Source organism: Uloborus diversus, unplaced genomic scaffold (genome assembly GCF_026930045.1).
Source record: "Uloborus diversus isolate 005 unplaced genomic scaffold, Udiv.v.3.1 scaffold_635, whole genome shotgun sequence".
NCBI classification, from domain to species: Eukaryota; Metazoa; Arthropoda; class Arachnida; order Araneae; family Uloboridae; genus Uloborus; species Uloborus diversus.
The window spans coordinates 35070-107158 of NW_026558830.1; the positions used below are offsets into that span (position 1 = coordinate 35070).

The window sequence follows — 72089 nt, forward strand, 5'->3', positions numbered from 1 at the left end:
TGATATATGGTTAACACGCAATGATATATTAGTCCGGACAAAGTATTGTGTAATTCAATTTAATTTTTTAAACAAAAAAAAATTTAGTCCCTTCAGTTTCATGTTAATTTTTTTTTACCGTATCTAAAAATAATTTTTTCAAGTTAAAATTTTTTATAGTGAGGCACAGCAATTCTCAACCAGTGGTCCGGCAGACCGGTACTGGTTAGCAGGAAAAAATCATGACCAGTCCTCAAACACTTTTTCTTCATTCACGTTTTTTTAAAAAAAATCCTGTTAAGTTTCCTTTCTTTATTCATTTATTTTTATTACTCTGCAACAATTTTTTAAAAAAACTTTGCTGTCAACACAATCTTTTACGAAGTTTTATCGTTCCCTGAGTCGGAAGTTTTTTTTTTTTCTAAAATAAATCCATAAATGAAGGAAAAACCACAGCCTCAAAAAAAAAAGTGTCGCATGTTTTTAATATAGTCTGCAAATATAAGTTTTTTTATATATTTTTTAAAGAAATTTAAATGGTCTGCAAACTTTTTTCAACAGCTTTTGCCAGTCTGCGGGTCACAAAAGGTTGAGAAGCGCTAGTCTAAAACACTCAAATGCTTTTTATGTCACGGAACCGTGTAATGCAGTAAACCTTCATTTATCCAGACAACTGATGCCTTCACTCATTTTTCTTTGAGTTTGTACATCAACTTAAAAAAAATAAGACAAATACAGTTTAACCCCGATTTAACAATTGTCAAGGGACTGGAAAAACATATTAAGTCAAGGATATCGTTAAATCGTGGAGCATAGACATTCAATGCAGTCAAACCCAGACCAGTGAAATGTATCCTTAAATTCAGAAAATCATTAAATCAGGTATCGTTAAATCTAAGTTATACTGTAGATTTTTACCCTCTGACAAAAGCTCCGGCTTGCTCCCCCTAGATCTGGCAGTTCAAGTATTTCAAGTGTGTAGTCAAGAGGGCATGATGTTCTCCAACTCTTTAATTTCCCAAACCAGTGTTCATTGAACATACCACTGATTCATCTGTAAGCATTATCCCCCACCTTTTTTTCAGGACTACACCAATTAAATGTTGTAACAAAAATCAGAATATGATTTTTTGGAAATTTCATCAAAAGTTTTGTTTTGCAAATATTAATTTCTTCTTTGATGCGTTAAATGTGAATAGTAAGGTATATTGCTCAAAAAAATCAACTTTTTCTAAAAATGCTAGTCTGGTCTATTTTAATAAAAGCTAGAACAGGTAATGATACCCCTTTCCCCAATATGGTTGAACACGCAGTGCCCGATCAACCGAAAGTGATGCTCAAGCTCTGGTAAAAAGTGGTGTCCCCATCCATGAGAAAATCCGCATATTTTCAAAGAAGCTGTGGTTGTGTACTAGAAAAGCATTGGAGCATTCACACTAAATGGTAATCAAATTCAAAAAATGCCACTTTCATCCTACTTGTGCAATCTGCAATATATGTTGTACACGTATCCTGGTACAAATTGAGAACTCATTGTTTTTTGCTATCTTGTATACATAAGTTAACAAAAGCTTAACATGTAAAATTAGTACTAAGTAATATTCAGCTGGCAGTCCACTTTTCTATCAGTACCTTTGTAGAGATGTTTAAAGATACATCCTTTTTTGTGTTTTTTGGCAAATTTAGAGAATATTCAGTAGAGATAACCATTTAAAATTAAAAAATGGAAATTAAAAGTACTATTCTGTAATACAGCTAGAACTATCATATTTTGTCAACATGGAATAAATGCAGCTGCTTTACTTTAAAGAAAGAACTTTTTCAGTTGAAGTTTTGAAACTGGAAGTATATTGTGATATTTGATGAAACTCTTGTTCAGAAAAAAAGAAACAGAATATCCTGTTAATATGCACAAGGAATAGAATTTAAAAAGAATTAGTGTTGACATATAAAATTTCCATTTAGCTTGAAGCAAATAAAACTGAATTTTGTTCATTAAAACCAACACACTGAAAATCAAAAGAATCTTAAATGCAGATCTAAAGTTGCAAATTTTAGGTTGACAAAAATATCAACTGTAACAGCATATTAGGGCCAACAATCATGCGTTAAATATGATAAGGAAGCTTTCAATCATTGTTTCAAGCTAAATACAAAAATTTACCATTATTTCAACTTTAAATTCTACCCTACATATGCATCATTCGAGCGTAAAAATTTAAATTTATTTTCTATCCCCACGTTTAAGGACCGCTGTACGAATGAATTTCTAACTTCAACATGCAATGTAAATGTGTTCCTCTAAAAGAACAGACAAAATAAAAGAGTTGATTCCGCCAAACATTCAGTGGATCAGGTTGTCAGTAGTTAAAAAAATTAAAATGATTTAGAATTTTCGACTAAAATGCACTTTAGTTTCGCGGCCTATTTGTGCAAAAACAGTATTCGACCGGTCACGTGACGAATTCGCCCGGCGAAAAAGCGCGGTCGCTCTGGTCGCGACCGAAATGACCACGATCGGGGTTTGTAAACACGAGTGGGTTTCGTCGGAGCCTCCGAAGAGAGTTTATAAACACTCCTGGTCTCGATCGGTCGCGACCGGTCTCGAGTTTAGAAACGCGCCAACGTCGCCTAGTCCCCTTTAATGACGACGGTGGATCTTCGACCATCGAGGTTCGAACTCAGGACCCTCTGGCCCCGAGTCCGACACTCCACCGATCGGGCTACCACGGCCCCTTTAGCCGAGTTAAATAAACTTGTATGTATGGTTTTAAAGCTTTGCAGTTTCATTTAATCAACACCATTTCATATAATAATTTACAAAGTTTTTTTATTAACAAGTCTACTACATAACAGATAGTACTATAACTAGTACCAAGAAAAGGTAACACAACGTACATAAAGTTAAGAACCAATGTAGCATATTAAAAATTGAAGCAAAAACATAAATCTATGAAATCTGTTCAGAGTAGTCACAACGAAAAAATGTAAACTTAGGTGGACAGTTTGGCGAGTTTAAAATTGTTCTACGCAGAGGGAAAAAAAATTGTTTGGGTCTGTATTATTGTTGTGCTAGATGATGCTTTTGAGCCATAATAGTGGGTCTTATGTCCATGAAGGAGGTCAAAGCACGTACTGCCGTTGTAATACTTAGGGGATCTGAAAGTTTCTCTCATATATATATATTTTTGGATCTTTCAGTGTTTCAAAGCTTTCAGGAGGATTAAGCAGAAACCCTGTTAATCAAACAATATCATAATAAAGAAGAGAAAGAACGAAATTGCATTCCAACTGTTCTGTGGTACATCCAAGACTTTCTCCAGATGTAGTTAACGCATCTTTTTTCAGCTCCCAAATTGATATCAAGGTGCAATCAAAAAATTAACATTTGCTACTTTGTCAAAAAAAAAAAAAAAAAAAAAAAAAAAAAATCACTTTTACATGTATAAGAACGCTTGCAAGAGCGTAAAAAAATACATTTATAATATAATTATAAAAATCTTCTTGTTTTGAGTATGCTTGTGATGCAATTTAAATATTGATAATTCTAAAGCTTTTCGGTACTGTTTACACTTCCAAAAAATGGTTCCTGCAGGGAAAGATAAGTATCAAAAGTTATAAATGTGAATTTACTTTTTAAAATTTGAATTTAAATAGAGAGTTTTAATACTACAAATCATGGAATAAATAAAATATTTAAATAAAGTCACTTAAATGAAATGATTTTTTGAACAAATAATAATGAAATCAATTTTCAATAGCAAGGGGTAAAAGCACATGTTTGATAAATTTTGAAACTTGTTAGCAGAGGAAGGAGAGTGGTGTGTATCCTTCTACTCTTCTTTCTCAGTGAGATATAATTTAATTAGTAGTTGTCAGTTTCCCAACTGATTTAATTATTCCTCACAAATTCAAAGGTCATTTACAGTACAACCTCGTTTGTTCACACTGACTGGGAACAAAGGCAATCCGGATAAATGAAAATCCGTGTAATATGGGTAACAAGAAAAGGCATTCTTAAATAAGTATACTTATCTATACTAATATTATTAAGAGAGAGGGCGGATTGTTGTGTGTTTATATGTTTGAGGTAATCTCCGGAATCATTGCACCTACAGTAAAACCTGTGAAAGTTGACCACTTTATTAGTCAACTTACAGAGGTTGATTTATATGAGAAGGGCTTATTCTGTGCCTGAAAAAAGCGGTCAACTTAAACAGGTGGTCAACTTCACAGGTTTTACTGCAGTTGAAAAATTCTTTCACTACATGAAAGGTGCGTTCTTACTGAGTGTCATAGGCTATAAATTATGCAAAAATGTATTTATACTAATTTTTTAAATGAATAGGTTGTCTTCGGTACCAGTTTATTTTTCGTACTGCTTTGTTCTTATACATGTAATAAATAAGTGCTTCAAGATTCTTTATAGAACTAAATGCAAAGGAATGGAAAATAAAATCACTTTGTCAGAATAGGGCCTTTACATGAGTTTGAGACCGAAGAGGATACGATGTATAGCATTCTACTAGCCTTGGACATCGAAAATCATTTAGAATCAAAGCATGTTTATACTTCTAAATTTATTTCAACAAATAATACCTGAGATTCGCTTTGGACAAACTAGCTCTTGAATTCAAGTAGTACATGCAAGTAGACGATAAAAAGCTGTGGTTTTAAAAGTTGTAATTTTGCATGCATTTCGAGATCTTTAAGGTTTTTATTCATACTAAAATCGTAATGAGAAACATCTGTTAATGGCTTCACTTAAGTACATTTAGTTTAGAAAATTATCAACTCAAAGAGTAATTGCACATAATTACCGCACATTCAAAATTACGAGTTCAAGTTCAAACAATAACGAACAAAGAACATTCGATAGGAAAAAAATTGAACAAGAGAAGGAAAAAAAATATCAACATTATTTGGAGAAATATTTTTCATGATGACCGCATTTAATCATTTAAAACGATATAGTTGATCAATATAGGTCACAAACTTCCTAATAGAAAGAAATTGCCAAGGAAAAAAAGGAGGGGCATGTGAAGTAGAGGCTGAAGAAAACGAGTACAAGAGGTTGCAAGGCATCCCAGGATTGAGAAAAACTGACCCTCTCAGTACAATATGATTTCCTACTAGCCAATTGGAATTTTGTCAGTCAAGAATTTATAACATTTTCCTTGTCTTTTATAAAAACAAAAAAACACTGCTTGGTAACAAAATTACCTAGGATTGTTTCGCGCAAGCACTTTATCCTTAATAGTTCAGCTGCAGTCTGCAGTGGTGTGGTTGGAGTGAGCCAGGGGTCGTACTCAATTTCAGAAATAAAATGAAGGAGTTTTGAAGGAATAAAATGAGATTTTGATGGAATGCTAATGAGCTATTATTTAATGATGACAGGCTCTTTCAAAACATTTGACCCCCTTCCTACTTTGTCACTAAGTGTCACACTTCCCCTAAATCCTCCTCTTGTCACATGACATATTTTTAATGAACTAATAACTGCGTAATGTCACTTTCTGTCACCGTCTCTCTTCCCCTTGTCTTTATTTCATGCACCCGTTTCCTCCTCAAGGCATGACATCACTTGTGGATGACTCTATTATACAAAAGGGTCATAACTGTGGTTTACTAAACAAATGTTTTTATAATACACTCACTTAATATAGTACATCTACTGATGTATTTTTAATATTTAAATAATAATTAGACAACCTGACTAACCTGACTGACTTTAATTGCTGACAGTGTGGTGGGAGGAAAAAAAATAATCATAAAACTGGAACACATAGCCAAGCACCATTTCAGCATGTTTACTTTACTTGCAAGCATAGAGCGCAATTTTAATTCGCTTCTTGATTATCATAACATGGAAACGTAGTAGAAAGATGCGCTAAAAAAGCATCATTTGTGACATCATAATGACCACGACTTATTTTCAAGATCGAACATTTTAAAAAATTAATTAAAAAAATAAATGTTGGGAAAATGAAAGTATTTTCTAGGTCTACGTTATTTTTTTTTGCTTTTTCTATCAATTTCAGTTACAAAAAGTATTAATTTTGACTGAAGGAAACAACCCCATTGCCACCCTTTCCCAAATCATGGCATCAATTTTGAAACAAATGTGTGATATTTTCAGACTTGTATAAAAAGAATAACACTTTTTGAACATATTTGTAGAATAAGGCTTTATTTGAAAAATATGAAATGAATATGATATTTCACAACCAATGCCATTGAAACAAATTTAAAATAGGGACTTTTACGAAAGCGCTCTTATCCATTGTAAAAAAAGGCTTAAAATTTTAAAATTGAAAAAGATAAACAACAAACATAATGAAAGCATGTCAAAACTAAATTCAACTATAATAAAATATAAAACCTAATTTATATTAATCAGCAAACAATTTTTTTGCAAGATTCAGACATCAGATTGTAGAAAGATGAAAAGCAGAAATATGCACTAACAAATGGTAAAACATAAAGAAAGTATAAATACATTAAATTTTTGAAATTCATCAAACACATCTACATTACATTGTAAGAAAAACTTTGGTTCACCTCCAAAAGTAAAACAATGCCAAACTAGTTGTTACTAAACATTTTTTCGTTTTTGAAATAAGCCATATAATCAATCTGATTCCCATAATAAGCAAACTTCTGAAAAAATTTACAGAACTGAAAAAGTTTTGAAATACATAATTGAATTTGAAAATATTTACTAAAAATAACTCCTATTCAATAGCATCATATTCCACATTTGTTTGAAGTTCGACAAATAATTCATGAAACATGTAATTACCTACATACTTAACATGAATGAAAAACATAAAATTAACGGAAAAAAAGCATAAATTTGAAAAAAATATTCCTCGGGTGTATTTTGGGGTTCCAAGTTCTTTTGACTGCCAAGTAGTTCAAAGAAAACTGTACAGTAATAACATATAATGAATTATGGAATTTAGGAATCACGAAAAAAACTGATGAGCACAACATGATTTCTTTTAATAACAAGAGCTGAGGAAAATGCACATTATGTGCATGCACATGGTTCCGGAAATAAAATCCTTGAATTTGCTTCAGCAAAGTGCAAGTTTCTTATAAATGATACAGAAACTTTTACTGCATTGTTAAAGAGCAAAAATATGATTTTCTTCATAACAAAAAAAGTAAATGGTAAAAAGAAAGAAAATTTGCCTTTACAGTTGATTCAATTACTTATACAAGTACAAAATATTATTAACATTAAAACAAATAATGCATTTTAATGAGATCAAACTTCTTGAACTTATAAAGGTTGCGTTCGACGAACCTCCTCGGTCGACCGGTAGGTAACCGGTAACTAACCGCAGCGTTCTATGATCAACCGGTTACCGCAGCGGTTACCATTCTAAGCTGTTGATTGGTTGATTGGAGCACGTGATCATTATCTGTCACGTGATTAACTAACCGGTCGCGCTCGGTCGTGCTCGTCGAACGCAACCAAAGAGCTCAGTGAACTTTTAAAAGTGCTAAATATATTGAGAAACACTTCCTAGCTCCTTTATTAACTTATTAAAAAAGAAAAAAAAAAAAAAAATCTGAATTGTATTTTATACACTCAATTGTATTTTATGTTTCATACAAAACAGAGATGACAGCATCAAAACAGCAGGAACTTCAAAATTGCTGTTTCACTTAAAAATCTCCCCATTCACAAAAAATAAAGATTTAAAAAAGTTTTAACCATCATTTACTTTAAGCAACAATTGAGACAAAAGAAAATTTGCAAGAACAGTTGGATTATCATATTGCAAGAGAAAAAAGCAAGCATTAGCTCCCTCTTTTCAAAAGAACAGCAACCTGTTCCATTACACAATCCCACAGAAATATATTACGCATTACAAGAAGTGTGCAATTTTGAAATAAAAATCAGAAAAATAAAAGAACAGTAGAAAGCTGCCTGATGATTCTTTTAGCTTGGAAATCAAAAATTTAAAATCTTATCTAAATTCTTGAACATAGTTTGAAGTGTAAATGTCCACTAAGTGATAAATATTTGCGTCAATCTCTGTAAATTGTAACATAGCATCAAGAAACTAATTGACATTCATATAGTTAGGTAATCTTGTCCTTTAACATTATAGGCACTTAGCAATATAATGTTTCATTTATCTCTGATTGGTCAGTTCAAGTCAAAGATATTTTAACCAAAACTATCCTAAAAACTTTAATAAATTGAAAAATAATTAACCATTCAATGAAAGGAAACCATTCCAAATGAAAATCCCCCCCCCCCCCCCCTAAATAAATAAATAAAAAACAAGCTATCAATAACATCAATTTTCACAGTACTAATTTGCTTAAGGCTTACTAAAAACATTTAACAGTTCCATTAAAATGCAAAACAATTTGCCAAATAAGTATACTGAGTAAATAATAAAGATAAAAAGTTTCATAACATGTAAAATTAAGAAAAACAGGTGAAAAATGCCGGCGGGGGGAAACTTTTTTTTTTTGCTAAGTGGAAAATCAACGAACTGACAAGCAATATGCTACGACTGAAAGCACCGGCAAAATTGTTTGGTTCTTGGATGTTGCAAAAAAAAAAAAAAAAAATCAGCAAGATACTTTGATTTATTTCAGTACTGCCACCAAGGAAATGACTGAAGAACTACAATATCACATACTACATGAATATCAACAGCTCTGTGAAGACAGACACACAATTTTTTACACAAGGATCAAACTGTTACTTTTCAAGTCCCCCGAACAGTCGAAGAGGGCTAATGCTACTTTCCAAATTTTAAAAACCGATTTGAGATTTTAAAAATTAGCATCCATTCAATGTAAGTCTAAAAACCTTTCCAGACTTTCATGCACCATTCCTTCGTACGGTACATTGTAAGATCGAACGGCCCGAGCACAGAGACACTGTAAGTTTATGTATTGCAATGGGTACAGATCAGAGATGGGTGCATTTTGGATCAAATGGAGAGGCGTCATCCTGTGTATATTGCTCAGATCGAGATGAGCGCCGCGACTCAAGAGAGTTTTGAAGAGATTCATGGGGCAGGGCTTTATGGAGGCAATCAAATGTAGTGCTGTGTTGCCATCAAAATCTACAGAGTTGGGAGACTCCCCAACTTCCAGGAGAAGTTCCGTCACGGCTTGAGAAGGGAAACGACACACCGTATGACGGACTGCCATGCATGGGCTCTTGGAGCATGCCAAGTGTAGAGGAGTGCAGTTATTTTTGCCCCTGGGATTCAAGTGGACAAATCGATACACAGCCTGCTTCAGTCGCAAAACTTCAACTTCGCTAAGTCCAGGAAGTAGTTGGCACAGGAGTTCCGCCATATGCATGACGATGGAAAGGGTACGATGGAAGTGGCCGCCCACATCGCTGCATTCCTGCTGCCTGCGAGAAATGTCCATCGCCTTTTCCAGTACTTGGAGACTCCTCTCGAAAATATCCAGCACGTAACAGAACGGAACAATAGGCATGTACCTTTCTCGACCTTGAGCGTTGGGCATCATGCAAGAAAATAGCTCCACGAACGAGAGGAGGATGCTTTGAGTCAGTGGACTGACAGGGTCTGACGACCTCTGTTGAACGTCTAATGCATACGTCCACAATTTAATACACTTTTCAAAACTTCCACTATTCGCATACACGGCTCCTCGGAGTCTCAGGAAATTGACTGTATGGGGATGAGTCGGACCTAGGATCCTTTCTCGGACCAGCAGAGCTTGTATTCTCAGTTCGTCCGGATCCGACCTCAGCTCTTCCAGCTGAGCGAGCGTCTTCACTTCTGTGGATTGGATGTATTCGCTGAACGGGGTCTCCGAGTCTGGCTTCAGCAGCAGAGATCTGGGATCTTCATACCTCATGTTCATCGCACGTCTCCAACATTTGAGCCCTGCAAACATGTTCCTCCTCATGTCATATCTGTAGCCCCCAGCAGTTCTAATGCGTTGATTTTATCCAGTTTTGAGCAGTTAAAATACTGGATAAAATACTCAACAACTACAGCATTGCCGCTTATTGCTGCTGACAACAGAGGTGTGGTACCACAAAGGTCAGCTTCGAACTTTGCGTTGCGGTTCATCAGCATCTTGAGTATCAACAGGCTGCCTGATTCTGCGCAATCATGCAGTGCCGTACTGCCTTTTACTGTTCTCTTATTCACATCGGCACCACAGTCCAGTAGATATTTGACAATAAGGTAATGGGACTGATAGCAAGCTATCATGAGACTCGTATGACCGTGCTTATTTGCAATTTCGATGTCTGCTCCGTGTTGAATGAGGTAAGTTACAATATCGAAATGTCCATCGAAGCAAGCTGCTCGCAAAGGAGTCGAATTTGATTCTGTTGTGCAATTCACTTTCGCGCCTTGAGACACTAAAAGTTTCACTAATTTTAGATTTCCAGCAGCTGCTGCGCACCAAAGGGCAGGAGCCCCTTGAATTGTTTCCCCGTCGAATGTCACTGCTCCGACTTGATCGACAACGGCATGACAATCCATTATCAAATAATGTGCGACATCAAAATGACCATTTCGGCATGCTATTACGAGTGGGGTCGCTCCATTTGTGAGTGAACAAATTATATCTTCAATTTCACTACTAGTCTTTCCATCAAGGTATTTTTTCAATTGATCTAAATCTCCATCTGCCGCAGCATTATAAACAGAAGTTTTTAAATCCATTCTGCTTCTCGAGTTAGATAAAATACTATAAACTTATCACTAGCATTCAATCATAAAAAGCCGTACACATAAATAGCTAACAATGAAATTTTGTGGAAACATCATGCACTTCCACTGTTTCTACTTCACCACAATGCATAACATGGTTGCCAGATAAAACATTGGGCTCAAGGAGTAATAAAAAAATGGAACTACGGCAACCAACGGTCCACTTTTTGTGGTGGCAGTTCCTCTTTCTTAGAGTCCCTAAAATTTGCTTGTGGTAACAGCCCATTTCATTATTTTTTTTATTAAAGGAAAGTCAATCCTGAGTGCGGGTAAAAGCAGCGGTTGAATGGGCGCAGGTAGAATAGGGACATGGGCGCCCATATGCAAAATTTAAAGTGGAAGGGGGGGGGGGGACTCAAATTTATTCCCCGTATTTTAGCAGAATATTTTCAGTACAGAATAGAGTTACGAAAATTTGACATTTTCAATGACTTATTCTTGCCTTACCCCAAATGGGCGCCTATGGCTAGGGACTCTGGGCTCTGAGGTAGGTCGTTAAATTATACGTGATGTCAAATCTTAATCAAAAATGTTAACATCTGCTTTAGCGCTGCGAGGGGAGGCGATTATGGATCTAGTTTTCTGTGACGTAGGAAGTTCTGTTCGGGGGGGGGGGGGGTAGGGGATCATATTGGAGATAGTGATCATAACAGCATTAGGTTTTTGGATTGAATTTGAAGTTGAAAGTTGAAAATTTTATGCTTGTGCCCATTTTCAGAAATAATGATTTTGTTGCACTTGAAGGAAACTGGTCCGAGTGGAGATAGGCTCCAGTATTGTAAGGATGATGTAAAAGTTATGGGGATTGTAGAAAATGAAGAACAGGTAAAACAGCTTCAAGAGGATTTAGATCATATTACTAAGTGGGCGGATAAATGGGGTATGGCTGTTAATGCAGGGAAATGTCAAGAGCTACACTTAGGTCATAGAAATAAGCGTACGAGTTATCGCTTACAGGGTTCAATCATTAGTCAGGCAGAAAATATTATTGATCTGAGTATCTTAATAAATCAGGACTTCAAGTTTAGTCAACAGTTCGTGCAGCATATTGCAAGTAACAAAGCCAACAGAATACTTGGGTTTATCAGACCTATTTCAAACAAATCTAAGAAGGTTCTTCTGCCTTATGTATAGGAGTTTAGTAAGACCCCATTTGGAGTATACTGTGCAGTTTTGGTCGCCTTTCTGAGGAAAGATATTTGTGTATTGGAAAGGGTTCAAAGAAGGGTAACTAGACTAGTAAGGGGACTTTCAGATTTAGATTATGATACCAGACTTAATAGGCTTAATATGTATAGCCTGGAGCAAAGGAGAGTCAGAGAGGACATGATTCAATTATTTAAATTTATCAAAATGAAAGATTTTAATGGATTAAATTTTTGCACGGAAAGCAGGACGAGGGGTCATTGTTTGAGGCTATTCAAATCTCAGGCTAACCTGGAAATAAGGAAAAACTACTGGGCAATTCCACGAAAATGTCAACCTGAGCACCAAAATTTTAATATTAACAAAACTATAAGTATTGTATATCATTTAAAAGCTTGAAATATATATTTTTAAAGTGTACCAAATTAAATTTTAATTTATAATTTTTCGTATTGAAACTAAGCTGTAACAGATGTCTATGTCCTTTCCGGATTTTTTTAGGGAAAATTTGGTCTGTAGTAATCAACCTTTTTCCTAAAAAAATTCTAACTAAAAGAAAAAAAAATTAGTGTATTTTGTTGTAGTCATAATATAGTTTTGTACTGGAAGTTTATACTAAAAAATATCTTTATAGTGTTTTGTTGAGAAACAATCTTAAAATCAGTTTATGAACGCCAGTCAGTTATGATAAAAAATCCACTTTTTCCCCTTGGGATGAAAATTATTGGTGGAAATCTGGAAATATTCTAAAATACATATTCTCTGCCTATATTCGCAACTCCAACGAACTGTAGGGGGCACTGAAGTCACTGTCTAATGGCGGAATTGAAAACTAAAACAAACGCACATGGTAACGAAGAAAATGCTAAAAGTGTTGTGATTTTTGTTCGTACGTATGATTTTTTCGCTTTATTCTTTTAAAATTAATTTTCAAAGTCTTGTGGATATCCTGGCCCACGTAGAAAGAAATGAGAATTCAAGAAGCATTACTAAACGTCAAAGATTAATGCAAACTACGTAGTTCGTAGTTCTAAGCAGCTATTTCCATGATGTTGAATTCGATATTTATCAATTCTTGATGAAACTAAATAATAATTGTGGCCTGACAAGAACAACAATTAATGCTAGAAAATTTAATATGACATTACAAATTATTATCGAAAGAAGATGATACTTCTTTGCTTTGTTTTGGCTAGCGCTTATTGTTTTCCATTTGTAGCTGAGTTATTTCTCTCGAATTCCCGAATCGGTTAATTTAAAAATTTTCTGTTTCGATTTTTCTAATTTCTGAGTTACGATTTAATTGTGTCATGTTATGCAAATCATCAGCAAAATTCTCATGGATATATGGTGGTAGTTTTCTTTTCAGTTGATTGACCATTATTTCTTTTCACTTATCGAATTCTGTAATCTTACTACCATTTTATTCCACTCATGATAAAAATTAAAAATGGTTTAACTAAAAACGCGAAATCTCGCCAAGGCTACTTTGCTCGCACAATACCAAAATTATAACCCTAAACAAATTTGGCGAAACCTTTCAGCTGCGAATAAAAGGAATAAAGTAAATTCTTTCTAGGTTAAACATTTTTCATTTTGTTCTACGATAATAAATCCAAGAAAATATTTTGCATACTGTCCATTCCAACTAAATACTGCTGTAAAATATGATTAGTTAAATTAATTTAAGATTAAAAAAAACTCATATTCTTACAAATTCATACAAAACAATAAAAAATTTTACCTGGTATAACGTTATCCATTTTTGTTAATCCAGAGTTTTCTTGTTTACGCGTCCACCATTTAATACTTTTTTGAAAGAAGTAAGGAAAACTAACATTATTTTGAGAAGCTCGAGAATACTCTTGGGGGACGAATTAATTTCTGTAGCTGAAAGCAAACTAAGACATATCGATTGCGTTAATAAATACTCAGAACAAACTGCCTGTGTTTACGTCAACAGACACACATGGAACTAAAACGTGGCAATGTTTTAGTTCCATCGGCAGTTTTGTAAATCACCGCAAGGTAGCGTATTCGAGCGCTGGAGTTCCGAATTAGGAGTATTTGAATGCTGAATACGTAGAATTGGAAGTTTGCAACCGGAACACCGGAAATTCCTCGGTAAACTGACACACTCTTTGATATGATAACTGACTGACATTCTGTTTTAACTTTAAAATGACTGCAATGTATTTATTTTAAGGGGGTCCGGGACACAAAAATCGTCAAATTTTGCAATTTTTTTTTTTTTAATCATGTGAAAAATTACTCCGTTTTTTTCTGCTTAAGAGGACGTTTGAATCTTGTTTCTATCTTAAATAGAACGAAAGATATAATTATTTTTGTTGCATGCATCTAACTAATGTGTACTTAATTTTAAAACTTTAAACGCGTTTTTATGCATGATGCAATTTTTCCGTATTTCTTGCATTCAAAATCTTATAAGTCAGGAACCGATAAAGATCAAGTAATGAAACTTGGAGCATATCTTTTTCAAGCAGTTTACTTTAAATTTTATTCGGCAAATTTGAAAAAAAAAAAAAAAAAAAAAAAAACCGTTTACTGCAAAAATTATGATTTTTTTTAAAAAAAAGTATCTTCGAATTTTTCTTTAAATAATTTTTATTAAATCAATATTTTTAAAATCGCCGAATAAAAATTAAAGCTTAGATATTTGTGCGTAATTTATTTAAAAAAAAATTGAAAATTGATCAAGAATATTTTGAGTTATAGCAATTTAAAGCAACCCCATTTAAAAAAATAATTAAATTTAAATAAAAAATTTTTTTTCATATTTATGTTATGATTTTGCTTATTAAATACATGGTGAATCAGTGAAAAAAATTTCAAAACTCTAAAGTATATAATAAAAACATTTTCAAAATGTGTCCCGATCTCCCTTTGAGAACAGAACTATTTTATTTTTAGCCTTTTTAGTAATGTCAAAGAACCCAACTCTTTTAGTTTTTAAGAATGACAACATATTTTATTGATTTTGTTCATTATTGATTCTCACATAATTTAGTAATACTTGGGCCTAAATTTCGAAAATAATTGCCAAAAATTTTGGAAAATTTCGAAATTTTGAACATTTGCATTAGTGTATTTAGAAAATTTCAGAAATGTCAGTCGGTTACCAAGCCGTTCTAATTACTGTAACTCTTTATTGTAGCAATATTTTCCAATGCAAATGCCATAGGCCGAAAGTTTATTCATTGTTCTTTGGTCCTGGTCTGACTTTAATAAAAATTCCTCTTACTTTTAGAAAAATCTCTTATTGAATCAGTATTACTTTTCACACAGGTTGCATTCATGTCAGTCAGTTACCATGCTTTTAACAATTTTTCTAAAATCACCCAATATGTATTTTGGAAATTCAATTATACCATGAAATTCAGCTTAAAAAGTAAAATAAGCGAGGTGAAAATATATTTTTGAAAATTAATATTTTATGGTTTATTTTAAAAGTTATTATAAAATACTTATCGTTTTGCTGTGTGAATGTCAGTCAGTTATCCGTGGAATTGCCCTACTACTTTAGTTGGGTAGTAGAACCTTGGAACAGCTTACCGGAAGAGGTGATAATGAGCAAAAGGGGTAGAATAACTTTAAGAGGGCCATTGATCTTCATTGGGGACTAATAAATTGAATAGGCCCAGCCTAGCTGGGCCAAGAGCCAGTTGCTGGTCGTCACATTTGTATTTGTATAATAGCAATAAGTAATTTTTTAAGCTTCATTGACAAGATATGCCTCTAAAGAAATAAAAAATGCACAAAAAATGTAACAAATAAACACTAACTATAACCTATTTTTTTCTTATGGTTTTACACTCCTTCAGTGTTTTCTGTTACTGTAAGTTTTGTTTCTTTGCAATGGTAGTGCTTGCGTAGAAAAGCCCCTTTTACGTGATTTTATTCGCAAATTCTACATAAGGCTAGCATATCAAAACTGAAATTTGCTTAAAAAATGTTTTGAAGGAATGAACTAATCTCCCTAAATTTTTTTAAAGGGCTTGATTTTTCGGTCTTGAACTAACTTTTAAAAGACTGTGTCATCATAATTCATAAAATATGAAACTGAGAAACTGTCCAGAAAAAAATATGTTAGGAGAAACTAAAGTCTCTGGTTAATAGCGTGGTAAACCGACCAGTGAAAGAAAAAATAAGCTCAATTTCATTAATTTATAGCATCGTTAAAAACTGTAGTATTTAGTACATGAAGGTAAAAACAAATTAATTGATGGATGGTATTAAAAAAAATGGTTTACAAAAAATAAAATAAAAGTAAAACTTTAAGACAGATGTCTCTGTGTGGATGTTCTGAACTTGAAGTTTGTTAAACTCTGTGTGAGGAGAGTAAAATCTCTCGCCTATTCGGGTCCTGAGCATGGTCTCAGCACATCCCCACAGAAGAATTTGAGTATGATTCAGGGCCTAATTAGGAATTACAGGACAAGAGGAGGCTACTTTGAGGCTCTCTCCAAGGCGTACTACAAACAAAGGCAGTATACTTTGTAGTCCTTTGTTTATCCTCTGAACATTCTCAGTAAAAAACAAGGTAATAGAACAGACAACTTCCAAGCAAAGGTTATTCCGAATTTAGGGACACTACGGGGACTTTCCAAGATGTACTAAGAACAACGGCAGGATCTTTCGTCGTGCTCGGATAATCCGAAGAATGCTCCTGTTCATTTGTAGGACGGTTTAGAAATTCATTAAAATTTCTTAAATTATTGAAATTTTTACTCAACAAAAGTAAAATGAAACTAAATTCCAAGTGCATGGCTGGTTGTTTTACTTATAATAAGATGAATCTATGCAAACTTGATTAATTTGCAAATGTCTCATAATGCAAATAAACTAAGTATATGCAGGTTTTAGTTATAACTGCAACAACAGAACAACCAGCCACGATTGGAATTTTTAGCATTTTACTTGAGTCAGCATTTTTTCTCGTTCATTTGTAAAGTTTGCAAACATTGCACTTATGTAAAAACACAACCAATCATGTAATCAGAAAAAGTTTGAGGCCTTTAGAAATAAGCACAACACTACTTTATCTACACATACCACTTTAATGCCACATCAGTAAAAAGTATACATCTGATTAAAATCCAACAGAAGAAAAATCACAAAGTGATGGTAACAATAAAATATTTCACTGGCTAAGAGTAAATCAGTTTTTATTTCTTGTAAATTTCTCCGTAGGATTAGTCTTTTACACAACATAAAGCGTGGTCCCTGTCACGCAATACACATCTGAATATAGTTAAAGTGTTATAACAACACCCATTAATATTTACAAGCGTTGCTTAGAACGCAACGCCATGCTACGAGCTCTGGAGTCAGGTACACGCTTCAGAGGCCGACAAAGGCTTGTAAGCATATAATCTTCTGTGGGCTAAAGGGAAAATAGTTTCTGTAAGCTGCAGAACAAGAATCGGAGATATACATCGATTGTTCGTCAGTGCACCAAAATTCACTCACCCAAGGTTTTTTTCTTCCAAAGTACAGTGAAAAACGCTTAACATGAAACATAGTTAACCAAGATATTTATTTTTTTATCATTACGTGATGCATGCACATTTGGAGCTGGCAATTCAATTGAGTTGATATCCCGGTTAGACTTATGCTTGCAGACCCATAAGCAGGGCATGGTTAGCGCATGGTACTACAGGTCTGTACACCAGATTAGGGTAGAGTTTTTTTTCTTCCTTCCTTGTTTTGGAAACTACTACTTTGAAAACGTAGAGATTTTTTAGTGAGAGTGGCATTAAAATTTACAAGCCAGGACATGGGAATCCTTGATCGGGCCCTGCCGACATGTCAAACATTTATACGTAAGTTTGCACTAATTTCACAACAAATTCAAACTTTTCGAGTAGTCATGCCTCTACTAGAGACAAAAAAAACTGCGAGTTAATTTTGGTTGATCCGTTAACAAACATTTTTTCAAATTAAGTGATATTTTGCGGTTTAAAAAAACGAATAAAAAACAAAAACATGAATTTAGATAATATTTTGTTGGGATAGTGGTATTATTTTAAATAAACCAATTATGCATGTTTAAAGTTTTTCACTGTATCGACAAAGGAATGTAAACACACGAAAAGCATGTTAAATAACAGGCAAGTGAAATACCAAGCTAAATTTGGTACGCCAAGAAAATAGAGGACAACTTTTTCAGCAGGAAGAGTACTCCACTGATCTGCATATGGTAGTATACATACTATAACGTATATATTTATAAAGTACTTTAAGTAAAAGAAAATATTTTTGTTATTTTAAGAGCTTTCTATCAAACCAAAAAGAAAAAAAAGAGACTTCAAATCTCTTTTGTTCACAAAATAAAAAATAGGCCGCCAATTAAGATTTAAATCGAGTTCGTCAATCACACAAACTCCAACAATGGGGTGTTATTTTTGAAATTTTCTTCATCAATATATAAACAAGAGCAAATTACTTTATTTGCACTGAAATTATGTAATATTTTCTGATTCAAGAATACCTTTGAAACGTTTTACGAAAAATCAGTAATTCTGAAAACTACCTATTTGCTTACTATAAGTTGAAGTTCAGTTTCCTCCCATTTTTATTTCAGATTGCAAATTGCTTATGTATTTAACAACCCCAGAAACTTTGGCAGAGTTCTTCAAAATGGCTCAATGTGTGTTTATTTTTTAATCTTGTGGAAAGCCCTTTTTAATAAGGATGCACATTTCTTCAGATGAAAACTTACTTTAAGTTTCTACAAACATTGTGAAACCAACTAATATCAGTTTAAATGCTGTACACACAGAGCTATTGCACATTGGTCAATACCAATGTGCCTTTATTGCTGGGAATTGAATCAAAACTAAACCCTCCAGCAGAATGCCCCAGTTTTTGAATATAGCTTTTTAGGTCCAGTCCAATATTTTGGGTTACCATTAATGTAAGCTATTAGAAGTATAGAAACAAACAGTTTATTGCATTACACAAAATTATTGCATTAGAAAGAAATTTATGTCACAAACTTTGAAGGAAGTTACAGTCAAATTTGGTTGTAACTTCATTGAAAAAAGTTTTAAAGTCTTCATAGGTATATTAAGTTAGATCATGGCCACTAAAACAAGAAAACTAGTTTTTACACTTGTTTTCTCAGATTAGAAAAACATAAAATCTAAAATAAATCTCACACTATAAAGAGATTTCATGCTGTGGTCACCTGAAGATTTCTATTAAAATATTTTGGATTTATAAAACTTATGGATTGTCCATAATTTACTTTCAAACTAAAAGCTAATTAATTCAACCAGCAACTTGCTCAAACAAATTTCAGATTGTACATTTTTATGACATTGACAACCATATTACAATGCAATAAACTAAACATTAGTTATATATCTTCAATTTTTGAGACAGGGGCATAACAATCTTTCTGGGGAAGGATTGTTCAAAAAACAGTCATCATTGCCTTTTAAATTTAATATTTTTTGTTCTCATGCAAATGTATGATTGCATTGCCTGACAACTGGAGTTCTAAGGGGGAGGGGAATGGCGATGGAAAAACAATTTGGTTGTGCCCCTGTTTGCAGTACCACTAACGATAAAAATTAATTAAAAAATAATTACAACAATTTGTTCTGCCAATTCAAACTTTGAATTTTCAATAAAACAATATTGCTTTACTGAAAATGATGTTAAAGGAATACAAATGACAAAAAATAACTGCAAAGTCAGGATTCAGGAAATGCATAATTCCAAGTAGTACAAAATATAGAGATGAGGAGACTTTTCTAAAAAAAAAAAAAAAAAAACAGAACGTAGTTTTGATATGAATTGGTTTCCAAAAATGAATTTAGCAACATTTTTTATCACCAGTCATTCAATATCTAGTATTTAAAGCAAACATTAAATATGCAAAAACCTTTCAAAAACCAACAGAATAAATAGGACACCATTACATTTATGAGTTTTCAAACACTATTACTAACACACTTATTTTTTGAGAATAATTTTGTTATTAATGGAATTGATCAATTATTACTAATTTTAGAATACTTTATTAAAAAAATTGAATTTAATAATTACTACGGTAGGAAATACATTTCATCGGCAATTATTAGAAATTTTAAAGTGTTATTTTGTAAAGGTTTAGTGAAAGACCAAAAGCAATAAAATTCAATTTTGAATGGCAAAGTAACAATTTTAGTTTTTTATATATAAATTTATAAGGTCTAGTTCAATTTCATACGTAATAAACCAAGATTTGATTGCCTGAATAAATGTTAAAGACATTCTTTGAGTTATTATAAACATTAAGAAATTTACAAAATGCATGAATGAAATTTTTAAATCTTCATTAAGAAAACAAAACTGAAGAATTCAGCTGCATACTAAAAAAAAATAACTGTGATTGAAAATATACGATTTTCCAGGGAAGCCTTAAATTTCCACCTTGAATTTTAATTAAAACCTCTGTAAATGAAACATTGAATTATCACAGTCGAGGTTTTAATCGATCAACAAAAGAAATTGGGCAAAAATATTTTACACAAGCTTGACAAGAAAGTATCATTGTTAATAAATCAGAACTTACGGAGAAAAACAAAATCAGCACACAAATAATTGAAAATTAAAATTTCAAATTTAAAAAAAGGAAAACAAATTCTAACTGACAGATCGGATTTCCTTAACAGTTCTTTTAAATAATTTACTTTTTGAATAGGTACCTGAATTAAAAACTTGCAAAATTAATTGAAAAATTAAAAAAAACAATTATAATAATTTTAAAAAATCAAGAATTAAAAAAAAAAAAAAAAAACAGTACACCTATAAAAGAAATCTGCAAAAATTTCAAAAAAGAAAAAAAAATAGCTTGACATTTATTAAAATGCATAAAATCCGTCCCACTTCCAAAAATTTTGCTTCAAAAAATACAGCAAATGATTACGCAAGTATATTAAATTTTAAATACTGTATTCAGCAAGTACAGAGAAGTTTTTACAATACAATGAATAACGACAGTAGTCATGAATCAACCTCGTGTTTTTCATTAGTATTTTTTCTTTATTAATTGCAGATTTTAATAACATTTTAAGATGTTTCAATATTTTAACTGACAAAACGCATAAAAAATAAAATTTTAAACCAAACATTGTTTTGAAAAATGAAAGAACGTGCCGACACCGGGAAATCTTTCGCAGGGAAATATCCAAATACAAAATAACAATGAAACAAAACTTTTACAAAAACCAAACAAGAGAAAAGTTTTCTCTATCTCTTTCTCTTATATATATAAATCTAGACAAATGCTGCTTTGATCGATAATTTTCTTTAATAAAAATGAACACATGTAAATCAAATATATACAAAGTGAATAAATGGAAACATTGCTCAAATGATATTTTCACCGAAAAATTATCACAGACATCCTCTTATTTAGGAGTGTAATAAAATAGTTACATTTAACACAAAAATAAAAAAGAACATATACTGCCACTGAGACGAATCCGATTCACAACTCCGGGGATGGGAGCTCCGAGATTGGCGATTTGTTACACATGAAAAAAAAAAGTGAAGCAGTTTTTTATTTCTTCTAGAGTACTTTGCTTTTTGAATTAAATTAACATGAACAATCTTTCCAGAATGAGTGCCACTAAAAATGTTTCCTCAAACAGAGACAGTCTTTTTCCACGGTTTTTCGACGGGCAGTTCAATGTCAATGGATAGATTTCCTTCTGTTGCAGAGACCCCAACCTCTTATTGTAACAGATTTCGAGAGTGACCATGAAAATTCTCAGTGGTTTTGGGAAACACTAAATGCAATGCTACCGTGCCAAGCACCGAAGTCATATCAAACTGTAGTTATAGTTACGAGGTGGTTATATGCAACCTAATTTACTTAAATGCAATGTTCTGTGGTCATTTATGAATGGGAAATATTGTCGTTTGAATCAAGTATATGGAGGCATAAAACTTTAAAACCTCATTTTGAGCCGGGCTACCTTCGGGCATGGCACGGCAGGATGAGCAGCAAAATTACTTATTTAATTCCAAAACTCGCAGTTAAGAATATCATATCATCGATGAATAAACTAGTTTAGAGGCATGTTTTGACCCATCGTGACTGTGAAAATCTGAACTTCCCACGAAACGGGTCATCGCGACGTCTCGCGGAAATCCGTGGCCCTCGGAGCCTCTGCGGTCGAAATCCCTCACTTCTTCTCCACCGTGCTGCTCAGGTTCTCCACTTCTCTGAGCAGTCGTATGAGGCTGTCCAGCCCCAGCAGGTAGCCCGTGTCAGGGCCGCTGTGCACGGTGGTGTCCCCGTCGTAGCCCTCGTAGGTGGTGTGGGCAAAGTCTATCATCCGCACGTCCACGTCAGGCCCGTGGGGATGCTTGCAGCGCCTGCTCTCGATGGACCTCTTGTGCGAGGAGAGCCACGAGAGGGATGCCGATGCTGAGCAGGAGTCGTTGCTGCTTTCCAGGGAAGACTCGTCGTCCACCAGCATCCCGCCGAACTCTTCCGCGTCGCCGAAGAAGCTCTCCTCCTCCTCGTCGTCGTCTTCCTCGTCCTTCCTGTCGCAACCCTCGTAGAGGAGCAGCAGGGAGCTGGAGTAGAAGCGGAAGGTGGTCTGCTTCTCGATGGCCTTCCGCAGCTCGATCAGGCAGCCGATGATCTTGCGGATGATCGTCACCCTCAGGTGCAGGCCGTTGTGGAAGAACTGGAAGAGGGCGCTCCGGACGCCGCTCTCGTCCAGCCCGCGGCCGTAGTATTTGTCTTTGCAGATGTAGCCGTCGAAGCTGGCTTGATATACCTAGGGGGAAGCAAATTGAATTCAAAGATCTGAAGTTAACACTTGAATTTGTTTCCGACGGGTTAACAGTTTCCGCAATCAAGAGTTACGGCTAGGTGTTCAGTCTGTTTCTAAAAATTGGAATGTTCCACAAATTTTAGTTTGCCTTTTCATATTTTTTATTCGTTTGAAGTATCACAATAAATATTATTTTATGTTTTAACTAGTGGTACCCGAACGGCTTTGCTCGTAATAGAAAAATTAAAAGGTCTTTTGGTTCGCCTGTATATTTACAAATAATGTATGGTGAATTTTCTCACTAATTGGCTTGTACCCATGTTATGGTTCCACGTTAGGATAATTTCGTATCTCGCCAATCGGCTAAAACCAACTAATACTTATTGTCTGCAGCACTGACAGCTTAAAATTAATTTACATTTTTATTTTGGCTGTAATTTTTTTTAGTCAAACCCCCTGGTTTAGTTTATTATTGTTTGTTGTTAAAATTTATTAGTTTATCCTATTCTAAGAAAGATTAACATATGCAAAAAGGATAACAAACATCTTCATTACAAGTTAAATAAAATGAATTTTTTTCTTGACGGACCTAGCTTACTTTTTTGAAAAAACATTTTAAAGCAACTTTTGAGGGAATTAACATAACTTGGACCGCTCCAAATTGGCAACAAATTTTCCATCCAGCATTCAATAAGTATGTTTTAGTGTGATGAAACTTCTCGGTTTCATTTGTTGGCAAATTTCTTTCAACTAAAGTGCGAGAAGTAATTAATTATAAATGGAAAATTAAAAACTATTTAAAGGGATAGGAGATAAATCAACTACAATCAGGTGAGAACAATGAACAGTTGAAAAAAAAAAAAAACATTATTAAAACATATACTAGAAGCCTCTCTGTGACTGCAGCTTAGAATCAAAAACTCCTAACTATTTGCCATCCAAAAGACTCTCTTTGTAACTCCAAAACACTTGTATGTTGTACAGAGTGGGCTAAAAGTATGGAGTGTATTTCACACTTGAATAATAAAAAAAGAATAACATACAGGGGTGATTGTGACTCCATGAAAAAATACCTGAACTTTTTTTTCTAAGAAGAAGTATTTTGATGAGCATATATATTCACATTACGTACATGTACACATTATATTAAGTTTTTTTGTAACTTATATACATAATTATTCGATGGGGCTAACACTCGAAGTTTTAATTGGACTTAATACGTCCATATGCATGAAGGGAATTAAATTCTTTAAATTTTTCTCATTTCTTAAAATTTTTTAAAGAATTTTATTTTTCTCCATTTGTATCTGAATTCTTAACCATTAATTACATTCATTTACTAAAAGTGCATAAAGATTTCAGAATTAAATAAAGTTTGGGGCAAAAGGAGCAGCGTGTATTATGATCACTGTGCAAGTGACATCACACAATTCAGTCTGAGTGGACTTCAGCGAGTCTTCTAAGTTCGAGAGTCTCTTATGCTAATTTTTAGCCCTTAGTTTATTACATTAACAAATTCTGCAATTCTAATAATAAATTTTGCATTTGATAAGTGACAAAATGTTTTATTTTGTGAATTTTCAAAATTACACTTCTTTTACTTATGCAAAAAAGCTAAATGAATTTAAATCCAAATTGCAAATCCAACTTAAGGAAATAAAATGACTAAAATTTTAAATGAACAATGAAAATATTAAACAACTAGCAAAAATACCCGGCGTTGCCTGGGTCAGTAATAATTATTAGAAAAAATCGTTACTTGCTTTTGTTTTCTGTTTTAAGTGAAAGAATTTAAAACACATCTTTTTGACGTGATTAAAAATCGAGTTTCTTCCTTACCCATAAAACTAAAATAGCAATAAGTATAAAGAACAAAGTAGTATTGATTTAGAACCGAAAGCACTATATTTAAGCATATGCAAATTTAAAAAAACATGAAATTAATCTTCTCATGTTTAAAAAGATTAATCTGTTGATACTTTTTTTTTTAACACGGAGTCTAAAACCTTCTCTGTATGGCTAATGAAGTACGAAGTGATTAAAAAAAAAGTAGCTGCGCTCGTAATCCCCTTACACTTGCTTTAGTTATTTCGGGAGATTTCAATCATTGTGGCTCTTGGTGCGATTTTACCGAATTTGCGAAAGTCGTTTCGGGGTACCTTCGATGATGCACCCCCATTCTTTCCTTACTTTGTAAAACGATATGATATTAATTTTCGTTACAGAGATATCGTCGCCAGATGCTGAGATATTTTTGGTCACCATAAAATGGCGCTAAACAGTTTCATCCGAAATGTTACCAAAATAAGTAATAAAATTTGGTGATTGTTTGAAATTGTGCAAAAAGGAAAATTAATGGAAGTTTTTGTGCTGTTTATGGATTTGCCTAATTTAGTTGCTGGATTATTTAACACAGTAAAAAAAGTCTTTTGAAAATTCTTTGATTGGCGATATTTTGTTTACATGGTGAAAGCTGAGAAACATTATGACGTAGTCTTCGGCTTCAAAAACAGCAACGTTGAAAAAACTGCCAAATGCATCAGCTACGGAAATCTTTCTGCAAAAATGTTGGCGATCTGCTGGTTGTTTGGATAATGAGTAAGTGTTCAATCAGCATAAATAATAATAAAAACCATTAATTACATTAAAGTTCCGTTTAAATGGAAAATCATCAGCCAAATCATGTATTATTTGCCAATCTTGTGCAAAAATCTTACTTCAAGATTTGACTTGAGAAAAGCCTTGAACAATCACGAAAAGCAAAGAAAGTCAACAATACAACAATTGTCGCTATCGACAGGGAGTTGAGATGATACACTAAATACTGTATTGAGTTGAGGAAAGCCTTCGAACATGGATCTAAAAAGCTCATAACTCGTTTTTTATTCTACTTAGAAATTTCGAACAGGTGCCATCTTCAGCAGAAAAATCAGAGCTTTCGATGGAGATATAATGTAAATATGTGCAAGTATTTTTTCATCCCAATATTAGAGAATTTATACAAAAATTGTGTTTTATTGCCCCCCTAAGGGGGTTTTGCCCCCCCATAACGGGACGAAAACTACCCTATGTGTTATTCTGATGCATAAGCTATATTATTGTAAAGTTTCATCAAAATCCGTTCAGTAGTTTTTGCGTGAAAGAGTAACAAACATCCATACATCCATCCATACATCCATACATCCATCCATACAGACAAACTTTCGCATATATAATATTAGTAAGATAACACTGGTTAAACTAAGTACTATGTTAAGATAAATAAATACCTTTGTGCTGAATAGTAAAGTCAAAACAAACAACGTAAGTAGAAGCACAAATTTGTAAATTACAGCAGACACGTGTTTCGGCGTTACAGGGAACGCCTTTTTCAATGCAAAAAATAATGAGCATATGGATGAAAAGACATCCGACAAAAGCTAAGCTAAGGCTTTTGTCGGATGTCTTTTCATCCATATGCTCATTATTTTTTGCATTGAAAAAGGCGTTCCCTGTAACGCCGAAACACGTGTCTGCTGTAATTTACAAATTTGTGCTTCTACTTACGTTGTTTGTTTTGACTTTAAGTACTATGTGTTTATTTGCTTGTTATCCAATTTTGAAATGAAAATAAATTATTCGTTTTGAGATAGAAAGATCAAAATTTTGAAAGATTACTTTACAATATACAAAAAGAGAACTGGAAACAAATTGCTAACACTACTTTTTTTACACCTTTCATCCTTCTATTTTTTAAAAAAAGCACTAAGTTTTGTTTGTTTATTTCTCGCTTTGAAGAAATCTGAAGGAGAACGCTTTTGCCCTGTTGCAGAAGTGGAATTATTTGATGCACTTGCTACACAAGAAAGCTCAGAACTCTGTGAAGCCGACACAATAATTGAGGAAGAGGCATCTGAAGTAGATATATTTTTTTAGTGGTTTCCAAAATACTAAATGTAGTAATAGCAGAAGAGGAAGTTGAAGCAGATATGATGGTGTTCTTGTTGATCAGAGAATCTTTTAAAATAGACCAACTATTTACAAAGTTGTCTCGCAACTTTTTGTTCAGAAACTCCTTTGTAGGGTTTTTAGAGCCAAAAGCTGCACAAGAAGTTTTTTCAATAGAAAGTAAATAGTATTTAATAGTTTGGATGGAATCTAAACTATCACAGTTCAGGGATGTGCGGGATTCGGTGATTATATCGTTAATGAAATTGAAAGTGCCCTCAATAGTCGGTCCATGAAAACATGTTAATACTGCCTTAACTAATTTAGACAGAACCGGATATTTTTTATCCCGAATTCTTCCATATTAAATACAGTGGTCCAGAATATAAGGATTTCCCTGTCTTCAGAAGACCCTGTTGACAAATTAGCATCCACTTGGTAATTTCTGATCTCTTGATTTAATTCATCAAGTTAATTGCCATTGACAACATTTGGCAAATAGTCAGCCAGTTTCAACAGTGCCTGAAATGTTGTTGTTTCTCCCCGCAAAGCTGGATTCAAGCCTGTAAATTTAACAAATAAAGAGTTTTTTAACGGCAGTTTTTTAATCATGTACTCTGTACACTTAATATAGCTTTGTTTGAAAACAGATATAGCTTCTTTCAATAAGGGATTCATTTTTCCCAGACCACGAAGAATTCGAGAAGCATCACCACCAACAAAAATTAGGTTATCAGGCAAATGACACTCTATATCATTAACACTAATTTTCAATATTTTTTCATATGTTGCCAATTTGGCTACCACTTCATGCTTCATAAAATAAACTAAAAATTGTTTTATTAGTTCAAACAATTGAATATGAAGCAAATGAAGCAAACTCTCCCTGCTCTGAAACAATTTAACATATTTGTTCAAATGAGGGAGAGCTGTATTATAAAATCCAATGTAGAGCAGCGTTTTTTTTTTTTGGTGCACAAAGAGCTTCTTTACGATCCTCTCTTTTCTTTTCTTTCCTTCAGTTGTCAAAGGTTTCTTTTTTAATAAACGACTTATCTTTTTGACTTCGGAGACTTCATCTTCAGACAGTTCCCTTTTTTTGAAAATGTCATCAATAATTTCTTTGTAGATGCTTTGTTCAGCCATCCACGGAAAATAGAAAACTACTAAGGCATCCCATAAGTAGATAACCCTTTCCAGAACAGCCAAGATATAGAGCCATCTATGATTTGGTCTGGAAAGGGGCTTTAGGGATTTCACTTTTAGTAACTTGCATACTTCAAAAAAAATTTTTTCGTTTATCGTGACTTTTGAGATCAATATGTATATCATCACATAAACTTTCTAAGTACCTTTTAAAGGGCTTGGAAAACTGCAAAGCACAGTTGTTCCCATCAATATCTAAAAGATCGGTAGCTTTGCTCTTCAATCTTTTTTCAACTCCACTTTTTTTACCACGCATGGTATTGCATGAATCCATCAACACACTAATTAAATTACTCCATGGAACTTCATTTTTTTCAATTAGCGAAACTATTTTCAAATAAATAGACAATGCAGTTGATGAAGAGAGTTGAATGGATGATAGATGTCTCACAATTATTTTATTTTCTTTTTCACAATAGTATTGTGCTAAAACAGCCAATATGCTATCCGAGCCTCTTGTAGTGCTTTCATCCAAATTCAAAGAAAATTTTGAATTCCTTAAAATTTCCCACTGTTCATCTTTGATTGTTTTGGCAAGTCCATGCTTCAGTTTGTATGAAACAGTGGTTCGACTTAACTTAAGGGAGTTCAATGCTTGCAAGTCTTTTGATAATGTTTTGGCTAGTTCCACAATTTCTGGAGCTACAGCAAATGAAAGAGAATGTTCAGCAATAAATGAGCACACTAAAGCTTCAGATCGACATTTTCTAGTAAGAAAATCAACAGTTCTGTTGTCTTCTTTCATCTCATAATCACCATCTGGATAAAATCCACGTAATACACCAGCATTTTTTAATGATTCCCGGTTTCTTTTATGAGTATTTGTAGAAGAATGTTGCAATAATGCCTTTACGCCGTCATTAGCATATGTAAAGGGCTTGTTGCAAGAAACACAAAAGCAAAATCCAGCCCTATCAATTTTTTTACACCATATTTCCATTTTTTCATTGTAGGAATCTACTCTGTTTAACCATTCCCCAATTAAACTTGTTCTTCTTTCCTGAATCGATGAAGCCAATATCTTCAGATTTATCCAGATTAGCAAGTTCAAATGAATAAATTTATCAAACAAAAAGAGTAGCGAAATGAAAAGTAGGAGTTAACTAGTAAAATTTAATTAAACAAACTAATTTATATTTACGAGGAGCCTATTAATAACGATAAAGTATAATTAGAATTAGTTCAATAACAACAGAACGCACGCATACAAAGATCATAGACCAGAATATAAAATAAAGAAAATATTTGCATACGATAAATTCCTCCAACTGCCATAAAGAACTAAGACAGGAGTCAAAGCTCTTATCACCAGTGGCGGATCACCGCATAGGCGCATGAGGCGTGTGCTGGGGCCTCCAGCAAAGCAGGGGCCTCGGAGCCGCGAAGTGTCACATCTTCAAAACCAAAATTTTTTGTTTTGAGGATTTGCCATAGAGAGTCATAATTTTGAGTGGAAAATGCTCAAAACTCATGGAAAGTGACAGATAGTCATGGATTTTAGGAGCGGGCTGATTGCTCCTAATATGGCCCCTGTGTCTAAAAAGTGGCCCCAGATTTCAGGTGCTTTTGTTTGGATTTTTCCAGGAGAAAAAATTGGGATATTAGAAAAAAAGTATGTTTTTTTTTTTTTTTGGTATGTACGAGGTTCAAAGTTTCAAAATATATTTGTTTCTTTCCTCCGGAATGCTTCAGCAAAACAAGCAGTATATTTCGTGCTCTATAATCAAGCGAGAAGAGTTGTCTTTAACTTGTTGTACGTAGCTGCTGCTACCAGGGCCCGACTAACTAAAAGTGAGGCCGTTGGCCCACGTTAATTTGGAGGCCCCCTGAATACTCTACAGTGGCTGAGTTACAGGTATACGGCCTGTCGGAATGCTCTTTTGGGGGCCTCTTTGTCAATCATTTATCTATGTGTAAATCATTTATCATGTACATTTAATAACTCCCTTTGAGGCCCCTCATATCTATATATATAAAAATGGACTTTGGTAAATTTGTTCCCTAAGATCTCAGAAACTACCCGGCAGATTTGACTGATACTTTCACCGTTTGTTCTTTTTGGTACCGGGGAGGTTTGTAGACCAGTTCGATAAAAATCTGATTGATAGTTCCTTTTTTATTCTAATTTGTTCAAATTTTTGCATAAATGCCCCAATATGACGGTTAAAAAATACGTACACATATTAAAATTATGTGTCCATCGAAAGCGCTTATTTTTCTGCTGAAGATGGCATCTGTTAGAAAGTTTTAAGTTGTATGAAAAACGAGTTATGGGCTTTTTTTGTTCCATGTTCGAAGGCTTCCCTCAACCCAATTCATTATTTGGTGTATCATCTCAACTCCCAGTTCATAGTTAGAATTGTTGAATGTTTTTGTGTTTCGTCTGACTGTTTGAGGCTTTTCTCAAGTCAAATCTTAAATTAACGTTTTTTCCCCAAGATTGGCTGATAATAACTATAGATTTGGTTGATTATTTTCCATTTAAGCGGAACTTTAGTGTAATTAATGAGTTTTTTTAATTATTTGTGCTGATCGGATTTTTTAATCATTATCCAATCTAACAGCAGAAACTTCGCCAAAATTTATGCAGGTTGATTTCAGTAGCGGATGCATTTGGCAGTTTTTTCAACTGTCACGGTTTTTGAAGTAAAAGACTATGTAATAATGTTCGTCGGCTATCACCATGTAAACAAAATATCAAATACAAATACAAATACAAATGTGACGACCAGCAACAGGCTCTGGGCCCAGCTAGGCTGGTCCTAGTCAATTAATTAGTCCCCAATGAAGATCAATGGCCCTCTTAAAGCTATCCACTCCCTTGCTCATTACCGCCTCTTCCGGTAAGCTATTCCAAGTGCCCACGACCCTGCTAAAGTAGTAGTTTTTCCTGATTTCCAAGTTAGCCTGAGATTTAAATAGCTTAAAACAATGACCCCTTGTCCTGCTTTCCCCACAAAAATTTAATCCATTTACATCTTTCATTTTGATAAATTTAAATAACTGAATCATGTCCCCTCTGACTCTCCTTTGCTCCAGGCTATACATGTTAAGCCTATTAAGTCTGGTATCATACTCTAAATCTGAGAGTTCCCTTACTAATTTAGTTATCCTTCTTTGAACCCTTTCCAATACAAAAATATCTTTCTTCAGATAAGGCGACCAAAACTGAACAGCATACTCCAAATGAGGTCTTACTAAACTCCTATATAAAGGCAGAAGAACTTTCTCAGATTTGTTTGAAATAGATCTATTGATAAACCCAAGCATTTTGTTGGCTTTGTTACTAGCAATACTGCACTGTTGACTAAACTTGAAGTCCTGATTTATAAAGATACCCAGATCCATAACATTTAATAATTTAATAATTTATCGTCAATCAAAGAATCTTTAAAAACTTTTTTTACTGTAAAATAATCCAACAACTAAATTAGGCAAATCCATAAACAGCACAAAAACTTCCATAATGTGACTTTGTGCACAAATTCAAACCATCGCCAAATTTTACTACTTATTTTGGAAACATTACGGATGAAATTGTTTAGCGCCATTTTATGGTGACCAAAAGTATCTTAGCATATGGCGACAATATCTCTTTAACAAAAATTAGTAACATACTGTTTTTCAAATTAAGGAGGGGGAGCATTATCCAAGGTATCCCAAAACGATTCCCGCAAATTCGGTAATATTTTAAATCGCACCAAGAACCCACAATAATTGAAATTCTCCAAAATAACTAAAGCAAGTTTAAGGGGATCACGGGCGCGCGGCTACATTTTTTTAAACAGTTCGTTCTTCAATATACATACAGAGAAGGTAAGACTCAATTTAAAAAAAAAAAGAAAAAAATAAGTATTAACTGATAAATCTTTTTAAACATGTGAAGTTTAATTTCATATTTCGGAAATTCTTCAAATTTGTATACGCTTAAATTTCGTGTTTTCGTTTCTAAATAAATACTATTTTGCTCTTTTTACTTACTGCTACTTTAGTTTTATGAGTAAGGAAGAAGCTAGATTTTAAGTCACGTTAAAAAGGTGTGTTTTAAGTTCTTTCACTTAAAACAGAAAACAAATGCAAGTAACGATTGTTTCTGATAATTATTGCTAACCCAGGCAACGCCGGGTATTTTTGCTAGTTTATGATAAAGTACATTCGTTACTGGCAGAATGAATAAAAAGTCCCTTTTAAGGAAGTTTTTTTACAACACAAGCCAAAACTTTATTATTATTTCAAAAATACTTGTATTTTTCATATAGTTGTAAAACTATGCAGAGTTCTTTAAGAAATTAGGGGCCACTTTGGAAGGTGGCCCAGGGCCCCAGGCCCAGGCCTTGTAGGTCTGTGCAGTAATCAGGCCCTGGCTGCTGCTGATGTCAAAAGCAGGGTCAGAGAAATGGGCGGACAAGGTGGATCGCACGGAGCGTCAAATCAGGGAGAGGGCCAAAAGAAAGTCGGATTCTAAGTTTCCTAAATTATGTATTACTTTTTTTTCGTTCCCTTAATATTTTATGTTTGGAAAATATTCAGAAAAATTTAGTTTTTTTTACTTTTCAAATTATATATTCTAATTTGAACTTCTTTGAAGAATTCAGTTCTCAGTTGTCTGGATAAAAGAAAAGTTTCTGTAAATCCAGAGAGAAAAGTCAGTGGGGCAACACAAATGAATCTTTGACCTTCAGCGAATTCAGCTTCTTCTGGGACACTTGCAACTTAGGCCCTGCACTTGCACAGTTTTATTATTGCGGGAGGGAGATCCGAGAACTGCCACTTCTTTGTTCAAACAAGTCCCCAGGAAAGTGGGGTGTTAAGATAAGACGTAACAAAGGGCTCAAGGCTGTAAACTAATGGGGAAGCAGAAGCATTACTTAGTATTGCTTAAGTTTCACGTCAGTATTCTAATATATAACAAAACCCCGGGGTTTTGACCTTGAGAAAATGACCGCGACAGGCGTTTTCCTCTCTTTATACTTGTACATTTCAATTCAGTTCAGAGTTATCTTGTTGTCTTGTCACAATGTTTAGCCTCTTTCTAGTTTAATAGGAAAAGCAGCATTTTCCGTTATAAAAGAACACTGGAATTTAGGTGAGCAATCAAACTTTCTTCTCTTTTTTCTTTTGTAGTGCTTTAGTTAGCAGTTTAGTTATAAGTTATAACTTATAAGTTTAAAAACAGAATCGTTTTGAAAGAGTCGAAGCATATTTTTTTTTTTTTTGATGCACTGCTCCTACGCATCATTTTTCACGATGATGGAATTTTTCCTGCTATCGATGTAAACTATTCACCCTGTGTAAGCAGGGAAACCCGTTTTTTTTTCTTAGTGAGTTAGTTATCCATAAAAAAAAGTGAAGTAAATTTTTATTATTTGCTTTCAACTGTAGCATAGGGTGTTTGTATATCATATTAACCAAGATACAGTGTTCCTTGAATAGAAGACATGAATTTACGTAACAGAAGTTGCTTATATTCGTAAAAGTTTTTTCCCCGTTTTTGAGCTGACGTAATGGTGTTGCTTGGTCAAACTGATACTGAGTTAAACTTAGATTCACAAATTGTAAGTGATTTTTCATTTTCCAGAAATGCTTAGAAATGAGCAAAAAAAAAAAAGTCAAATGAAGGAAATTACTCTGGAAATATTTAAAGAGCGTATTTCTGAGAAGAGAGCCGGTTCATTCCATGTGAAGTGTGATCCAAAATTTGAGAAATTTTTTCCCTCACATTTTTGTATTTCTTTGAAATTTGGCTCATCGATTGTATTCTTCGAGGTAATCAAAAGTTAAAATTTTTAGATTTGTATGTCTTTTATTATTATTATTTTCTTTCATTTATGAGATTTTGACTTTTAGAAAAACCCTCTTTTTTTCATGAATGCTTGAACATATAATGGACGATAACTCAGCATAAAATATAGATAAAAAAGATTTGGTAAAAAGCATTTTAAAGTACATGAGTTGCTGTTTAATATGATACGTAACGATTAATTTTATGAAAAATTTCATTTTTGAAAAGTGAAATTTAAATTTCTCAGAAAGCATAATGATTTTTTTTTTTTTGAATCTCAAATTTTTCAATATTTGTGTGTTTTATCTTCGTTTGTGCAAAATTTCAAGTTGGATCTCAATGGGATCATATTTTTTATGAATTTTTGAATAAAATTTGACTTAGGAAATAATGATATTTTTCAGATTCTATTTAGTTAAATATGAGGTTCTCTTTCTGGTGATGGTCTAGTGAGTAGTAATTAAACATGACTATGCATGAAATGGGCTGGCATGAACCTGTAGATAAGTACGAACTCCTCCTCGCCGCACCACCGCTTTTAATCTGTTTTTAAAAACTGTTTTCAAAATTTAAAAATAAAATAAAATAAAACAAAAGGAATAGTAAACTTATTAAAAGTTGCTAAATGTTCTTCTTTAAAACAAGACGAAGTCACTAACATATTTATTTTCGCGAAAATTACCACTCGCTAAAATGAATGCTTTTACAGTGTTACAAATTTATACTTGAAACTATTATTCTTGAAGTCCCCAACACATTTTTACCCTATGACATCAGCAAAGAAAGTCTTAAAATGCATTTTGAAAACTACATGTTTCAAAATTTTTACCCTCCCCCCTTTCCTTACCTTTCCTATAAAATCAAAGGTTTTTTTCTTTCCTTTTTTTTGTCCAAGTGCCTCCCCCCCCCACTAAAATTTTTTTCTAGTTGCGCCTCTAAATTACACTTGCATTGAAAAACAGCGCAAAAAAGCTGGGATTTCGCTAGATGCCAGTGACTGGAGCTTTGATCTCACCCTTTGCACTAGCTTAATTACGTAAAAATATAGAGAGGCAAAATTTTTCACCAATGTTTTTTTTTTTGGTCAGAAATGTCGTTTTTTTTTTCTTTTAAATAAGAAGTAACTACCTCCTTCCCCTCAAATCTTGTTGATTCAAAGAACAAAAAAAAATTTTGATTTTCTGCATTGTTTATATTAGTTAACTATATCATTTTTGTTTTGTCAAGGGCCTCCGGATCAGGTTGCGCCTGGGGCCTCACTATCCCGTAATCTGCCACTGCTTATCACTTTTCTCTTCCTACCTCCCCCCCCCCACAAAAAAAAAAAAAAAAAAAAACTGGCCACCGATTTGATTTTACCCATTCTCAGTTTGACCTTGAAGCAGGTGTGAATGCATCATCTGAAAAATAGTTTCCTTGGTAGAAAAAAAAAATCGTTTGCGGCAACCCTTCCCAAAGGGGAAAAATATTCTTTCAAGTAACCCTCTTTCCTCTTCTTATCTAGCCTTTATTCTAACCCCCACCCCAGCTGTTCTTCCATAATTACCATAGAGTTTGCAAAACATGATGGTGCTTTATACCAAACAAAACGTCTTCAATTTGGACTTTCGGCGTGCGTTTCATTAAACATCGCCATAAATTTACAAAAGTCGGTTTTCTGAAAATATAAGAGTTTCGGTATTTTCGAAGATGAAGATACCGGAATTCAAGATGAAAATACCGGAAATCCGGTAAAATACCGGAACACAATCACCCTTGAACATATTAAACGCCTAATGCATCATTGAATTATTTATGACTTTTTTTTTTGGGGGGGGGGGGGTTGCTTTCTTGCTCTTGGGGGGGGGGGGTTAATGACTTCAAACCATTGTTTTAATTTCAAGCAGGTTTTTTGCTGCATATTTTGTTCATGGCACATGTGAGTGCTACCTCATCGTAAGAGAGGGGAGGGAGTGGGGCGGCAAAAATTCATTACATATACTGTTTCGACCAAATGTATTGAGTGTTAACGAATTAATACTAAGAGTTATTTTAATACATCCTTAGCCATTTCAATAAAACTGCACTGCTGCAACCCCTCGTTGCCAAAAGAAAGAAATACAATTGCAAATTGTGTCACTTTGCTTATCTCAGTTCAATGATAAAAATTTCTCTTTTTTAGCCCATGATCATTTTAGAGAAAAATTGTAAACTTTAAAACTTAAAGGTGAAACAAAAAATCTACTGGAAGTTGAAAACAATAGTTTGAAATAATTAAAACTCAAATGGTAAAAAAAAAGGCAGACAACTTGTAAATGTTAGAAATACACTGCTGAATCTAATACTTTTCACACCTTTATCTGTCAGCTAAGAAACAATAAATAATAATGTTTAAAACAATGCAGATCCGACAATCGAAGAAATATGGTAGATAAAATTGACAAGCAATCCTACTCAAACCTGTTTTTGTGTGGTAAATAGGGACTGCATAAAAAAAAAGGCTCAAAACTTAACAAGTAGCTATATAAAAAAAGTTTTTGCAACACAATTAAAAATATATATATATGCAGTGAATAGGGATTGCATAAATATTCAACCCAAAAACCTTACGAAACAACTAGGCACTGCTTTTTAAAAATGAAATCAAGACATCACAGCTACTTGGAACCTTGCCGAGCGTTTTGCAATCTGATTTAGAAAATACACATGCAATTATTTTTAAATGTTTTATTCACATCTGCACTAATTTTACACATACAAAACGTTTCAAAATGTCTAACTATTATTCTTGTCAATAAGCAAACTATAAGCAAGGGCTAACAATAAGCAAAACTTTCTTGTGATAAACTGGTTCACAACCGCTTTTGTCAATTGAATATGTTACCTTGTATTTATTTTACAGATAACTTTGTTATTTATGTTTCCAATTTGATTGAAATTTTCAAATACTCAATGTTTCTCAGGCCATTTTAGGAGGACACTGAACTTGTTTTTGCCTTTCTAAATTCTTCCTTGCCCCTAGTAAGTTTTGACAAAACTTCATCACAAAGCCAAGTTTTTTTTTTTTTGGGGGGGGGGGGGGGTCTTGAAATGTGTTTCCTTTATTTTTCTTATAATTTAATTTGAACATAAATCTGAATTTTCTTTGCTTTTCACATAATATTCTAAACCAAGCATAGGTGTCTTTTTGATTGAATTAAAGTGATCTTTCATCTTGAAAGCACCCTGCCTCTTTTTGGTTTGGGAAAAATACTAATATACCAAAAAAAGAAAAAAAAAGCAAATTAAAAAAAAAATGTACAAAAACAAGTTTGAGTATCTGATACTTCCCTCCTTTTGTATTTAATCAGTTCTTTTAAGGGTCATTGTACAAAAAACGTAGGTTTTTGAAGTTGGAATTCATGAAAAAAAATATCTTCCATTTTTTTAAAAGTTACTTTATATTGTTAATTTTAGGCACCTGTTTACTCTCATAGTTAGTCACATTCTTTATTGGTTATTTTGTAACTTTCTTTTGTAGTTAAAATTTTGTATATGAATGGAGGGTAACGGATAGTAAATATATATTTTAAATGTTATTTTTAAACTTTTCATTTAAATAAACATTGCATCTTGTATGAGGAACATGATTTGAACTGATTAAATGTATACATCTTTCTTAAAATGGATTTTTAAAGAAAGTTGTATGCTCCATTTCTGATTGTATATCCTCTATTACATTTATACTGTAATGGAGGATACAGAAACGGAGGATACAAATACTTATGTTTTGCTATGATCATTGTGTTGATTTAGGGTTAACGCAACATTTATTTAGAATTTACTTAAAAAAGTGATTCAATTATAACTATAAATTTTTTTTTGTACACAAACAATTCTTGAGTTAAAAAACTCAAGAACAGAGGATACACAAAGTTAAGGACTTATTTGACTTCAAAGAGAATAATGCTGAAATTCTTTCACACTAAGTTCTTTAGCTTCACTATGAAGACCCAGAGTTGAAAAGGGCTAACTTGTGATTCTAAACCTCTGTAATGAGCAGCCAGTACTGCCGTCTATAGGAAATTCTATTATTTAATTACATCCTGAACGGAGGATACAAGAAATACTGTGAGTGATTCAAAAGATTATGAATGCTATATATTTTTTTATTTTAAAAACATAATTCTTTTAACCTATTAAAAAACATCAAATGATTTAAATTTCACTATTAAGTCTGTTATATTTTTTTGTATTGAGTAAATAAATGAAAAAGTACATAGGAAGAAATGTGTTGGGACATATAATGGAGGCATACAAGTATCACTCCGTTCAGGGAAAAAAACATTTAAAAATTTTTGTAACATCATTAATTTGTATTTATCATTTTCAAAATTTGTTATACTTTTCTAAATCTCATAAAAAAAAGTGCTTAAAAATAAATATTTTTGAAACTAACCACCCTAGACATAAAAAAGTGCGTTTTTTGTAGAATGACCCTTAAAGGATTTAAAGGAAATCATGAAAAATGAAAAAAAAGAGAGCCACTGAATGACTTCTTCTTGCGGTCAAGACTCACCTGCATGCCACACAGTCTCACTCCCAGTCGAGCAGAGGTGCTGGCTGCACATTTTGCCATCTGGCGAGTACGCTTATCTGGTGAAGCATCATCCCCATGCATGCGGGTGCCCATTTTCAGATCTAAGATGCATGGCTGGTGAAAGTTAGACGTAACATTTTCTAGCAACAAAAAATCTGAAGCTTTTGTCAAGGAAAATAAGGTTTAGAAAGCACAGGTTGGGCATCTAAAACTGGTAAAAATCTATCTGGGTTAAAAATCAAGATGTACTTGGAGCGAAATATTCCTACAAGATGATTCAATGACACAAAAGAACTATTTTCATTTAGTTGAAAACAAATCAATTGAAATATCAAAACATTTAAAATAGTCAACGAAGTGCAATCTCAAAGTAAAAAAATAAGTTAAAATCGAAGTTAAAAAAATGTCGAAATACGTTTCAAATTAATCTCAAAACATATGTGGATGCCTTAGTTGTCAAATCAATTAACTCTACTTTAAAAAAAATCTTAATTCCTGCTTTAAAAATGCTTGATCAATGCCTAGCATGCGAATTTATATTTAAGTTCTGGTTCAGTACATTTCTGACCATGTGATGGCAGAAAATGTAACACAAGGTCCTATTTACTCCTATGTATAACACAATCTTCTTCATTAATTTTCTATACTTTTTGTTTTATGGAGTTAATCGATTTGGCAAGTGAAGCATCCATATCAAACTTTAAAAAAAAATTAGCATTTGGCAAAAATTTATTTTATTCTCAAAACACAAAATTATTTTTCTAGTTTTTTAAATTTTATATTTTTTAAAATGAGCATGTAGAAACCGTTTTTTGTTTTCCCCTCTCAATTAAACACCAAAAAAGTGGTATTTTTGATGTTTTATAAGTCAAAGGAGCTCCTAGCTTAACAAGATAAATGAAAGTCTAATGAATACAACAAAATCTGAGAAAATTTTAATCAAGAACAGCATTTATTTAAGACTCCAACACTATAATTAGTGCTATTCGACTATTAAAAATCAGCATTTAAGTTGATTTACTGCACTAAAATTAGTTAATTAGAATTTTACTTTGCATGTTCTTCCCATACCAGAAATGAGAACCTAATAATTAAAAAGTCTAGGAATTAAAATAGTACCTAACAAGAATATCTATTAAATTCAAATGAAGTAACTTTAAAGTATGCTAAACTTTTTCTTAAATGTCATTTAAAATCTTTTATTAACAATGTAAACATGTTAATATCTCATTTATATCAAGCATTGATTGCATTACATGTACTGGAAATAATGGAATACTGACTGACCAGGCAGCAGTATTGATTGTGTCTCGTAGTATACAATTAGAAGGAGTTTGAAAACCATACTGTCTGACCAATGATGAGATGGAAAGGCTAACATCTGGTTTAAGGCGGAAATTGCATCTGTTTCCAGGGATGCCAGCTTTTGCAGGCATGTGTTAGCCTTTAAACTAAGCAGAGTACCATTGAAATAAGTGGCACATGCGCATCAAATTTCCATCCAGATCCTCCTATCCTTAAAATCTTCAAAGTTAGTCTAAAGTTATGTTCTTGAAACTTCAATTTTGAAGAGGGAGAAGGAATTGATTTCAATCTATTAAAAAAATTATTGATCAAAAACAGTCTTTAACATATAACAGTCTTTAAAAATAAACATGGCCTATAATCGCGTTTTTAAGGCTAAAATCGCTTTTTTAAAACTAAAAGTTTCAAAATTTTGACCGGACACCTTTTGCCCTTTTTCCTATCTGATCAAGAAAAAAATTTTTTGTTTTTGTTTTTTAATGTGCTGTTCCCTTAAAACTTTTTTCTGGTTACATCACTTGCACGCAGAGGCAAACTTCAAGCAAATTTGGTGAGAACTAGACAGAGGAGAAGTGCCTTTTGTTTGATTCTAAACAGCTACATTTTAAGAAATTGTATCTGCTTCAATGATACAAAGGAAACAAATGTTTTGGAGACTTTTATAGAGAGGAATATTTTCATGCTCTAGGAAAAAATAGGGAATCATTGAAATGAGTCTCTATTTTGTGTGTCTATGACTGTGCAGCTATGATACCCGAAATGAGGGGGCCCCGCAAGGCGCCCCTCATTTCTTGTGAATGTGGTAATGTTCCGTGGAAACGAGGGGCGCATTGTGGCGCCCCCTCCCCCTTCGGACGGCCCTGCTCCAAGGTGCCTGAAACATTGAATAACCATTTGAAAATTTAAAGCATGTTTTTAGGGGCAAGTTTTCCTCCAATTGAATTATTTATGATTATTGTTAGTCTTAAAATATTTTAGCAAGTTAGTTACATTAGTTTAGTATAGATGCATAAGATTTATAACTTATAAATATAATGAAGTATGTAAATAAGAAACTTAAAGTCAAAGGCTGCAGAAGACTTATTATACCTGATATTTATTTCAAGCAAATAACATGTAAATTTGAAAATTATTCAGTGGGTAAAGCAAAAAAATTCATTAACATAAAAGGATACATCTAGGGCTTGGTCTACTGTAGATTTGCCGCAAATGCTCATCTTTTATAAGTTTTTTGTCACTGCAGGAATGAATTTGAACTCTAGAGAATCAAAACAAAAGCAACATTAGTAAAAAATGCTCACAGCAAACAATACAATTTACAGCTGAAAAGATAAGTACATTTAACAACATGCAATTTTTCTGTTAATGAGATTATGCTAATAATTTGAAGGCACCAGGAGTTGTTATTGATATAATTCATCATGTTTAAGACTTAAATAATTAACAAACAAAATGAGGGCAAAATGATGTCAAATCCAAAAAAGTGGGAAAGCTTTTGCCTCACTTCAGTCTTCTACACTCATTTGGACCATAGCAGTTGCACAAAATTAATTTTCATTGAGTGTTGTGAGGTGGTGATGCTGGCAGATCTCTTGCCACAGTTTGCGAACCGTAAGACTTGTGGACTTGCTGTAAAAGCCATTTTTTGCTTTATTGTATAATTAGCAAATCAACCCCCCCCCCCTTTTATGCTGACAGGTAAAAACAGTAGCTCTAAAGCAATGAAATAGATATAGGAATTAATGGACATTTTTGTCACTATTGCCTTTTTTGGTGGCAATCTATATGAAATCGGACAGCAAAAGTGAGAAGACAATTTAAACTTGGGGAACCTTGTTCATTTATTCTAACCAATGAAAAAAGACTTCATGGTAACATGCAGTTAGTTCACATGAAAAAGATCTTCAGCGTTACCTGTGGTCAATTTAAGAAATTTTATATTTCCCCCTGTGTAACCTTCGAACTCATTGATTTTAAAGGCCAATACAGATTGGGGAACCAAGTTGGGGCCTTCAAATATAGACAGTAATTAATTGCATGGAAAGAAAAAAACAATGAAACATTTATGCAAAGTATGTTTTGTGCCAAACATTTTAATATAGAAATATTTTGGTGGCTCTGACTGTAAAGCAGTTAACTCCGTGATACATTTCTTGTTAAGTAACTTTTCAGGAGGCAATAAAAACATGTCAGGTTTATAGCAGGTTTCATATTTAGCAGGTATTTTAAAACAACAAATTTCTTTATTTGAAGGTACCATTGGCGCCAATTGTTTCTTCTAATGATGCAGCTTGAAATAATAAACAAGGGGGGGGGGAGGAAACCTTGATTATGTGAAGTTAGCTGTTTTACAGTCAAAGTCATGAGTATGTAAATTTAAAAAATGCATACAAATCTCAGAAACTTGTAATATAGATGGATTGCTTTTGAGACAAATGTACTTACCAGAAATGTCAATTTTATAAAGTATTTCAAAAGTTTAACTTAAGCCACTCAATGAGCTTGATTGAATATTTCTGCATTAGACATAAATATAAAAAATCAGCTACATTTCCAGCTTATATATAAGTTAGGTATAATGCTTTTGAATGTATTTGCATTACTAGAAAACACATAAGTAAATGAGCATTTTCTAGATGAAACACCAATTACAAGTTTATACTGAGATCAACTTGCTGCACAATATAAAAACAGGCTGCATTACAATTTTTATACAGTAGAATACCTTTAAAACGCTGACCTATAAAACGCAATTCTTTATAAAACACACTCCTTTCCAAAAGTAAACAATAAGTTTTTCCATTAAAAAAACTTTATTTTGCCTTTAAACATAATTCTAGGGCAAATTAAATTTTGAGATTACTTCCTATATTAATTCGGAGCTTTAAATGATAATTAGTATTTGCAATAAACAAGTACCAGATTGTTCTTGTAAAAGCAGCTATTATGCAAACCATGAAGCCAGTGAAAGTGGAAAATAATGCACTTTCTTTTTTAGCTACGAATCACATTATTTGTGAATGGTACTATATGTTAAATTATATAATTTGTGCTTTAATACTCATTGCAGTAAAAACTTTTTCTAATGTGCAAATATATTCATATATTCTGAATATTAGTTTCAAAATGATCTATATAACACAAAAACCTGTATAATGCACAACCACTTCCAAAAGTGTGTGTTATAACGGTCTTCTACTGTATATACAACTAATAATAAAGTAATTCCAATGAAAAAGGCATACTATTAAAGAAAGAAACAGATTCTAAAGCAAAAAGGAAATTTGTTATTATGATTTTCATGGATTACTAAATTTAAACTAGCATAAATGTTACTAGATCAGTAATGCACTGCAAAAAAAAAAAAAAAAAAACAATTATTTTTTAATTACTGACTTTGGATTTAACAGCTTTCATGTGAGGGAAATAATATCTGGATAGTTTGAATAAAATTACATTAGAGATAAACCTAAATTATGAACATTTTGAGAGGACGAAAAACATTTATGGAGAGGGAAAATCTACAAAAGTGATATTTTGATGAAATTTGAATGACAGCATAAATTTTTTTTATTATTTCTAATGTCAACGTGCTTGGAGAATGTTTTTAACATCAAATGCAAAACTAAGTCACATTAAAAGGGCTAAATTCTTGAATATGAATAAAAAGTTCTTAGAAACATCATTAAAATTAAGTTATGAAGTTTTTTTTCTTGAATACACGAAAGACTCAGATTTTTAACTTTAATTTTTACTAGTAAAACAGTGCAAAAATCAAAACTCTCATAAAAAGTAGTTTTAAGAAAATACTCAATATGTCATTAATATATGCTATTTTCAGCAATGCACATTTAGCAAAAAACTAAGATATAGTACAAAATGCACAAAAATAAGCACATATGGCTACATTAAAAAAAAAAAAAAGTTAATAATGAGAAAATTCAAAAAGTAAAGTATGTGTAAAGTAATCAGTGTAAAGCATTGGATTTCAAAGTTTCACACCCAGTCTTTACAAAATAAAATGCAGTGCAGCTTCATTTTATGAACTATTATGTTGTTTTCGTTATTTTTACGTATCCTTTTTCATTTTTTCCCTTTAATAATATCAGATATTTGCCAAAAACATTTTGTCTGAATTGAAGTTAAGTGAGTAGAATCTTATGCATCAAGTGATTCTTATTGAAAATAAAGAGATTTTTAATTGACTTCTGTGATGTCCAAAGTAAAAGTTTAAAAAACCTTTAAATATATACATACATGTGTGTGTGTTACTGTGAAACTTTGAGATGTGGTAAATGTTGACATTAGCCAATGAATATCAACATTAACACATCAAAGACGCCCAAATACTTTTGGTGACTCACCAGTTAAAGTCGACATTCTCCGATTTCGGCCCCCTTGAGTCACACACACTAATTTTAGGTAATTTTATCAACCAAATTTTAGGGGTCAACTAATTAAGATACCTCCTTTAACCCTTTAAGCACTCATAAGCTTTACAGCAGTGTAAGGAAATTCCTTTCATAAAAAACTACCAAATGGAGAGGTAAACATGTAGGTCTAGTGTTGTAAAATTTGGTTCAGTAGACTTAGTCTAAAATGCTTGCAATATTTTTTGTCTATTTGCAGAAGTAAAGCTACAATTATGTTTAAAAATGTGATTAACTTATTATTCAACACAGAAATATTTGTATAATTAATGACAATTTTGTTTTCCCTAATATAAAGATTTTGATGTCTCAAGAACGTGAAAAAGATGATTTATAAATTATTTGTGTTCCATAATTCATTCAATAAACTTTGAACTTCGGGGAGACAAATGTCTCATGGGCTTTAAAGGGTAAAAAACAGAATGGGAGGGAGACTCCTTGCTAGAAGATACATCGAAGACTACAGATGTAAGCGTAGCGTGATGCTTGCTCTGTTGCTGAATCCGTTGCATTTATGAGACTTGTATAACCTACTTCATAATGCACCTAATTTAATTTTTTCCCAATGACCGAACCACATTAAGAAGTTTGGAAAAAAATTGCAAAAACATCAGCTTTGTTTACTTGTACAAAAAAGTTATTTTTTTAAAGCGTCTTTTATGTATGAGGTGGAAGTAGATGTGGTTCTCACTGATCAAATCTATGTACCTCTGAAATGGAAATAGATAATTTCATTACAGAAAAGCGGGTAGTTTTCCACTTAATAATTTTTTATTTGGTTAACAGTGCTCATGCATTGAAATGTTCATGATAACAGCATTTCGAGTTATGTCTTTCCAAAATTTTAACATTGATCTCTAAAGTGTAGATACATATGTTTGATATTGTTAGCTAAGCATATTTTTTGGACTACTTTATAACGTTCAAGGAAATGAATAGCTAAATACATTACAAAACATTCTCCTTTAGAAAAAGAACTACTACACTAGAATTTACATTTGATTAGGATTTGGAAAAATTGTCTGATTTTAATAGAATAAAAGTAAACTACTATAAAGAATTTGAATACAATTGAGTAAGCAAAAAGGGATGCGACAAAAAAGATGTTTTGAAATGTTGGAATAAACGAATAACTGAAACGGTCAAATAATATTGTTCCTTTTTCGATAAAGATAGAATGAATGAGGATTAAAATCCAGTTTTAATAACTGACTATTTAACTGAAATAAATATTAATATATAAATTTTATTTTAGTCAGAAAGAAAAAGAAAACACCTGTTAATTAATCAGAATGCTAAGAAATTTTTATTTCCAATTACTAAAACTTTGCCTAATTCACGGGTTTGCGAAAGTATACCCTGATTAATTTTAATAACTGAATGTCTTTAAATTAATTTCAAATGAAAGGAATAATTATTCATTCAAATTCAACTAAAAACTCGAGGTAAAATTCTAGAACTTGAAAATAACCAAGAAAATGAATACTTTGACTACTTAAGATTCCACAAGTTTTAAAAATCAAACATCCACGTAAAATGAAGGCCCGAATGAAGCTTCACTGCACACAAAATACATACACAGTTCCGTACCAAAAGGATGGGCTTATAAGGCAGGGGTCGCCCGAGGCAATCCAAGATTTGAAACCCGAGGGCCCGATTATACCTCTCGCTCTCTTAGGACTCACGGTACGGCTCTGTACATAAAATATGAATACATATATCTTTAAAGGCTCTCAGCACCAGATCAATACATGTAAAAATAAGTCAATTGGCAATTAGTGAGAACCTCACAAGAAACAATAAAATATCAATAAAACAATCAACATAAAAACATGTCAAGTCTCAGTTTAGTATGCACAATAAACACAGAGACACCCAAAGATTTAAAAAAAAAAAGCACATGATAAGTACATGAATGAAAATATGCTAAAAATGAAAAAGAGAATTGACATATTTCTTTACAATGCAATAAATATAAAAGCACATCTTAGTACATTGATCAAGAACAAAGTAAAAGGCACACAAACACTAAGAATTATTCTGTTTCTTTTGTTTCCACATAATAAAAACACATGAAAATAGATAATCAAAATACAAATGGAATATTAAAGATAGATGGTTAAATTCATTGCTAAAATTGAAATTTGCTACCTCAATTCAGGTGATGTTTTATGTTTTTGAACATGGTTGTTTTTCTCATCACAATTTTCATAGTGCTTCTTGTGCCCCCTCACAGGATGAAAAATGGTAGGGCTATTGTCCATCTGCTGTACTTGAACAGCTCCTAAGAAAAAGACAAAAAAGTACATTAATTATAATTTCATGTTTTTCATAATTAAACATTATAGCATAAATTTTGACATTGGTTGCATCAAAATAGAATGCTAAGTTTTGAAGCAGAAAGATCATCCAAAATCCCTTCTTCACAAACAAATTTATTTTCTTTGCATAATTATTCTGAGGTTATTCTATTTCTGAAACTGCTCCAACAAATCTAAAATCTTTGGAAGATGAGTCTGGTGTTTTCACTCAAACTCCCCTCCCGAGCAAGAAGTAGTGTCATAACTGTTTCTTACGAGATTTGTTTCACAATGGTTGTCTACTACTAGGTTTACAATATATATAAATAAGAATGAATAATGAAAACAATAATTTCTAGCATTAAAAATAAAAATTATCTGAGGAATATATATGAAACAAATATTTAGAATGATGCTCACAGTAAGTTTTGTTACATGTCTTACTTGTCTTACTTGCTTAGGACGGGAGGGTAGCAGATCAGTCAAGGATTTGACTAGTTTAGAAGCAGTCATTTACTAAAATATTGTATGTTTAAACATTCTATAACTCAGAACCAGACTGAGATAGACCTGGGGCGGATACAGACTACCATTTTATGAAGGGGGGGGGGGTCATGATGAAGAATGATCCCCCTATCCACCATGAATGAACCTACGATTTTGTGACAGAAAAATGTTGGAAACTGCTAGGGTGTCAATAAAAAGCACTAAATTCGCCAGGAAAAATTCACTTTATAGGGCATAGACATTACAAATTTATTTCATTAGTAATGAAAAGAAGTAATGTTTGAAACATTAACATTTTCAGAAATAATTAATGAACTGAAAAGATTACTGAAATCGTTTATGATTTATTCAAAGTGTGAAGACAAAATGGACTTATACTACTGCTGAAGGTTTAAGCGGGTCAGTCGATTTCGTAGGCAAAATTTATTTTGCCTTTTAAACGTTTTAAAATTAAACATTGATCCGTCACATGTGGGACAAAACGTCTACTTTTTCGTGGAATGGCCCTATTACAAACTTCAACTGGCTGCACCACATCTGTGAGAACATGGTACATAATTCAGCCGTGTTACGAGATGAATGGCATTCTGCTGATGCTTACTGCTCTTAACACTTCTGATAGATTGTGTATGACGAACATTAAACTGCAACTAACATAATCTTTATTACTAATAATAAAGCTGAAAGCCTCTCTGTCTGGATATCTGGATCTCTGTGTGTCTGTGACGCGCACAGCGCCTAGACCGTTCGGCCGATTTTCATGAAATTTGCCACGAAGTTAGTTTTGTAGCATAGGAGTGTGCACCTCAAAGTGATTTTTCCAAAATTTGATTTTGTTCTTTTTCTATTCCAATTTTAAGAACTTTTCACTGAGCAAATTATCACAACATGAAAGAATAAATTACGAAAATTATTATAACGTGGAACCGCAACATTGGCAAGCAAATGAACGTAGCCTATTGGCGAGAAAGGCGTCATCCATTATTTGCAAACATACAGGCGAACCAAATAACCTTTCAACTACGGGCAAAGCCGTGCGGGTACCGCTAGTGTTGAGAATAAAGTTTACGTTCGACGAGCACGACTCGTTGGTTAATCATGTGACAGCAATGACGTCAGCGGTTACTAACCGGTTGTTCACGAACCAATGCTTCATCGAACGCTTTCGGTTGATCACCGGTTACTTGCACAGACGAATAAAGCGCAGGTGAAAATTACTTATAATTGGTCAGAAATGTCACGTGGTTCCCTCAGCCAATCAAACAGCTTAAGTTGCGGTTGACCGGTAGATTAACCGGCGAGGTTCATAGAACGACATCGGACGCAACCAGTTAACCGGTAGCTCTCTAGAACGCTGCGGTTAGCAACCGGTTACTCACCGGTCGACGGGCGAGGTTTGTCGAGCGCAAGCAAAAGGGATACCCTCACTTTTGAACCATCCCGTAAGTTTAGAAAACTATTACGCATTCGAAGCCAGACCCACCTTTGTACTTGGGCACGAAGCTCCTCATGTCCCTGGGCACGTTCAGGTAGAAGTGGAGCTCCCTCTGGATGAGGGGCTTGCAGAGGGTGCTCCGGTCCAGCACCATGAGCTGCGTGTGGCCCCCCACCTGGTGGGCGAAGGGGTGCAGCACGGTGGTCGTCTTCGCCTTTTCCAGCGGTGGTGCTGCCAGCGGCGCCTCCAGGTCACTGGGCGGCGCAGACTGGGCGGCGGTGTACACCATGGTGCGCTCGAGTGGTGGGGGGGGTGGGGAGAGCCCGGTCCGCCGGTCCTGCACTTGCCCAGAAGGCAGCAGGACAGCTGGCCTTGCCTCTTGCACTTTTGTGGCTTAGTCTAGCACAGCAGCAGACCTGGAACAAAACAATAAATAAAATTAATTTGAATTTTGACATCCTGAATTCAAATTATGTCTTTCACAATCACGAGTGTATGTGTATCAGGGTTGGCAAGTTTCTGCCAAGGCGGTTAAAACCACTGGTAGAAACCGGTTAAAACCGGCATGGCAAAAACCAGTTTCTACCAAATTTGTGGCAGAAACTGGCAAAAACTCACAAAATGATAAAAAATTAAAATCTCGCCAAGAGGGGGGCATATCAGAGGAGAGCCAAAATAATTAATTTGTTAACTAAAGTACAATATATCAATTGCTACTTTGCAACAAATGTTACATTGTTTGGTCCCTGCAGTTGCCAATGTGAAAAGGTGGTTTCAAAAATCCTAACAGGTTTCTTGATTTAATGTGCACAAATGAGGAACTTAAGACTATTCTTGAAACAGAAGAGCTAGCAGGCAATGCATTAAAGAACAAGCAATATTCGTGAAACTTTTATCTGTTGTATATTTTTTCAAACTGGTCCACCATCTAGTAACTGGGAAAGTGGTAAAAATTTAACTAGAAAAATAAGTTTTGAGAAAAGAGGCCAATTTGTTATGCAAAGCTGTGACATTAGGTACATACAAAATCTAGGTTAATATTGGCAAGTAAAATTCTCACACTTTCTTCTTGAAGCATGTGATAATTTCAATCACAAGCAATTTACATGAAGCATATAAAGCGAGCAAATTACAATCAGTAATTTCCTGTTTTTAGTTCCGTATGTCACTCCTCTTTCCTAAGAACCCATCTGATTTTTGTCCTTTGCTAGATTAATGCAAATATTACGAGCATCTGCAATTGAAAAGGTCCCTTTTTGAACTAAATCAAGAGTACCAGCATAGGATTTTATTTTTTACAATGATGAAATGAAGTTTGATATCTCAGTTTATTTAAAACGAATATCATTTAGTAATTACTTTAAAAGTTAAGTAAAGTTAAAAGTTATTAAAGACACTTTTAAGTTTTTGCCAGTTTCTGCCAGTTTTTACCGGTTATAACCAGTTTCTGCCGGCAGAAAGCCAACCCTGGTGTGTATGTATGCGTGTGTATTAGGGTGGCCCTTAGCTATAGGGTATTTTTCGAAAGTTAAAATTTTATTGCTCCCAACCTCTTATCTTGTTCCAATGAATAATAAAGCAGGCTGTGTAAAATTTCTCTTCATTTGGACAATTTCTAGGGGTGCCGCAAACGACTTGAAGTTCAGCAAATCCTAGAAATCTCGTGCTTTTTTAACAATATTTAATTTTTCTTTACTAACACAACAGCTTTTAGAGGATAAATACATTTTATTATTACAAACAATTTCTACAGAACCAAAACACAGCGGGAACAAGCGAATGTTCAACATTATTTTTTCCTAAGTGAGGATTTAGTAGCAGTAGGGTATCTTTTGCGATCTTCAGCAACAATTTGTAAAACAAATTGTTTTTCATTTTCATCTTTTGTAAGAATATTGTTGTATTCCTGAATTAGTTTGACCCCTCTTTCTGCAGCATCATTCACAACAATTATTTTATCAAGTTTTTCCTTTCCACTTGTGTAACCAGGGTCATCTTTCCAAGTTGAAGGGTCTTTGTTGAGAAAATCAGAACTTACAGAAAATCGGGTGAGGAAATGTTTTGTAACAGGTGTCACAAAAGATGAAAATTCGTTGTTAATAAACTTAGAAAAATTATTTTGATGTGGAATGTATCTCTTTTGTTGGTTTTCTGCTTCTTGCGATTCTTCATCTTTATCTGCTTCCAACATAATTTGTGCCATGTTTCTCTTAACCGAGGTTGGAACATTATCATCAAATAAGGATAGAGCCATAGCTTCAGGAGCTAAGTACCAGAGATGTTTTGAAAATTTTTTGAGAGCAACAATACTGATTTCTGTATCAATATCCTGGTAATCGATCAGTTGACGCATAAATAGGAAATCGTGATATGGAGCTTTAACTGCTTCCGGGGAGAGAAATCAAGATCGAACGTAGACTCGAGCAAGAAAAATACATATTCTTCTTAAAGAGTACTTCTCCCTTTCAGATAAGGGAAACTGATCCTGAAATAAGTAAATCTTGAGTGCATAAATGGACTTTGACATCCACCTAGCATGACTTACAGCTCCTGGCTTACGAAATGATATTCCACACTTTGGAATCCCCACCAAGAAATATCATACTTAATTCCAACAGTTCTCGGTAATCATCGCGCTGTTGTTTCCGAGCTGAAAGGTGTTGATCAAGAAATTCGAGCATGGTTGCACGAATATCATGAGGTACTTCATTGCTACCAGTGGTATAATTTTTTTTGTCGAGTTTTGTCCAAGTTTCTTTAAATCTTTTGAAAAGTGGCATGTCTGGACCAGAAGTTGCACTCATTAGAGAGTCAAAACATCCCTTTAAAACTAACTCAAAAATGCGATGACGACAAGGAAGGTACAGCAGATCACGATCAAACAATTTTTCTAGATTAATACAGGCACCATTTATTCGGCCTGTGTTGCTGGCTGTTGTATCACAGCAAAGTGCTTGAATTTTATCGTTTAATCCCCACTTTTCAACTGCTTCATAAATAGCCATAGCTTGTTCTTCTCCTGATGAGGATGGGATTTCAGGAACTCCCAACATTTGCTCCTTGCCTTGGAAAGTTACTATTATTGCCAGACTGTCAGTTTTTTCGACTCCTGCAAGTGTTGGGAGCAATTTTCCATCCCAGTGTAAGACAAGCTCTTGGCAATCATTTAAATTAAATTTTTTCTGAATTTCCGCATGTCTTTCTTCTCTAAATTTCTTTCGGAGGCGTTGAAGAGAAGTTCGATTAATGATCAGGTCTTTAGTATCAAGTCCAAATGCTTCTGCAGCAGCTACCTGTATGTAAATTCCATTTCTATCTGTGATTTTACATCTATCAAAAACTTCAGATAGACGAGGAGTAAAAAAATGCAATGTACCTCTAGTTTCTGCGTAAGTCGTACTGTCCGTACTCTCAAGTGTGTCTATATCAGTTTCTGGTAATTGTTTATCAATGACAGAAGAAGGGCTGCTACTGTCGTCAAAACCGTCACTGCTTGGGTTGCTTGAAACTATATCATAAGATGTGTCGACTAATTGTCGTTCCATTTCTTCATAAGTTCGTTTCTTTCGGGCAACTTCTGTTCTGTTTTTCTTTGATTTCCTTTCTTCTTTTTGTGTTAATTTTAGGTCAACACCAACCATGGAGCCCGGTCTTCCTTTTTGGCGCTGAAGAATTAGAAATTTCCTATCTTCTTCAATTTTGATGTCTTCTAAAGCATTTGCATGAGCAATATCGAAGAGATCGTCCATAATTTCTTCAAAAGAATCTCTTCTCATTTTTGCTTTCCCTGAAGTTCTCGAAAAACTTTTCTGCAAATGTTTCCATTCATCATGGAGTTTGACTAACTTGTCAACGCAGTGATCCGTTCTTTTAGTGGGAATTCTTGCCTTTTGCCAAAAAACAGATACTTCTTGAATCACTAATGTTGCACTTTCTTTTTTTGTCATATTTACAACTTTTATATTGTAAAAAAAGACGCTCAAGACTTGTCTATTCGATGGTAGCGTTGCTCCAACAATTTGATTAGAAATGTTGCCAACAAGATCAATGTAGAAATCTTTCCTCAACTTGTTTAATGAGCTACCGGAAGACGTTGATGCCATTTTGCAAGTCGGAGTTGATAATGACACGAAAGTCAGGCGCAAGTTACCAGCAGCACTCTTGGGGGCTAAGGCCCCTAGGGGCTCTATTGTGGGCAGCTGCTCCCACGCTCACCCAAGGTCGTCTCTCACCCCCGCTTGACTTTTGACCTCTGACCAAATGTGGGGTCTTCTTCGGAAGGGGATGGTGGGAAACGGTTAAGGGGGATGGGAGATATACTGGACAGAGAGAGGACTGATGTTCGCCTAAAAGATGTTTCAATTGGAACTCTTATTTTGTACAATTCATCAAATTTTCTTCTAAATAGATGTAGATCATATGTATTGTGACTCTATTTAAAACTTGGGATTAAAAAGCAGCAGTCTTTATCATATCAAAGCAGCAAACTACCGTAAAAATGAAACATGTTCTCGGCTCGACAATTGATTTGTTTCATGTATTGGAATAATAAACGATGGAATGGTAATGATGGTAATGAACAAAGACAAGGTTATACTTAGTTAGAAAATAATCAAACGAAGCACATAATAAAAATAGAGTTAATTTAAGTTTATCCAATCATTTGGGGAAAAAAATAGGATTTGATTAATAATACAAACATTATATTTACTATCATGGTCCTAATCCTGATATATATGATAATACTCAAATTATATTTTTAATTAGTTTAAAAATTACTCATAAAATTAAGTGTGACTACAAAAATAACTCAATTAAAAAGTTGACAGGGAAATTTTCATAAGATTGATGTAGAAACAATTGCAGTAGCAAGAACGCGTCATGAGTAGTGAATGGTGTCTTGGTCAAAAAGCTTTGATACCACAAAAGACGTCAGAGGAAAAAGGGGGAAAGACATAGAAAGTCTCTGAAAAACCAGTTAGAGCAAAATAACACCTGTAAGAAGATATAGGTACGTCAAAAATGTAAATATGCGAGATGCTTTTTTTTTTTAACTTGAAAAGATTTGAAAAATTCCTTTTTTGGAGAAAATTTGATAATTTCATGCTTGTTGCGGCACCCCTTAAACTTTTCCGATTGAGCTAATATTTTGAACACATCATTTTTTTGTCCATTGGAACAAAATAGGGGGTTGGGAGCTAACTTTTTCGAAAGTTGAAAAATAAGGGCCACCCTAGTGTGTATATGTGTGTGGGGGGTACACATGTGTATATATGTGTGTAGGTGTGTGTTTGTGTCTGTGTGCAGGTATGAGTGTGTGTGTATGTATGTGTGCATATGTATGCGCGTGTGTGTAGGTGTTTGTAAGTGTGTGTAGTTGTGTGTATGCATGTAGGATATGGACGAAACCTGGAGATGGCTTTCGCTAGAGGAGCAGCATCGGGAGGGGCCGGCCGTTCGATGGTGGTGCTGCAGAGGGAGGCGATGGGGAGGGGGGGGGAGGGGAATAAAATCATAAGAATTGCAGAACAGTCAAATGAGAACAATAGGCAGTGTGGTTGCTCAACAATCAAAATGATTCATTTGTTTGGTAACTTATCCTCTTCGGCACAAGAGTCGGGACCCGATAACCTGAAAGGCTCAGGAAGCTTGAGCTTCCTCTCAGAATTTTTAGGGGACCCAAAAATGACTGTAAAACTGCTTAACAATTCCAGTTTCTGCTTTTGACTGCATTTTTTCAAAGGAAAGAATTAAATAATTACATAAAATGAGGCAACAAGCTAGATTTTAAAATGTGGGATTTGATTCAACTCTGTTACAATACACTTTTATGACACTTAATTTCCTTTGTAAAGTGTCAAATATTATTCAACATGTTCTTCCCATATTTGCTGAGAATTCAAGTGCAACATATGAGGCAGAGAGAAGCAAAGGGATGTAAGTGGCCAAATTAAAAATTTGGAGATAACCAGTACACATGGTAGGTGGACCTCTCCTCTATCTTGGGGCAAGAGATGGTACTAGTAGCCCTGGTAGTTGATGCTATATAGCATGATTTAGAAAAAAAAATTCCAACGAAAGCCTACCTAGGAGCTAATCTGTAAATGCGTTTTACTCAAAACGTGAAAATGTCCACTTGCATCCCTTTGCTTCTCACTGCCTCATATGTAATAAACAAAAGTTCTGACAGTCGATAAGGTGGAATTAACTTAAATCCGAATTCTACTGGGCCACTTAGCACTAGTCAGTGTTGTACCAATTTGCATAGAATGTTTAGAAAATTTCTTCAAACAAAATGCAGGGGGCCACAAAATGAGACAAAGCTTCCCCTAATTTAAAAGGGCCCTGACGAGAGTCATTAAAAGTTTTATGATACAGTCAACTCTAGATAACTTAAAGCAAACAAGCACACACAGACAACATGGACAAACACGTGAAAGCTGTTCGCAGAAAGTTTTGATAATTTTTAAAGAAATTAATGCTTTGAGTTTTTTTGAACTGCAAAAAATATTGGTTGCCAATTTTGATTCCCCCCCCCCCCCGATTAATCATGCCAAAACAGGTCAAAATAAGGGCTTTATTAATTAGGTGGATTTTTAGAGTTCAAACTGCACTTCAAAATTTTTCAAAAATTTTCCGAAAAAGGTTTTTTATTATACTTTTTTTGCTGAAAACTTTATTACTAATTTAATTTTTATCATACTTTTTCATCAGTTTGATTTGAAATTATTATTAAAGAATTCTACAATTTCTGTGTCTGTATCTGCAGTATTTATTTTTACTGTAGTTATTCCAAACATCATATGCCACCGGAAGCATTTTCCTTCAGATTTTGAATACCAGACACTAACAAAAATGTCCAAATTCTTTGCATTTGAAAGTGCCATATTCTTAATCAACATATTTTAATGGTTTCAAAAATTTTTATTAATTTAAGAGGTGCATATATTTTAAGGCACATATGCATGAGTAGTTGCATTCATTCATCCATTATTAAAAAGACAGAGTTGACATGTGAAAAAGACAGTGCAGGGGACAATGTAGTGTACCTATGAGATTTTTTTTCTTCATGTCGCCTCTAACATTTGCTCATGACGATGCCATTGAAGCAGCACCCCCATATTTAAATAAATTATTGTAACAAAAATCAATAAATTATAAAAATTAAATCAAATTTTATTAATCACATAGATTTAACTAGAAATATCTCAGGTAAAACCTTTCCACAAGATAAGTCTGGTATAAATACATTAAAAAAAATAAAAAAAAACATGCTGGTTGGATGGTGGTGCCACTCATGATAAGCCTTGGGTAGAGCATAGCATTTCTTTGCATAAAATTTTAAAAGAAATTATTTTGAGTTAGCAGATAGTTTAAAATTTTGTCTAGGTCTGGTCCCAAGGGACTGGTTTAAACTTTCTAGCCGTTGGTAGTTTGAGTAGTGGTACTTTCCACAGCCTTCTTGTGAGTTTGGGACCCAATGAAAACTTCAAGATAAAGGAATATTCTAATTATGAGGATTTGAGTTATACAGCGAATCGACTATGATGAAAAAGAACCATGAGTGGATTCGTTTGATCCACTAGATACAGATTTTACTGTCAATAATTTTTCAATAAATTTCTTTCACAGAGGGTGGTGTATAGTAGAACCTCATGAACTGAAAAAGAGGTCTGCACCCGACCACCTACGATAAATAATAGGAAAGAACATATTACAATAAAATACATTCTAAGATTAATTTTTGTATTTTACTAGTATTCAGAAACTTCATGAGCTGAAAAAAAAAATTATAACGAAGTCTACTTCCAAAACCTTGAAGAATATTCGACAACTGTGTTTAACTAGTTTCAGGAAAAACTCACTTACTGCGTTCCAAGAAAAACTTTCTATTTTACCTTGCACACCCAAGAAACATTAGATAGTTTTGTTTTAGTGCTGCTGATAATTACACGTTTCAAAATTTCGCAGGCGTTTTACAATATCTAGAACGAAAGAAGGAAAATTGGGATTTCCAAATGAAGTATCCACCGCATTGATCTGCCGACCGAAAAAAAACGTTCGGTTAGGGACCGAAAGATTCTGAAAGCGTCAGGGTGAAATAGTGCAATATCTTCGCTTTTCTACTTTATTTTCTTATCGTTCATGCTGCCATCTAGTGAACAAATGTATGAATATCAATCAATATTAATTATGAAAAAAGGTTGCAAAGCCATTAAAGTTGTCTTCTTTTTTGTTCCGTATTCAAGCCAAAATATAAATATTTGAAGAATCAAAAAGGTTACATTTAGCGTTTATGATTTAAAAAAATGAAAAATAGACTTTTTCATTTACATACATAATTATTTACTAGTGCAATCTTATAAAGAAAAGAGAAGAAGAATGTATTATTTTTGGTTACATTTGGTGTAAATGGGTGAATAAATAAATTTTCAAATTTATTAATATATAAACATTATAAAATTCAAATTGCCTATAATTGTTAATAATAATAAAATTATTCAAACGGACAGGAATAAAGTAGTTTTTTCATTTGGGTTATTCTGAATAAATACATTGTGCCTTTGCATGAAATAGACTAAAAATATGTAAGGGCTACGATTCATAAAAAGAGTAATTTAAAATTGGACGACAAACATTGGACGTTCTTGGGAATTAGTATTTGTTACATTCGGATGAGGATGTAAAAATAATCCTCTGAACAAAAAAATTCATGTAACCTCAACTGATGAAAGTACTCAATAAACTTCGGTAAAAAAATATTTTAGAAATGAATGAAATAAGTATTGATGGCATTATTTTCTTCCCATTCATTTACTTTTTACACTTAGTATTCATTAATAATTAATGCCAGTTGAAAAATAACTATGTACAATAGAATAAAAGTTATTAAACTAGTTTGTTGTTAATCATATCTTTAAAAAGTGAAAAGGGTGCCGAAGAAGTTTCAGTTAATTAAAAGTGAGCAACAAAAATTTTTAATTGAAAAAAAAAATTCAAATTCGTTTACAACAAGTTGATGTAAACGAATGATGAACACAATGACGAACATATCAGTTTAAAATATGAATTTCAGTCTAACATCAAATACAAAAAAAAAAAAAAAAAGCGCTCAAACATTTTAGACGGCAAGACGCTCATATGTGAAACATTTTTCTATGTTGAAATTCTATATGAAAATAGTTTTATTGTAATAATGATATAGGGTATTAGAAATAACTACTTAACATCAGGGTTTGTGATTTTTACTTTCTTCTATATCTAATATATAGAAGAAAGTATTGGATTCGTGCAAATTTTCGAATTTCGAATTTTGACGGATTCGAACGTTTTGAGGTGTGCTGAGTCCATTTCGACTATATTTGGAAAATGTCTGTCTGTCTGTGTGTGTGTATGTATGTGTGTGTGTGTGTGTGTGTGTGTGTGTGTGTGTGTGTGTGTGTGTATGTATGTGTGTCACGTCTGTGTGTGACCAGTTTTTTGTGGCCGCTCTACAACAAAAACTACCGCATGAAATCGAACGAAATTTGGTACACATATGTGCCCCTATGTGAACTTGTGCCCATTAGTTTTTGGCGCGAATTCCTCCAAGGGGGGTGGAGCAATGGGACGTTTTTCGAGTTACGCGTGCTTGCTATTCCTCAGGAAGTTACTGGCGGAATCAAACAAAATTTGGTCCATATGTTGGTATTAACAGGAACAGGTGCTGATTCAATTTTGGTGTCAATAACTCAAACGGGGGTTGAGCTATAGAACGTTTTTTGACGTCAATTGTGACTGCTGTATCTCAAGAAATAATGAACGGATTGAAAGAAAAATTTATCGGCAAGTAGCCCTTAGTGGGTATAAGAACTGATTTTATTTTTGTGTCAACAGCTAAAAAGGGGGGCAGCGCAATCACCCGTTCTTTTTTTCCATTTTGAGTGCCCTATCTCAAGAAGTAATGCTACGTTCTGGTTGAAATTTGGAATATATGTGAATCCATATGTAAACAGGCTTTGGTTCTATTTTGACGCCAATCGCTCCAAGAGGTGTTGATTTTTTTTTTTTTTTTTTTGCGAATAAAAATATTTTTATTAATGCAACAATAAGAAAGATAAATCGTAATAGATTGTCGTCTGCGTATTTCTCGTGATTTTAATTGTATGGAAATGGTAGGAAATATTATCTCAATGATTTAAAATTTTTAACTGTTGCCATCTTATGTTTGTTAACAAATAAAATATTTGTAATTCATTCAAGCAAGGCTTTTAAAATAACTTTCAGTTTTCGCTCTTTTGCTTTGCTTTAAAAATAATTCAGACATTGGGATGGTAGTCAAGTTTTTGCATGTGTAATTTTGTTTTTGTTGGGAATATTGCTTCCTCGTCAAGCATGGGGAGGGATCAGAAAAAAAAAGAAAAATATAGAAGAAAGTTTCGTGATGGCCACAACATACTAGTTTAATTTTCTTTTTTAATCAAAAAACTCGGACTTTTTCATTCAGATTTTTTTAAATCTTGAAACATTTGTAGATTAGGGTTGGTTCGGGGACGTGGGTCACTGCGGTAAGTGGGTCACCCCCCTAAAACTGAAATAGGGATAAACAACCCTTAAAACTCTCTTCACTTCCTTCAAACTCTTTTGCACAGATCATGTTAAATTTCATCACAGTAATTGGTTTAGCACATATTTGGGATTCGTGAAAATTTTCTAAGTCATAGCACTTAGTCAAAAAAAAAAGAAAAATTAATTTGAATTTTGACATCTTGAATTCAAATTATGTTTTTCGCAATCACGAGTGTGTGTATGTAGGCGTGTGTGTTTTGTGTGTGGGGGTATGTGTGTTTGTGTGTGGAGGGTATGTGTGTTTGTGTGTGGGGGGGTATGTGTGTTTGTGTGTAGGGGTATGTGTATGTGTGTAGGCATGTGTGTTTGTGTCTGTGTGCTGGCATAAGTGTGTGGGTAGTTGTGTGTATGAATGTGTGTATGTTTTTTAGTGTATGTGTAGGTGTTTGTGTGTGTATGTGTGTGCAGGTGTATGTGTGTAGGTTTTTATGTGTTGTGTGCGTGTGTGTGTGTAGTTGTGTATGTATGCGCGTGTGTGTAGGACATGGATGCAACCTGGAGACGGCTTTCGCTATAGGAGCAGCATCGTGAGGAGCCGGTCGACGGTGATGGTGCGGATTGTGGCGGTGGGAAAATAAAATGATAGGACGCCAAAAGCAGTCAAATGAAAGCAATAAGCAATCGTGATTGCTTAAAAAAAAATCTGAAAAAATTCTTTTTGAGAGTTCAAGCAACATTTTTCAAAGAAGTGTTTACAGGTTAGTTTTTATTATTTTTATGATAATTGATTTTTCACCTATAGTATAACTTAAAGTTCATACAGCAACAAGAATTTTTGAATAAAATATTATTAATAAGTGTTTAAGAGGAGGGGTCCCACTTACCCCGTACATTTTTGATATACGTGGTAAGTGGGTATTATACACATCTACTAAATAAGTGTGTATTATACCTACCTCCTCACTATGGGGTAGGGTCCCCCTATAATAATGGGAATTTCAAAATAAAGAGCAACTCAGATTAAGTATTTGTATTGGCGAAATACGAGACAACTATGACGACTTAGTATAGGAATTGATGGCTGAGCTAAAAACTGTTAAAGCTGGTGATTATGTATTTGTGAAACGTTCGATTTAAGTAGGTCTAATGTTGGAAGTTGATGTTACAAATTAAAAATAGTGTTGAATTTTCAAGAACGAATAGAAATAGTGACACTTTTTATTGGCATTGTGCAGAAGATATTGGGAAAATTACTGAGGATGAAACGATAATGGTTCCTTTTTACAAAGACGCAGTCATTTAGTGTTTCCAATTATTTTTTTTTTAACTTATAATTTTGGCAAATTTACTCAAATTTATCTTAATCAACTGTATTACGTTCATTAGACACACCTTTATACGTAAAAGTAAAATATATGTCCCTATAGACTTTCAATAAATTTCACAAATAAAATTGCTTTGTTTTTCGTTTTAATATTTTTCGTGATACAGATTTAAAAGACAGTAAATATCTTATATAAATGTCAAAAAAAATAAATAAATAAATAAATAAATAAATAAAATAATTCACACTAAAAATATACCACACCGCATTTTTAGATATGCTTTATTTAAATTTAAAATAAAGGGGGTAGCCCACTTACCCCTTACTCACGCCTGGCTCCTGGGGTAGGCGGCCACCTAGGGTGGCAGATTTTAGGGGCGGCAAATTTCGAAGTATGAAACTGTTCCAGCGCCATAAGATTCACGTCTTCAAGGGTAAAAGTACAAATAATTTAGAGTTTGTATCAGTGCTTGGACATGCAAAGTATAGTTCGGAATATAACTAAAAATTCAATTTAGTTTTAGAGGCTGCAAATTGCGTGGTTTAAAAGTCTTTTGAAAATATTGACATCCGTATCAGTGATATAAGATGCACTATTTTATTAATGAAAAAGACAACTTAAAGTGTGTACCACAGCTTGGATATGCAAAATCCATATTATTATTTTATATTATGATTATTATTATTCGATGGGGGTGATTGGGGTGCGGCAATAGTCAATGTCGCCTAGGGCGACAGAACTACTAGAGCCGGCCCTGCCTTACTATGGGGTAAGTGGAAGGCCCATCCGATTTTTTTAAAAATATAATCGTTAAGAATATTTAAAGCATTATTTTAGAAAATAATGAAGAACTTTTGTTTATTAATAATATATAAGATAAAATAAGACAATAAGCTTAAAATTTTTTGCTTCAGAACTTATGCATAAGGTTTTAAAAGCGAACTATTCTCAAAAGGGGTCCCACTTACCCCATCCAACCCTACTTTACATTTAAAAACATAATATATTTCCCACACACAATAGATGAAACAGCAACTTTTTAGCTATTTTCATTTCATGGCAGTAGCTATGTTTGAATAATAGGTATATAAGTAGACCAGTTTTAACACAAATAATGTATGATTCAAAATAAATTTAGCGTTTAAAATTTAAAAAAGGTTCATAGAATTTTTATTTTGATCTTTTGGTGCAAGTCTATAGGCATAGTCCATAGTAAATTTTTATCATAAAATGTCTGTACATGTACATTGTGAAAAGTACCCTGCAATTTTCCCCCCAGTCTCTTCTCCCCCTTTTTTCAAGCAGTTTTCAAGTATGATTTTCTCTTTTTTTAAACTGAAAACTGTCATACATGATGATAGAAGTTTTACAATGACAATTAGAAATCCTTCAGAACAAATTTTGACTATCAACCACTAGTTTTCAAATCTAGCTGCTCTGCTCCCCCCCCTTCCCCCAGCTACTACCACCAATCCTTCAACTATATACTTCTAGGAAACAGTGGTACCCCTATTTCTATTATTATATGTTTCACATTTTATAGAAGAAAAAATCTTAAAATTTGGCAGTTTTCTATGTTTATCAGCTTAGAGTCAACAAAAGTTCTGAAATAGATTTAATTGGGGTGAATAAGGCAATTGTTAAAACTTGATTATAAACCAGTCTGAACTGATGAACCTTTTAGCTTACTCTTAAAATTAGCATTAGTTCTCTGAATATTCAATAAATTCTTAAGATTCATAAATAAATTATAACGTACAGATAAGATGCGATTTTGTTTAACACTTTGCTTAATCAGGGGTGCCCCTCTTCCTAAAGGGAAAGAGCACACCCCCCCTAAATGTCTCGAAGTCCCCCCCCCTATCAAGAGCTTCCCAAAATTGAGAAAAATACTCCTAAAAGCAACCCCTATAAAAATTTCAATGGATCAATCTGCGGCATGACCCTCCCCCCCTCCCTTGGTGGACACCCCTCTCTTAATGATAAGGGTTCCATCATCAGGTACATTTTTAGTGTAAAATAATGTGCTAAACAATTACTTTACTTAATAAGTTTAAAGTCATGGTGTATAAGAAAAAATGCGATTTTTTATATATACCTTTTTCCGAATTGTAATTTTGGAATAAAAGCAATATTGCAAGAATAATCTATGTAGTTTAGCCAGTTGAAGTTAAGATTGTATAATTCAGTGCAGTTAAATTTAGAGCAATACATTCTAAAAATTCAAATTTAATTAATAAAAATAAAATCAACTGATTTTAATCAATGATTTTGTTAAAACAATTTCTTGATTCAAATCAACGGTTTTTTTTTCCTAAATTACTTTATTTAAATCATGATTTTAATCATAACTTAAATCAAGCTGATTTAAATCGAACACTGCTTAACATTAAGATTGTCATCAGTTAATAATAAGTATTAACAAAATCGAAAGCGTTGTACGGTTCCAAATTATGAACACATTGAGCATTAAAAAATGATAACAATTAGGATTTTAAAAAATGGTGCTCATATTTTAATATTTTGTTGTCAGTCAAGAATTTTTTTTGAGCAATCACGATTGCTTATTGCTTTCATTTTGACTGTTTTTGGCGTGCTATCATTTTATTTTCCCACCGCCACCCTCCGCACCATCACCGTCGACCGGCTCCTCACGATGCTGCTCCTATAGCGAAAGCCGTCTCCAGGTTGCATCCATGTCCTACACACACGCGCATGCATACACAACTACACACACATACACCTACACACACATACACACGCATGCATACAGACACCTACACATACATACACACACATACACCTACATACACACTCACACACAAAAACATACATACACACATACACACCACTACTCACACATTCATGCCTGCACACAGACACAAACACGTATGCCTACACACACATACACATACCCCTACACACAAACACACATACTCCGCACGCACAAACACAAGCCTACATACACACACTCGTGATTGCGAAAAACATAATTTGAATTTAAGATGTCAAAATTCAAATTAATTTTTTTTTTCTTTTTTCTTTTTTTTTTTTTTTTTAACGTTTTCTTAAATTAGTCAAGTGCATGCTGGGCAAAGTGACATAGTTCAATTCGTTTACTTATTCAATCATTAACTAACTAACAATTGCCTTATTCACCCCAATTGAATTTATTTAATAACTTTAGTCGACTCTGAGTTGATAAGCATAGAAAATTGTCAAATTTTAAGAATTTATCTTGAAAAAAGTATAAAAATTATAATTCTAGGAAATAAAGTAGCACCAATGTTTCGTAGAAGTATAAATGAATGATTGGTGGTAGTAGCTGGGGAAGGGGGGGGGGGGCAGACCAGCTAGAGTTGAAACCTAGTAGTAACGAAATTTGTACGAAAGGATTTCTAATTGTCATTGCAAAACTTCTATTATCATGTGTGACAGTTTTCTTTTTATAAAAAGAGAAAATTCTGTTTGAAAACTGCGTGAAAAAGGGGAGTGAAGGGATTTAGAAAAAATTCTAGATTGCTATGCACAATGTACAAACATTTTACGATAAAAATTTACTATGAACTATGCCTCTGGACTTGCACTAAAAGATCAATAATGATAATTGATATCTACAAATGTTTCAAGACTAAAAAAAAATCTAAATAAAAAAATCCGAATTTTTTGATTTAAAAAAAATTAAAAAATCCAATCCCTGATGTTAAGTAGTCATTTCTAACCTTTATCATTATCACAAACTATTTACATATAGAATTTTAACATAGAAAATGTGTTTCACATATGAGAGTCTTGCACAGTAAAATATTTGAGTGCTTTTGTCTGTAATTGATGTAAAACTGAAACTCACATTTTTAACTGATATGTTTATCATTAAATTTGCTGTAAACGAATTAGAAGTGTTTTTTTTTTTTTTTTCATTCAAAAATTTTCGTTGTTACTTGAATTAACAGACATTTTTCAGCACCATTTTCATTTTTTTATAATATGATTATTATCAACAAACTAATTTAATAACTTTTATTCTATTGTAAGAAGTTATTTTCACCTGGCATTAATTCATATGAATGCTATTTGTAAAAAGTAAATGAATAGAAAGAAAATAATTCTATTAATGCTTTTTTTTCCCATTATCTAAAGTACTTTTTAGCGAAGTTGACTGAATACTTTCATCAGTTGAGGTTACATGAACTTTTTTGTTCAGAGGATTAATTTTACATCCTCCAAATGTAACAAATACCAATTCCCAAGAACGTTCAATGTTTGCAATTTTTTCGTCCAATTTTAAATTACTGTTTTCATGAATCGTAGCTATTACATACATTAAGTCTATTTCATGTGAATGCGCAATAATACTTATTCAGAATAACGCAAATGAAAAAAAAAACCTTTAATAATGCTCTACCTTATTCTTGTCTATTTGAATAATTTTGCTATTACCAACAATTGCAGGCGATTTGAATTTTATCATGTTAAAATATTACTGAATTTGAAAATTTATTTATTCACCCATTTATACCAAGAGTAGCTAAAAATAATGCATTCTTCTTCTCTTTCCTTAATAAGATTGCACTATCTAATGTAAATAATCATGCATGTAAATGAAAAAGTATTTTTTCATTTTTTTCCACCGTAAACAAAATTATTAGCCTTTTTAATTATTCGAATATTTATATTTTTGCTAATTATAAAGAATAAAGGAATACTAAAACAAAGAAAAAAGGAGGACCTCCATTAATAGAGGGCTTTGCAACCTTATTTTTATAATAATAATTGATCGATACTCATACATTTATCCACTAGATGGCAGCATGAACGATAAGAAAATCGTACAGAAAAGCGAAAATATTGCACTATTTCACCCTGACGCTTTCAGAATCTTTCGGTCTCTAACCGAACGTGAAAAAAAGAGTTTCTAGGCAACACAAGCTACAGTGTTGCCATTTTTTGTTACAAATGTTGGCTAGTAAAATGACGCAAAGTATGCAGTCCAGCAGTGGCTCAACTCGATCCCACCACGAGCTGAATCCAGTGGTACTCAAAACTTAAAATTTTATCTTCAAAACTAAAACACGGTTTTGAACAAAAGAAATGAAGCATACAACCTGTCGAAGAAGCTCAAATGGATAATATGCTCTTATGAAATGTACTTTAAAATGTCTGTAACGTTTTCAGCATGTTTGCAGAAGTACCCACCTTGGAGAGAGAGAGGGGGGGGGGGGGGTCATGGCGTAGACTGGGCCATTGAAAATTTTAGGAGAGTTGTTTTGAGGGGTATTTTTCAATTTTTGGTGAGGTGTCTTTACGATATTTGGGTAGGGTCCCGGGTCACCAAGACAAATCACAAACGGTTGCGTACATTAAAAATTTATTACACTAATAAGCAGGATATTATTTTAACCGATATTCTAATGAGCTTACTCGATCGTTCTTAAAAGGCATCGAACATTACAAATTATTTTAAAGACATTTTTTAAAAGAGGAATGTCTCGAAAGAAGTAAGGAACCATTTCAGCTATCTAACATATTTTTAGATTTTACAATTATGGTCTCTTGATAAAGAGCGAAACGTAAATTTAATTGAAAAATTCCCCCGTTTTCTTTTGTTTAAATCAGGGGTCTCCAAACCATGGCTCACGGGTCAAAAGCAACCCACGAGTATTTAAAATCAGACCACAACAAAGTCATGATTACTAGATATGTTTAATTATACTATGAGAACTTATGTATTTACATGTGGTGAGTTTTTAATTTTCACATTACGTTAGGATAAATGCAATATCAATCGTTAACATATTCGGTACCGTCGAGTAATTCACTTCCTGAATTCTCTCTTGGGGCAAATTCAACTTGATTGTGTTTGGACAATCGATCGTATTTGATTCAATCGAATTTAATCAAGCAGTAACATAGCGTGAAATTTACTTCTTTGTAGGACAAAGGAAATTTCTGATTGGGCATTTGATTTTAGGTTTTCGATTATTTTTGATTATTGATAGATACAATATATCGTATTTGATTTAATCGCATTCTGTCAGAGTTGAACATGCCCCTGAATTTAATAAGATTTTTTTTTTTTTTTTTGCGCTTTGTTTTGTTAGAAGTTAAGAGTAACAAAACCTCAAACAGTAAAAAGTTAGATTGGTAGGGGGAAAGTCCGGAGCAATGGGACAGAGCTTCAATTATTCCATAATAAAATGTGGAGTCTAAAGTTGATAAATCTACTGTACAAACTGGAAATAATTATTCATATTTTATTTCGGCAAGAATGCAGAGCTGTCCCATTTTTCCTGAGTCTCTCCATAGGAAAAATATGTTAGAGAAACGTGATAGAAAATGTTTCTAACAGGTAATGAATGGCATTTTCCCCCGAATAATAACTGATGATGATTAATTAAGAAAATTTTAATGTCATGGATATTTGTATAATGATTTCTCTCTATCCAGGGATCCCCAGGAGATTAGCCCTACCCAGGGGGAGGGGGGATAGGGGGTATATTAGCCTGAGAGTTGTGAGAAATTTTTCAAACATGGCCTTTCGACCAAAAAGTTTGTAGACCCCTGATTTAAACCCTCATAGTCACCATGTCATCATATCAATCACGATATAAATAACCATAAAAAACTATGAATATGATATTCAGTCTTTATTTGCTGTAGTGAAAAAATATTAGAACGATTTGGTAAATAAAATTCATGGAACAATCTTGAACGATAAGTTAATATTTTATCTCACCTACCCTTTTCTTTCATTAGTCATATGAGGCATTGAGAAGCAAAGGGATATAAGTGGCAACATTAAAAATTTGGAGATAACCAGTAGACATGGTAGGTGCACCTCTCCTCTGTCTTGGGGCAAGAGATGGTACTAGTAGTCCTGGTAGGTGCTACTATACAGCATGATTTAGAAAAAGATTCAATGGAAGCGTACCTAGGATGTAACCTTTAAACGCGTTTTACTCAAAACTTGAAAATGTCCACTTACATCCCTTTGCTTCTCACTGCCTCAAATGTGCTGGGACAAAAACAATTTCCACCTCAATCAAACAAATGGAATTTAATTTTCACGCATATAAATCATTTTCCAAAAATTACGGATATTGCAAGACTTTTAAGAACTATTTGAATCTTTGCAAGTGTAAGGTTTGATGATATTGAAGCGAAATAAACATTTGGAAAGCCTTTAAGTGCATCTAAAAAAAAAAAAAAAAAAAAAAAAAAAAAAAAAAAAACTAATGCTTTGAAAAGTTATTTTTTTCGGGGGGGGGGGAGAAAGAAAGAAAGAAAACTTATGTTTACGTTTTCAAATGTTATAATTTGAAAACACTTCAAACATTTTTTTAAATGAAAAATAATTTAAAAATAAATGAATAATGATAACAAAAAGATGTACCTATTTTTATTCAAATTTTTCAAAGCTAAAAGATTTCATTTATGTAAGTTCAAAGTTTCGATCAAAATAATTATGTTAGGAAAGCGAGAAAAAGAAGAAAATTAATTATTTTTTAAATGAAAATGGTAAGAAAAGAAAGATTATCAAAACAAATTCGCAACTCCAGAGCTCGAATACGCTACCTTGTGGTGATCAAAAATACTACAGAAAAAGGTAAAACATTCCCTTCCACGTGTTTTCTTTGGAGTAAATTACAGGCTTCTGACAGTTTATGGTGCAATGTAATTTCAAAGGAATAGAAAAGAAAGCATCCCATATACTAATTAAAAATTACTGTCATTCACTAAGTTATAAGTTACGGCATTTGTTTGTTTTACCTTTTTCATCCGCCATTAGACAGTGACTGCTGCGCCCCCTATAGTTTGTTGGAGTTGCGAATAAAAGTAGGAACATTTTTTACATGAAATCAAACTCAAAATGTTTAGTTTTTTAGACGACAATTCTGTAGCAATATGTATAAAGCGTAAAAAAATTATTTACTCTAAAACTGTTGAGTAATGAGAACAGAAGAACTCCTCAACTCTTATTAATGAAAAAATATTTTCTTTCAAACATTTCTTGGTGGAACACTCGAATAATTTTCCTTATTAATTAAATATTTTAGTTAATTTTTTTTTTAATCTTTTTTTTTGGGGGGGGGGTATCTAAAAAATAAATAAATAAAAATTAAATAAACAAGATAAATAAATAAAAAGAAAGAAAGACAAGATCAGAAAAAGGAAGGGATAAAAAAACGACGGTTCGAACACAAACAAAAATTCTTTAACTTATGGTGGAAAAGATCAAAAGCCAATTTTTGCAAGAACGGCGTGAAGACAGAATTCTTCTGCACCGACCATGGAGCTATGGCATCGGTTATTTTCCCTCCACTCCCTTCTCTCACTTGCATTTATTTATTCATTAAGCAGTACAGAATCATTTTCAACCGCAAACTGACAAGAAATTCCAAAAACAGTGGATGCTTTTTATATTCTACGAGTTAAAAAAAATGGCTGTAGCTGTATTCATTTTACCTTTAAATACGGCTCTTCCTCCCCGCGGCTTCTCAGCTGAAACAAATCGCCTGCACTGAATGAGCTTGGAACGAAAGCGGATGCGGGCTTGCGCGAGGAAGATCGATATGGAGGCGCTTCGCGCTCAATGGTAGTTCCTGGCAAAGGGGCTCGGATCGATCACAGTTTTGACCCGCTGTTCGTTTTGTATCCAAGTCCTCTGCCAAGTAAACAAATATGACCTCTTACACCAAACTGTAAATGTCTTGTTTAGTTCATTAATCGCACAAATTTACGGTCGAGTTGTCGCGTTTCGTACAATGACATGTCGTACGAAACGTTCCAATGGAAGTAGATTTTTTTTGAAAATCAAATAGATTACGGGATACATAATTAAATTGACTGCCGCTTTATACAAACTGCTTTGATTTGAATCCACGGATGATTGCTCAAGATGACAACAAGGTGTAGTGTGGCTCTGATAAGTATATCCATAACCTTGACAATGTTTACCTGTTTTATACGGGAGTTCAGTGGAAAAAGAACATGTATTTGGCGCGAATTTGTGTTAGAATACGTTTGCAAAACTACCACAAAAGTAACCCAACTCAACTCAGGTCCAAAATTGCCCCTTTTATCTCCGAAGGAGGTAAACATTGTCAAGGTCATAGCTCAACTTACCAGAGCCACAGTATAGCGCTGTGGCTGGCACCCATAGCGCAGCCAGAATTTTCTCCTTGAGGGATTGGCCATAACAAGACAGAATTTTATCCTGGGATGAGGGGGGTAGTTATAAGTCCTTACACGTATGGATCAGAACCATAGATTCTAAAGGAGTTTTTTTAACTCTTTCCTCTTCACTTACATTTATGGCCAGATTCCAGATAGCATTAGGGGGACTAAGGGTCAAATCCTCCCTAAAACCACCACTTTTTGCCGTATTGTATAACCTAGAATGGCAAGGGCACAGTGAGGGGGTTGGATATTCACCCCCCACTTGAATCTTTCGTTAAAACACATATTGCCAATCTTGATACACTAGTTTATACATAGTTAAGGACTTATGACCAAGCGCCCCTTCAGAAAGTAAATTATAGCTGCGTTAGGGGCAAGGTTGAATTATCATACAATAAAATCTCATTTATATGTCTGCACAAGAGACCGACTGAAAAAGATGCATACATAAGTGACGTATAAATAAAATTCAGAGGTTAGTTTGGATCAAGTTACACTGATTTAGGCATAAAATAAATGAATAAATAGCAGAAAAATGCAAAAAGAAATAGAAAAAGCTTCCTTTTAATGAATTTATTTTCAAATGAGAAACGATGTTAACAAAAATAAAACTAAGATACAGTAAAAAGCACACCTCATTCGTTTCTGCTAATTGATCGTTCTATTCTTTCGGTATAAGATATTTTAATTTAAAATTTCTCGGTCGAAACATTGATAAAAGAGCACCACGTTGTAGCGCACACATATCACAAAATAGCACAGGACCGTTTTTTATTTTGTGATTTGCGTGCGTCAGTCCATATATCACAAAATGTTTATCAATATAGTCCCCCGGCTCCCTCCCCTTATAAAACTTATAAACTTATACAACTCTGATTCCAAGCTGTCCACCTCTTTCAAGGGCCGGGTCCCTTGTTTCCAACTAGGCTGATATGGCCTCTCGTCGGCCCTTTGTATACAAAAAGTTAGAGCATAAGTAGTCAGTGTGAAGCCGAAATATTTTTTAAGTCAAACAATTTCGCCACTTTTGACAATCCATGTCATGTCATTGACATGGGTAAAAGTGGAACTAAATCAGCAGCATAAGATTCTTAGTCAATTTCGAAAAGAAAACATCGATTATATTGATTTCATATTTTGGAACAGCAAATGCATCTGTTTGGTTAACTTGAACTGCTTATACCTCTAAGATTATCTTTACTAATAATAAAGCTGAAAGTCTGTGTCTCTGGATGTCGGTTATGCGCATAGCGTCTAGACCGTTCTAGCACGGAAACACTCTCATGAAACACGAGCTGATGTGTGCATCACATGATTTCCTTTTACTCCAATTTAATGTCATTTCCCCATTATTGGCAATATAAATGTGATTCCATTGTTTACTTTCTAAATATCACCAACAATGGCCAAATTGAAACCAAATTTTAAAAAAAGCCAAATTTGTCGCCAAGTTGGCAACAAAACTTGGTGACCGAAGGACTGGCGATATATCGCCAAGTGTCCGACAAATCATAACACCACTTGAGTTTACATCGAAATTAACGATGATTTCCCCCTCAAAAAGGGGCAAAAGACCCCCTTAGGAACATCCGAATGCAACCAAAAGAGAAGGTGCACAACTAGGCCCTACTAGGAGTCTACGTACCAAATTTCAACTTTCTAGGACATACGGTTTTTGAGTTATGCGAGATATATACGCATATACGCACATGCATACAGACGTCACGAGAAAATTCGTTGTAATTAACTCGGGGGTCGTCAAAATGGACATTTCGGGTGTCTGTACGTTCCTAGATCCACGTGTGGTCGTGTCGAAAAAAAACAACTCAACATTCATTCGGAGGTGAGAAAAATGGAAATTAAGGCTGATTTTTGAGTGAAAATTTTTTCGCGAATACAATACTTCCTTTTTTGTAAAAGGAAGTAAAAATTATGAGGCACCTCAAAGCGATTTTACAAAAATTCGATTTTGTTCTTTTTCTATTCCAATTTTAAGGCCCCATTGGTTTATTTTACTTCTCCGCAGCAATACCGAGCAAATTACCATAACGTGGACGAGTAAATTACCATAACATGGACGAGCAAATTACCATAACATGGACGAGCAAATTACCATAACATGGACGAGCAAATTACCATAACATGGACGAGCATATGAACATAGCATTTGGCGAGAAATTCATCATCCATTATTTGTAAATATACAGACGAACCAAATGATCTTTTAATTTTCTACTACGGGCAAAGCCGTGCGAGTACCGCTAGTAAGTGATAAAGGGATTACTTGTATCCAAGTAGCACATGCATGTAGTTTTAATTTGTAATTTTTATGCATTACAACGATATCCTCTCTTATTCAGTGATCGTATTTCAGCGGACGTCGGTTAATTTGAATCAGTGATTAATTGAATCAACCGCTTCAATAAATAAAATCCGTCAAAAAATAACAAAATCCAGCTTTATTGAATTAACCGCTTTATTGAATCAGCCGTTTTATTGAATCAAAACTGTTTAGAGTAAACGTGATTCATATAAGCTGCTATCATTGTACTACAGACAATTCATCACATTAAAATGCAGTCGAACGAATGACTCACTGAACCTTTTCTTTTTTAGAAGGAATTTGAATCATTTTTTTCTTCGATTTCATAATAAAGATCACTTAAAATACTCTTCAGTTCAAAACTAATAATAGTTTAAACGAAACAGTTCTACCGATTTCGACGCAGCCGAGAGCGCCTTGCAAACGACATGACAACATAAAATTCTTGGAGATAAAGGAAAATAAAATTTTGAGAAGTGATTTCAGCGAATGAAATAAAAAATGCATCTTTTGTACTGGAGATCTAAGTGTCCAGTACAAATAAGTGGGAGACTATAGCTAACCGTAGGAATGCCCGACTTGAAAAGATCTTCC

At 33.6% G+C, this 72089-nt stretch overlaps 2 protein-coding genes across 2 annotated transcripts; both read right to left on the reverse strand.

The window, feature by feature from the left end:
- Nucleotides 1-8802: 8802 nt before the first annotated feature.
- LOC129233697 (protein fem-1 homolog C-like) lies at nt 8803-10673 on the reverse strand. Its single transcript, XM_054867674.1, is given in 2 exon segments — nt 8803-9911; nt 9914-10673. Coding segments are annotated over 2 exon segments (1869 nt in total).
- A 10937-nt stretch (nt 10674-21610) lies between these two features.
- LOC129233699 (inositol hexakisphosphate kinase 1-like) lies at nt 21611-48484 on the reverse strand. Its single transcript, XM_054867676.1, has 5 exons — nt 48168-48484; nt 46029-46161; nt 40623-40705; nt 38122-38297; nt 21611-22672 (listed from the first exon to the last, which is right to left on the reverse strand). The coding sequence occupies exons 1-5, from the start codon at nt 48406-48408 to the stop codon at nt 22070-22072; spliced, it is 1236 nt and encodes a 411-aa protein (XP_054723651.1). The 5' UTR covers nt 48409-48484; the 3' UTR covers nt 21611-22069.
- Between the last annotated feature and the right edge of the window lie 23605 nt (nt 48485-72089).

Bases quoted from the DNA above. Each gene is read 5' to 3' on its own strand.
- LOC129233699 (XM_054867676.1), bottom strand. From the start codon at position 48,408: ATGGTGTACACCGCCGCCCAGTCTGCGCCGCCCAGTGACCTGGAGGCG. The intron at 40,706-46,028 runs GTAGCAAATTTC...TTGATTCTCTAG, and splicing joins AAAACATCACCTGAATTGAG to AGTTCAAATTCATTCCTGCA. The intron at 38,298-40,622 runs GTATCCTTTTAT...CAAAAGCTTCAG, and splicing joins CAGTAGACCAAGCCCTAGAT to ATTTTTTGTTGCTAGAAAAT.